Source organism: Euphorbia lathyris, chromosome 6 (genome assembly GCF_963576675.1).
Source record: "Euphorbia lathyris chromosome 6, ddEupLath1.1, whole genome shotgun sequence".
In the NCBI taxonomy this organism is placed as follows: domain Eukaryota; kingdom Viridiplantae; phylum Streptophyta; class Magnoliopsida; order Malpighiales; family Euphorbiaceae; genus Euphorbia; species Euphorbia lathyris.
In genome coordinates this window covers 42479594-42551682 of record NC_088915.1, presented here as the reverse complement: position 1 = coordinate 42551682, position 72089 = coordinate 42479594, and the positions used below count along the sequence as shown (strand labels likewise).

General features: G+C 36.2%; 2 protein-coding genes and 1 long non-coding RNA gene across 11 annotated transcripts; 1 reads left to right on the top strand and 2 right to left on the bottom strand.

The window, feature by feature from the left end:
* Window positions 1–31370: 31370 nt before the first annotated feature.
* LOC136231924 (carbonic anhydrase 2-like) lies at window positions 31371–40254 on the top strand. Of its 8 annotated transcripts, XR_010690185.1 has the most exons (11): window positions 31371–31562; window positions 31888–31949; window positions 32019–32165; window positions 32254–32302; window positions 32402–32518; window positions 32600–32739; window positions 32825–32930; window positions 32992–33150; window positions 33257–33300; window positions 35142–35237; window positions 35331–37206. XR_010690185.1 is itself a non-coding variant. In XM_066020950.1 (10 exons), exons 1-9 carry the CDS (start codon window positions 31386–31388, stop codon window positions 33296–33298), a joined length of 999 nt encoding a protein of 332 aa, XP_065877022.1. In that variant the 5' UTR covers window positions 31371–31385; the 3' UTR covers window positions 33299–33300; window positions 39914–40254. The 8 variants fall into 8 exon arrangements, 4 of the variants coding, with proteins under 4 accessions (XP_065877022.1, XP_065877023.1, XP_065877024.1 ...); XR_010690186.1 differs by lacking the exons at window positions 35142–35237; window positions 35331–37206 and adding an exon at window positions 39914–40254 and having other exon boundaries at window positions 32992–33166; XR_010690187.1 differs by lacking the exons at window positions 35142–35237; window positions 35331–37206 and adding an exon at window positions 39905–40254 and having other exon boundaries at window positions 32992–33166.
* LOC136231927 (uncharacterized) lies at window positions 36739–39918 on the bottom strand. Of its 2 annotated transcripts, XR_010690190.1 has the most exons (4): window positions 39712–39918; window positions 39541–39613; window positions 38470–38522; window positions 36739–36877 (listed from the first exon to the last, which is right to left on the bottom strand). It is a non-coding gene; the product is annotated as an uncharacterized lncRNA (long non-coding RNA). The 2 variants fall into 2 exon arrangements; XR_010690189.1 differs by lacking the exon at window positions 36739–36877 and having other exon boundaries at window positions 37356–38522.
* A 16417-nt stretch (window positions 40255–56671) lies between the features above and the next one.
* LOC136233690 (protease Do-like 1, chloroplastic) lies at window positions 56672–60686 on the bottom strand. Its single transcript, XM_066023401.1, has 8 exons — window positions 60196–60686; window positions 59983–60105; window positions 58918–59089; window positions 58505–58542; window positions 57712–57910; window positions 57469–57621; window positions 57189–57323; window positions 56672–56936 (listed from the first exon to the last, which is right to left on the bottom strand). The coding sequence occupies exons 1-8, from the start codon at window positions 60636–60638 to the stop codon at window positions 56859–56861; spliced, it is 1341 nt and encodes a 446-aa protein (XP_065879473.1). The 5' UTR covers window positions 60639–60686; the 3' UTR covers window positions 56672–56858.
* Between the last annotated feature and the right edge of the window lie 11403 nt (window positions 60687–72089).

Genomic DNA, 72089 nt, shown 5'->3' with positions numbered 1-72089 from the left:
GATTGTTCTTCAAAAGGTATTTCTTCTTATCCCTCTTTATATGAAATAACGATTAACGGATCCTATGGTTAAAAGGAAGTAGGCTAAAATTTTATATTTCCGCTGCTATACCTTAGCCTTAATTTCCTTCAGTGGTATCAGAGACATCGTTAAATCCGTTATTTCATATATGAAAATTTAGAAGTTTTTCAATAGGATTGAATAAATATTTATGGTTAGGATTAATTAACAAATAGTTTGATTAATTAATTCTAAAGATAAATAAATTTTAGTTAATTGTTAATTAAAATAGATTATGCGTATGTTCCTAATTAATTCGGTTGATAATCATTATAACAAAATCTATTAGTTTTATAGTTAGGTTAATAAAATTAGTTTTATTAATTCTAAAAAATAAAACGGAAATCTATTGTAGTTTTTCCTATTTCTGAAAATCGTTTTTAAAACCGTTTTAAAATCTGATATATATATATATGTTTTAAAAAAAATACGACAGCGGCTCGGGTCGCGCCTCACGGCGCGACCAGCCGCGTGCGCAGCCGTAGGGCCCCCGGCCCGAATCCCACTTGATTTTAATTATTAAAATCGGCTTGAAAACAATTTGTATATATATATATATGTTTCAGAAATTAATAGTTTTCTGTTTTGATTATCGAATGAAAAATTCATTTAAAAGTTTGTTTTTACCAAGTTGTAAATCAAAGTGTTAAATGAATTGAAATCAAAATAATTGGGACATGCATAATCGACGTTTTATATGGTTATATTAATCTAAGGATTAATATAAAGATACTAAACGATTAGAAGTAAAATTGGATGAAAGTTAATTTGATAAGTTAATGTGATTAACCTAAATATTACATAAGCCGGTTATGTAATCAACCAATTAAATTTATTTAATTGAGTCTATGCATGTTTGGAGTTATGGACATATTTGGACCCTCTTTTAGTCTTTTGGTATTTTTGAAATAGGGCCTGCGCGTCCTGCCTTTCTACCATCTATTGTAATTTCTCCTCTCATCCGATTCCCTTCAATTCAATTGAAGTTTTCTTATAGTAGTATAGAAATTAATATGTAATTTCAAGGCGCCATGGAGAAGACGGAAGACCTAAAGAGAAATATGTAATAGTTAGTATTTCCTTAGGTTTGCCATTTTATTCCGTCTCTGGCTCGACGGAATAATTTAGATGATATGTCCATAACGCCAATGTATGTGAATGTATGTGTGTCTGATGTATGCTAAAGCAAATCAAGACTAAGTTAGATTATGAGACCTAAATAAAATCCCTCGTTAAAAAGTTAAGTAAATAAGCAAGTTATTAAAATCGGTTGCCCCTCCCTAATATTATAATTCAGCCGGCAGTACTGGGGGCCTTTGGGTTGTTGAGCAAACTCAAGCTCGGGGTCTTATGGTAACACCTGAATTATCGAAAGTCATTCTTTCATGAATATGGGGTAATACTTAAATTAGATTATGATAATTGGATGTGCAAACTCATGTTGTCATAAACTAATGGGCAATATGGTTGGGATTAATGTGAATAGCATATTAGTTACTAATGTGGTTAGTAACCCAATAACCTAGGAGTCACATTCAAGATGTGATTGATTACATGAATCTACCTAACAAATGAGACTAGCTTGTTGAGAAAACTCAAGGCGAAATCTCAGGAGTTAGGATCCTAGCTCACTAAAGGATTTGTGAAATTCTTCGAATTAATATGGAGGGCTATTAATTTGGCAAAATAGTGGGAGCAATCTGAAATAAATTAAAAGGCCTATAATTTTAGATTGTTATACTTTAAAGCAAATGAATGACATACGTTTACTCTCTCTCACTCTCAGGTTTTGTTTAAACACACACTCTTAAAATCATGACTAAAACCAATCTGCAAAACATTCTTACCGATAACAAACTGAATGGTTCAAACTTCACCGACTGGGTTCGTAACCTCAAAATTGTTTTGAAGTTCGAGAAAATTGGGTATGTACTTGATACACCGATACCCCCTGTCCCTGAAGATGATGCTCCCATCGAGGAAATTGATGCTTATCAGAAGCACAAGGCTGATGACGATCATGTCGGATGCATCATACTTGCATCGATGACATCGGAATTACAAAGGTAACATGAGGAGATGAATGTCAATTCCATCATCATGCACCTAAAGGAATTGTTTGGGAAACAAACCAGGTGCGAACGCTACGAGATATCCAAGCTGTTATATCGTTGCATGATGCAAGAGGGCACATCAGTCATGACACATTGTGTCAAGATGATTGGCTACATTACCAAACTTTCTAGTATTGAATTTGCGATGGATAACGAATTAAGTGTTGACTTAATTCTTCAATCCCTCCCAGAAAGTTATTCACAGTTCATCATGAACTATCAGATGAATGACTTGCAAACCTCTCTTGAAGAGCTTGCAAATATGCTCAAGTCAGTTGAGCCCAATATGAAAAAAGACAAGACCATACAGGCTCTTGTAATTGAGGGATCGAAGAAAAGGAAAGGGAATTTTCCCAATCCTAAACATCCCAAGAAAGGTAAGAAAGTTGTGTCCAAGGTAAAGGAAGTGAAGAAGCCCAAAGGAGAGTGCCACTTCTGTGGTAAAGACGGACATTGGAAGAGAAACTGCAAGGACTATCTAGCCACCCTCAAGAAGGGAAAAGGCGGTGCTTCTACATCTGGTATGTTTTATATTGAAATAAATACAGTTTCACTGTCTGAATCTTAGGTACTTGATACCGGATGTGGATCTCATATTTGTACAAATATGCAGGAGCTAAAACAAACTAAGGAACTAAAGAAAGGAAGCATAAACTTGCGAGTTGGAAATGGAGCAAGAGTTGCCGCCCTCGCAATTGGAGATTATGTTTTACCTTTGCCCTCTGGGCTTGTAATAGAATTAAGGAATTGTTTATACGTTCCTGAGATGTCTCGTAACATTATTTCTATTAGCCGTCTTGTTGACGACGGTTTTCATATTTCAATAAAAGACAAGAGTTGCAATATTTATAAAGATTCGATCTTTTATTTTTCAGGAATTTCACAAAATGGGATTTATGTGTTAGATAACAAAATTCCTGCTTTTGCAATTGATACCAAAAGACATAAGCTAGATAATTCAACTTACTTGTGGCATTGTCGTTTAGGCCATATAAACAAGAGACGCATGCTAAAGCTACATTCAGATGGGCTTATAGATCCAATCGATTCCGAATCATTGGAAACATGCGAATCATGTTTAAAAGGTAAAATGACAAAGACACCCTTTAGCAATAAAGGTGAGCGTGTATCAGACACTCTAGGACTCATTCATTCAGATGTATGCGGTCCTATGTCGGTCCAAGCAAGAGGAGGATTCAGATACTTCATAAGCTTCATAGATGACCATACTCGATATGGTTACATCTACTTGATGAGGCACAAATCAGAAGCTTTTGACAAGTTCAAATGCTTCAAGAATGAAGTAGAAAATCAATTAGGAAAGAAAATAAAGACGCTTCGATCCGATCGAGGTGGCGAATATCTTTCTGATGATTTTATGAATTATCTAACTGAATGTGGGATATGCTCACAATGGACACCTCACTATACACCACAACACAATGGTGTATCCGAGAGGAGAAACCGTACCCTATTAGATATGGTACGATCCATGATGAGCATGGCCTTACTTCCAAAGACGTTCTGGGGCTATGCCTTAGAAACTGTCCTCTTCACTCTGAACCGAGTACCAACTAAATCCGCTAGTTCCACACCATATGAATTGTTCGTTGGTAGGAAACCCATATTCTTATTTATGAGAGTATGGGGTTGTTCAGCGTATGTCAAACGCATAGCGTCCGACAAACTAGATTCTAAATCTGATAAATGTTTCTTCATTGGATATCCCAGGGAAACCGTAGGGTATTACTTCTATCATCCAGATGATCAGAAAGTAATAGTATCCAAGCACGCAACCTTCTTAGAGAAAGAGTTTCTCGAAGAAACACAAAAGGGAAGCGTGATTGAACTCGATGAAGTTCAAGAGGAAGAAACACCGACTGAAACAACAGAAGCGGTTGAGGTACCCGAAGAAGTCCCATTAGATGAGACTCCAGTGGCACCTATTCGTAGATCACGAAGAGTTCGTGAACTCCCAGTTAGATATGGTTTTCTAGTGGGAGATGATAACGAGGTTCCCGTGTTGGACGACGAACCCGAAAACTACGAAGAGGCTCTTACTAGTCCAGATTCTAAAGCATGGCTTGAGGCCATGGATTCTGAAATGGATTCCATGTATACTAACCAAGTGTGGACTTTGGTTGATCCACCCGAAGGGATAATTCCCATTGGGTGCAGGTGGATCTTCAAAAAGAAGACTCACATGGATGGAAAGGTTAGCACCTACAAGGCTAGGCTGGTAGCAAAAGGATATCGTCAGAAACAAGGTGTTGATTATGACGAAACCTTCTCTCCTATTGCTATGTCCAAATCAATCAGAATCATGCTTGCTATTGCCGCTCACTACGATTATGAGATTTGGCAAATGGATGTGAAAACAGCTTTCCTAAATGGAAACTTGCTTGAGGATGTATACATGATGCAGCCTGAAGGTTTCATATCAAAGGATGCAAATAAAGTTTGCAAACTTCAGAGATCCATTTATGGACTCAAGCAAGCATCTAGAAGCTGGAACAAGCGTTTTGACGAAACCATAAAACAATTTGGTTTCGAACAAAATTGCAAAGAAGCTTGCATTTACAAGAAAGCAAGTGGGAGCTCTATAGCATTTCTCATACTATATGTGGACGATATACTGTTGATGGGAAATGACATTGCTCTATTACAGTCGGTAAAAGTATGGTTATCCGGTAACTTCTCAATGAAAGACCTTGGTGAAGCAGCTTATATACTTGGTATAAAGATCTATAGAGATAGATCGAGAAGACTGCTTGGTCTTTCACAGGCTACATACATTGAAAAGGTGCTAAATCGGTTTAGCATGCTTGAATCGAAACGAGGTAACTTACCCATGCTACATGGAGTAAAGTTAAACAATCATCAATATCCTAAAACTGATGATGACAAACGACGCATGGCTGTAGTCCCGTACGCCAGCGCGATCGGTTCGATTATGTATGCTATGCTATGCACTAGACCTGACGTAGCGTTCGCGTTATCTGTAACGAGTCGTTACCAAGGGAATCCGGGAGACGAGCATTGGATTGCCGTCAAGAACATTCTTAAGTACTTGAGAAGGACTAAAGATATGTTCCTAGTGTACGGAGAAGGAGATCTGAAAATTGAAGGATTTTCAGACGCTAGTCATCTCACAGATGAGAATGATTTTAAATCCCAATCAGGATACCTGTTTATCTTGAATGGGGGCGCGGTCAGTTGGAAAAGTTCCAAGCAGGGAAGCGTAGCTTTCTCTACGACCGAGTCAGAGTACATCTCTACTGCGGAAGCAGCAAAGGAAGCAGTTTGGATTAGAAAGTTCATTACAGAACTAGGTGTGGTGCCTGACATTGTCAATCCCATTACTCTGTACTGTGATAACAATGGAGCCATTGCGCAAGCAAAGGAACCACGGTCTCATAATGCATCCAAGCACTACCTAAAGCGATACCACATCATAAGAGAGATTGTGGCTAGGGGAGATGTGAGAATAGAAAGAGTACCTACAGAGGACAACGTTGCAGATCCGTTGACAAAGCCTTTAACCCAGAAAGTAAATGATCGTCATTTAACTTCTACTGGGATAAGTTTTAGAAACAACTGGCTTTAGTCCAAGTGGGAGTATGTTGGGGTTTAGTGTCCTATAGACAATTGTTGCATGATACAAACTTAATGTAAATGAATTGTTCTTTATATCATTTGTTTTAATGAGATATATGTTTTATAACTATATATAAAGGCAATCCCTTTTAAGCACTAAATAAAGTCTAATAAAAGGAAATCTGTAAGTTTGTTTAAAGTGATTATAAAGTGTTCATACAAGCATGAAGTGAGACAAAACTTTATAATAAACTAATAAACTTAAAACCACCCCAAGTCAAGTGATATGTTTAGGATTGATATATCACTGTTGAGACTTGTATGTAACAATGTCTTCTGTCCGACAGAAAGCTGATCTCACAAGATTCATATATATAGATATCTGGACAGTTACATAGATCCGATGAAACGTCGTTCATTAGGATTGGGGATCCGATTTGAGATAACAGGATGGGTAGATTCATCCTTGTCACCTGTTCATCTCATTGGTATTAATAGGTATAACTAATCCTCAGACTCAAAGGAATGTTAATTGGTCATCCTGAATTACTGAATGTGAGACTTTGATCCTGCGGTCCCACGATCCTTAACAGAGATGACTCTGGGGTGTGAACTGCAAAGGTTGGGTGTCACAGGAGGTAATGTCAGGGTAGTTATACATTGGATTGAGCATTTATCACTCCCGATTAATGGGAGATACATCCAAGGATCGCTTGTGGAAGACTCGACTCTAAATCCTTGCAAGGTGATAGCTTAAGAGTAAGAAATACAGATTTCACTTAACCTATCTATTTGAGTTGACTCGGCCTATACAAGTAAAATGAACGTCTCGCTATATGTGACTTGACATCACCCATAGTCATAAGATTCAGTTCAAGGATGTAGTTGATAAAGGATCGAATTATACTGTAACTAATACGGAAGGGTTAACGACAGAATCAACCTGTCTTCTTAACGGACTCTAGGGGAATGATTACAGACTTGCCAATAACATACTCAGTACATCATTCCGGTATGCAAGGATTAAATATAATTCTTGAAGAAATTAATTTAATAGTTGCATACGGCCAGAAGTAGTAAGAACCTAATGGATCACACATAAGACTTGGAACCAAAAGAGAGATGGATGTCATTAATAGATGGAAGCCCAATTGAGCCCAGTAAGGCCCATTTAAATAGAGGGGGCCGAAATTTATATATAATAAATAAGGAATTATTTTAATTCCATTAATCCTAATTTGATTAGGTTTATGAATTAAATTAATTAAGAGATAATTAAGTTAGGAGTTTTAATTAGATTAATATACTCCTATTATTATCCAATTAGGTTATTTATTATTATCCTAGATATATTAGATGTATTATAAGATAATAATTGGGAATCCTATTCCGAATTGAATTCCTATTAAGTAACCTATTCCTATCTAACTAGAGTTTAGATACAAGTTATTATATATACCCCCCTACTACATGAATTTCGACTAAGCCTAACCCCTCCCCTCATTGTGATTTTCGAAACATACAATTAGAGAGAGAAAGTGAATTCGCATCCCCTAGTTCGTGGACAAGAATTCATACGGCTTCCATCGATCGATTAATTTCATCTATCTTTCTTTCTCTTTGATCTTGTGTTGGTTAATTAGAGGCAATCTATTTTGGTTGCATCTCATACGGTTGATTCTAACTTAACCTCACCGTGTTATACTTCGTGCTTGGGAACTCGGAGAAGAATTGTGGGCGCTTCTTTAACAACGGTAGATTGTTCTTCAAAAGGTATTTCTTTTTATCCCTTTATATGAAATAACGATTAACGGATCCTATGGTTAAAAGGAAGTAGGCTAAAATTTTATATTTCCGCTGGTATACCTTAGCCTTAATTTCCTTCAGGTATAACTAATCCTCAGACTCAAAGGAATATTAATTGGTATTCTGGATTACGGAATGTGATGGTTTGACTCTGGTGTAACACGATCCTTAACAGAGATGACTCTGGGGTGTGAACAGTAGACGTTGGGTATCACAGGAAGTGATTGCGGAGTCGTTATATATTGGATTGAGCATTTATCACTCCCGATAAATGGGAGATACATCCATGGATCGCTTGTGGAAGACTCGACTCTAAATCCTTGCAAGGTGATAGCTTAAGAGTAAGGAATACAGATTTCACTTAACCTATCTTTTTGAGTTGACTCGACCTGTACAAGTAAAACGAACGTCTCGCTATATGTGACTTGACATCACCCATAGTCATAAGATTCAGTTCAAGGATGTAGTTGATAAAGGATCGAATTATACTGTAACTAATACGGAAAGGTTAACGACAGAATCAACCTGTCTTCTTATAGCTCTGGGGGAATGATTACGGACTTGCTAATCACATACTCTGTACATCATTCCGTTATGCAAAGATTAAATATAATTCTTTGAAAATTAATTTAATAACATTGCATACGGCTAGAAGCAAATAAGAACCTAATGGGTCACACATAAGACTTGGAACCTAAAAGAGAGATAGATGTTAATTAATTTATGGAAGCCCAAATGAGCCCAATAGGGCCCATGGATTAAGGGGGGTCGAAATTCATGTAATAGTATACATGAATAATTAATTTGATTTTGTTATTCCTAATTAGATTAGGATTATGAATTAAATTAATTAAGAGATAAATAAGTTAGGAGTTTTAATTAGATTAAAATACTCCTATTATTATCCAATAAGGTTATTATTATTATCCTTAATATATTAGATATATAATGAGATAATAATTAGGAATTCTATTCCGAATTGAATTCCTATTCAGTAACCTAATTCTATCTAACTAGGGATTAGATACAAGAGATTATAAATACCCCTTCCCCTTGAGATTTTCGAGATCTACTATGCTAATCCCCTACTGAGATTTTCGAAATCTACCTTAGCACAAGAGAGAGAAAATTCGACACCCCTAGTTCGAGGACGAGATTTCTCTACGGCTTCCTTTGATCAATTGATTTCATCTATTTCTTTTATCCTTGATCTTGTATTGATTAGTTAGAGGCAATCTACTTTGGTTGCTATTCAACGGTTGATTCTAAATTAATCTTCCCGTGTTTTATTTCGTGTTTGGGAACTCGAAGAAGAAAAACAAACAAAAAGGGGAAATTCGTTTTTACTACTCCTACATCAGGTCAGTTCACGATTTCGCAGATTCCCGGAGATTGAACCGTCGGATCGTCGCGATATTTGGACAGGAGCTTCTAGACATATTCTTCCACGTTTCCACCGAAGGGATTGTCGTTCGGAGGTATGGAAGGTCTGTTTCGGATAGGGGAAGATTGGTAGACAGTTTCTATCTGTTTTGAAGTTGTGGGCACTTCGTTTGCAACGGTAGATAGAACTTCTAAAATGTATTTCTTCTTATCCTTCTTTATATGAAATAACGGTTAACGGATCTTGTGGTTAAATGGAAATAGGTTAAATTTTTTATATTTTCGCTGCTATACCTTAGCCTAATTTCCAACAGTGGTATCAGAGCCATCGTTAAATCCGTTATTTCATATATGAAAATTTAGAAGTTTTCAATAGGATTGAATAAATATTTATAGTTAGGATTACTTAACAAATTGTTTTGATTAATTAATTCTAAAGATAAATAGTTTTAATTAATTGTTAATTAAAATAGATTGTGCGTATGTTCCTAATTACTTTGGTTGATAATCATCATAACAAAATTTATTAGTTTTATAGTTAGATTGATAAAATCAGTTTTATTAATTCTAAAGATAAAACGGAAATCCATAGTAGTTTTTCCTATTTTCTGAAAATCGTTTTAAAACCGTTTTAGAACTGATATATATATATATATATATATATATATATATATATATATATATATATATATATTTAAAATCGTTTTTACATATTTTAAATACATATGTTTCAGAAATTGATAGTTTTCTGTTTTGATTATCGAATGAAAAATTCGTTTAAAAGTTTGTTTTACCAATTTGTAAACCAAAATGTTAAATGAATTAAAATCAAAATAATTGGGACGTGCATAATTAAAGTTTTGTATAGTTATATTAATCTAAAGATTAATATAAAAGATACGAAACTATTAGAAGTAAAATTGAATGAAAGTTAATTTGATATGTTAATGTGATTAACATAAATATTACATAAGATAGTTATGTAACCAACCAATTAAATTTATTTAATTGAGTCTATGCATGTTTAGAGTTATGGACATATTTGGATCCTCTTTAGTCTTTTGGTATTTTTGAAATAGGGCCTGCGAGTCCTGTCTTTCTACTATCTATTGTAATTTCTCCTCTCATCTGATTCCCTTCAATTCAATTGAAGTTTTCTTTAGTAGTATAGAAATTAATATGTAATTTCAAGGCGCCATGGAGAAGACGGAGGACCTAAAGAGAAATATGTAATAGTTAGTATTTCCTTAGGAGGAGGGTTGCGGTAGGTTTGTGGCGGCCAGCGTAAAACTTAGCCACATCTTATGACATGAACCATAATATAAATATCGTTGGGGCGTTCCCTACTCAGCGACGCGCTGCACTTCCTAGACCCGGGTGTAGTGATAAATGTGCAAGGGTTGCTAGGTCGTCACCCCAAAGCGGCGCGCCACCCCAAGACCCGGGGGTGGTGTCAAATATGCAAGGGTTGCGGGTTAATAAGCTAGTTCACGGTAATGGTAGGGGTAGGGGTAAGGGTAGTAGGTTACGCTTTGGGACATGGAATATAGGTTCTTTGACAGGAAGATTAGCTGAAATTGTAGATGTTATGAAGAGGAGGAGAATAAATATATTGTGCCTACAAGAAACCAAGTGGGTTGGAGCCAAGGCTAGAGAGATAGCTCCTTGGGGTTATAAGCTTTGGTACTCAGGAAAGGATAAGGGTAGAAATGGAGTAGGTATTCTTATTGATAGAGAGTATATTGATGATGTAGTAGCGGTGTCTAGGAAGAGCGATAGAATTATGAGTGTTAAGCTAGTGATAGGGGATGAGGTTGTGAATGTCATTAGTGCATATGCGCCACAAATAGGATTAGATGTGTCTATAAGACAAGCTTTTTGGGATGACTTAGAGGAAGTGGTGCAACAGGTTCCTAGGGATGAAAAAATGGTACTGGGGGGTGATCTCAATGGACACGTGGGTTCTAGGCGAGATGGGTTTGAGAGTGTTCATGGAGGGTATGGTTTTGGAGATAAGAATGAAGCAGGAAATGATATTTTGGAATTCGCATCAGCCTATGACTTGAGTATCATGAACACATGGTTTATGAAGAGAACATCCCACTTAGTGACTTATCGGAGTGGCGGTAATACGAGCCAAATTGACTTCTTCTTAGTAAGGAGTGCTTGGAGAAAGAGTTATATTGATTGTAAGGTGATCCCTGGTGAGAGTACGACAACCCAACATAGAGTAGTGGTGCTAGATTTTCGAAGTAGGAAATGTATAAGAAAACAAACACCACAAGTAGAGACTAAGATTAAGTGGTGGAAATTGCAAGGGGAGAATCAACAAAAATTTGTGGATGAGATGACCAAAAAAGATATTTGGACTTGCAATATGGATTCAGATATAGATTCGATATGGAATGAGATGGAGCATAGTATAAGGGAAGTAGCGAAGGAAGTTCTAGGGGAATCTAAAGGTAGCATGCCACCGGGTAAGGACACATCTTGGTGGACAGAAGAAGTACGACAAGCAGTAAAGAGTAAGAGAGAATCCTATAAACTATTGGGGAAATGTAGGAGTGACGAGAACTACGAAAAATACAAAGAGGCTAAAAGGGAAGTAAAGAAGGTCATACGAGATGCTAGATCAAAGGTGAATCGGGATCTGTATACAAGATTGGATACGAAAGAAGGGGAAAGAGACATATATAGAATTGCTCGGATGAGAGATAGGAAGACGCGAGATCTCAGAAAAGTTAAATGTGTGAAGGATGTGGACCAGAAAGTCCTAGTTGGAGATAAGGATATCAAGGAACGATGGAGGTCCTATTTTGATGACTTATTTAATGGAGATCGCCAACAAGATGTTGGAGATATAAGTATCCATCACGATATGATAAATCATGAATGCCTGCGGAGAATTCAAAAGGGTGAAGTCAAAATGGCATTAAGTAAGATGAAGTCGAAGAAAGCAGTAGGACCTGATGGCATCCCTATTGAGATTTGGAGATGTTTGGGAGAAAGAGGAATCGAATGGTTGACGACGTTCTTCAACAAAATTTGGAGAAACAATAAGATGCCATCAGAATGGAGGAAAAGTACCTTAATCCCTTTGTATAAGAACAAAGGCGATGTCCAAGATTGTGCCAACTATCGGGGAATCAAATTAATGAGTCACACTATGAAACTTTGGGAGCGAGTGATCGAACAAAGGCTAAGGAGGACGGTGAAGATCTCGGAAAACCAGTTTGGCTTTATACCGGGAAGATCAACTATGGAAGTCATCCATCTAATGAGACAATTAATGGAGCACTATCAAAATAAGAAGAAAGACTTGCATATGGTTTTCATTGACTTGGAGAAAGCATATGATAAGGTACCATGGGAAGTACTTTGGTGGGCCTTGATAAGGAAAGGCATTTCGCGGAAATATATTGACATCATAAAGGACATGTACGAGGGAGTATGCATGAGTGTACGTACTAGTGTTGGGAAGACTGAAGAGTTTCCTATCACGATTGGAGTGCATCAAGGTTCCGCACTAAGCCCATTTCTTTTTGCCATCGTTATGGATGAACTAACAAGTTCACTTCAAGATGGTATACCATGGTGCATGCTGTTTGCAGATGATATTGTGTTGGTTGATGAGACGAAAGGAGTGGAGAGGAAGTTGGAACTATGGAGACAAACTCTAGAATCTAGAGGCTTTAAGTTGAGTCGAAGTAAGACAGAATATTTGGAGTGTAAGTTTAGCGGCCATAGGAGTAGGGAGGTAGGGACAATCACCCTAGATGGGAGAGTTGTTCAGGCCTCGGATTCCTTCCGGTATTTAGGATCTATTTTCCAAACGGATGGAGAAGTAGATGGAGATGTTGCTCATAGGATTAAAGCTGGTTGGTCGAAGTTGAAGAGTGCTACGGGTTTCCTTTGTGATCCCGACATGCCTAATAGATTGAAGGGAAAATTCTACCGGACGGTAATTAGACCAGCATTGTTATATGGTACAGAGTGTTGGGCAGTGAAACACTGCCACATCCATAAGATGTCGGTGGCGGAGATGCGTATGTTGAGATGGATGTGTGGTCATACGAGAAAGGACCGGGTGCGTAATGAAATAATTAGGACAAAAGTAGGGGTCACATCTATTGAGAATAAAATGAGAGAAAACCGACTAAGGTGGTTTGGCCATGTGAGACGTAGAGCGCTTGATGTGCCGGTTAGGAGAACCGAAGAGTGGCAAAGGGATGTAGTGGTGAGGGGTAGGGGAAGACCTAAGCAAACTTGGAGGAGGGTGATCGAGAGTGATATGAGTTTACTGGGAATTGAGGAAAATATGGTAGTGGATAGGACGGAGTGGAGGGAGCGAATCTGTGTCGCTGACACGACTTGATTTTCACGGTTTTATATGATGGTTCATGTTAGCCGACCCTGAATCATTTCGGGACTAAGGCTTTGTTGTTGTTGTTGCCCTTTTATTCCGTCTCTGGCTCGACGGAATAATTTAGATGATATGTCCATAACGCCAATGTATGTGAATGTATGTGTCTGATGTATGCTAAAGCAAATCAAGACTAAGTTAGATTATGAGACCTAAAATAAAATCCCTCATTAAAAAGTTAAGTAAATAAACAAGTTATTAAAATCGGTTGCCCCTCCCTAATATTATAATTCAGCCGGCAGTGCTGAGGACCTTTGGGTTGTTGAGTAAACTCAAGCTCGGGGTCCTTTCGGTAACACCTGAATTATCGAAAATCATTTTTCATGAATATGGGGTAATACTTAAATTAGATTATGATAATTGGATGAGTAAACTCATGTTGTCATAAACTAATGGGCAAGATGGTTGGGATTAATATGAATAGCATATTAGTTACTAATGTGGTTAGTAACCCAATAACCTAGGAATCACATTAAAGATGTGATTGATTACATGAATCTACCTAATGAATGAGACTAGCTTGTTAAGTAAACTCAAAGCGAAATCTCAGGAGTTAGGATCCTAGCTCACTAAAGGATTTGTGAAATTCTTCGAATTAATATGGAGGGCTATTAATTTGGCAAAATAGTGGGAGCAATCTAAAATAAACTAAAAGGCCTATAATTTTAGATTGATATACTTTAAGCAAATGAATGACATACGTTTACTCTTTCTCACTCTCAGGTTTAATTAAACCCACTCTTATAATCATGACTAAAACCAATCTGCAAAACATTCTTATCGATAACAAATTGAATGGTTCAAACTTCACCGACTGGTTTCGTAACCTCAAAATTGTTTTGAAGTTCGATAAAATAGGGTATGTACTTGATACATCGATACCCCCTCTCCCTACTAATGATGCTCCCCTTAAGGAAATTGATGCTTACCAGAAGCATAAGGCTGATGATGATCATGCCGGATGCATCATACTTGCATCGATGACACCGGAATTACAAATGCAACATGAGGAAATGGATGCCTATTCCATCATCATGCACCTAAAGGAATTGTTTGGGAAACAAACCAGGTGCGAACGCTACGAGATATCCAAGTTGTTATATCGTAGTAGGATGCAAGAGGGCACATCTATCATGACACATTGTGTCAAGATGATTGGCTACATTACCAAACTTTCTAGTATTGGATTTGCGATGGATAAAGAATTAAGTATAGACTTAATTCTTCAATCCCTCCCAGAAAGTTATTCACAGTTCATTATAAACTATCAGATGAATGACTTGCAAACCTCTCTTGAAGAGCTTGCAAATATGCTCAAGTCAGTTGAGCCCAATATGAAGAAAGACAAAGCCATACTGGCTCTTGTCATTGAGGGATCAAAGAAAAGGAAAGGGAGCTATCCCAATCCTAATTATCCCAAGAAAGGTAAGAAAGCCGTGCCCTACAAAGCTAAAGGAAAGGAAGTGAAGAAGCCCAAAGGAGAGTGCCACTTCTGTGGTAAAGACGGGCATTAGAAAAGGAAATGCAAGGAGTACCTAGCCTCCCCCAAGAAGGGAAATGGCGGTGCTTCTACATCTGGTATGTTTTATATTGAAATAAATACAGTTTCACTGTCTGAATCTTGGGTACTTGATCCGGATGTGGATCTCATATTTGTACAAATATGCAGGAGCTAAATCAGACTAGGGAACTAAAGAAAGGAAGCATAAACTTGCGAGTTGGAAATGGAGCAAGAGTTGCCGCCCTAGCAATTGGAGATTATGTTTTACCTTTGCCCTCTGGGCTTGTAATAGAATTAAGGAATTGTTTATACGTTCCTGAGATGTCTCGTAACATTATTTCTATTAGCCGTCTTGTTGACGACGGTTTTCATATTTCAATAAAAGACAAGAGTTGCAATATTTATAAAGATTCGATCTTTTATTTTTCAGGAATTTCACAAAATGGGATTTATGTGTTAGATAACAAAATTCCTGCTTTTGCAATTGATACCAAAAGACATAAGCTAGATAATTCAACTTACTTGTGGCATTGTCGTTTAGGCCATATAAACAAGAGACGCATGCTAAAGCTACATTCAGATGGGCTTATAGATCCAATCGATTCCGAATCATTGGAAACATGCGAATCATGTTTAAAAGGTAAAATGACAAAGACACCCTTTAGCAATAAAGGTGAGCGTGTATCAGACACTCTAGGACTCATTCATTCAGATGTATGCGGTCCTATGTCGGTCCAAGCAAGAGGAGGATTCAGATACTTCATAAGCTTCATAGATGACCATACTCGATATGGTTACATCTACTTGATGAGGCACAAATCAGAAGCTTTTGACAAGTTCAAATGCTTCAAGAATGAAGTAGAAAATCAATTAGGAAAGAAAATAAAGACGCTTCGATCCGATCGAGGTGGCGAATATCTTTCTGATGATTTTATGAATTATCTAACTGAATGTGGGATATGCTCACAATGGACACCTCCCTATACACCACAACACAATGGTGTATCCGAGAGGAGAAACCGTACCCTATTAGATATGGTACGATCCATGATGAGCATGGCCTTACTTCCAAAGACGTTCTGGGGCTATGCCTTAGAAACTTCCCTCTTCACCCTAAATCGAGTACCAACTAAATCCGCTAGTTCCACACCATATGAATTGTTCGTTGGTAGAAAACCCGTGTTTTCATTTATGAGAGTATGGGGTTGTTCAGCCTTTGTCAAACGCTTGCGTCCGACAAACTAGATTCGAAATCTGATAAATGTTTCTTCATTGGATACCCTAAGGAAACTATGGGATATTACTTCTATCATCCAGATGATCAGAAAGTAATCGTATCCAAGCACGCAACCTTCTTAGAGAAAGAGTTTCTCGAAGAAACACAAAAGGAAAGCATGATTGAACTTGACGAAGTTCAAGAAGAAGAAACACCGACTGAAACAACAGAGGCGGTTGAGGTACCCGAAGGAGTCCCATTAGATGAGACTCCAGTGCCACCTATTCGTAGATCACAAAGAGTTCGTGAACTCCCAGTTAGATATGGTTTTCTAGTGGGAGGTGATAATGAGGTTCCCGTGTTAGACGACGAACCCGAAAACTACGAAGAGGCTCTTACTAGTCCAGATTCTAAAGCATGGCTTGAGGCCATAGATTCTGAAATGGATTCCATGTATACTAACCAAGTGTGGACTTTGGTTGATCCACCCGAAGGGATAATACCCATTGGGTGCAGGTGGATCTTCAAAAAGAAGACAGACATGGATGGAAAGGTTAGCACCTACAAAGCTAGGTTAGTAGCGAAAGGATATCGTTAGAAGCAAGGAATTGATTATAACGAAACTTTCTCTCCTGTGGCTATGTCCAAATCAATCAGAATCATGCTTGCAATTGCTGCTCACTACGATTATGAGATTTGGCAAATGGATGTGAAAACAGCTTTCCTAAACGGAAACCTGCTTGAGGATGTATATATGATGCAGCCTGAAGGTTTCATATCGAAGGATGCAAATAAAGTTTGCAAACTTCAGAGATCCATTTATGGACTCAAGCAAGCATCTAGAATCTGGAATAAGCGTTTTGACGAAACCATAAAACAATTTGGTTTTGAACAAAATTGCGAAGAAGCTTGCATTTACAAGAAAGCAAGTGGGAGCTCTATAGCATTTCTCATACTATATGTGGACGATATATTATTAATGGAAAATGATGTTGCTCTCTTACAGTCAGTGAAAGTATGGTTATCTTGTAACTTCTCAATGAAAGACCTTGGTGAAGCAGCTTATATACTTGGTATAAAGATCTATAGAGATAGATCGAGAAGACTGCTTGGTCTTTCACAGGCTACATACATTGAAAAGGTGCTAAATCAGTTTAGCATGCTTGAATCGAAACGAGGTAACTTACCCATGTTACATGGAGTAAAGTTAAACAATCATCAATGTCCTAAAACCGATGATGATAAACGACGCATGGCTGTAGTCCCGTACGCCAGCGCAATTGGTTCGATTATGTATGCTATGCTATGCACTAGACCTGACGTAGCATTCGCGTTATCTATAACGAGTCGTTACCAAGGGAATCCGGGAGACGAGCATTGGATTGCCGTCAAGAACATTCTTAAGTACTTGAGAAGAACTAAAGATATGTTCCTAGTGTACGGAGAAGGTGATCTGAAAATAGAAGGATTTTCAGACGCAAGTCATCTCACAGATGAGAATGATTTTAAATCCCAATCAGGATACCTGTTTATCTTGAATGGGGGCGCGGTCAGTTGGAAGAGTTCCAAGCAGGGAAGCGTAGCTTTCTCTATGACCGAGTCAGAGTATATCGCAGCTGCGGAAGCAGCAAAGGAAGCGGTTTGGATTAGAAAGTTCATTACAGAACTAGGTGTGGTGCCTGACATTGTCAATCCCATTACACTGTACTGTGATAACAATGGAGCCATTGCGCAAGCAAAGGAACCACGGTCTCATAATGCATCCAAGCATTACCTTAAGCGATACCACATCATTAGAGAGATTGTGGCTAGAGGAGATGTGAGAATAGAAAGAGTACCTACAGAGGACAACGTTGCAGATCCGTTGACAAAGCCTTTAACCCAGAGAGTACATGATCGTCATTTAACTTCTACTGGGATAAGTTTTAGAAACAATTGGCTTTAGTCCAAGTGGGAGTATGTTGGGGTTTAGTGTCCTATAGACAATTGTTCTAGGATACAAACTTAATGTAAATGAATTGTTCTTTATATCATTTGTTTTAATGAGATATATGTTTTATAACTATATAAAGGCAATCCCTTTTAAGCACTAAATAAAGTCTAATAAAACGAAATCCGTAAGTTTATTTAAAGTGATTATAAAGTGTTCATACAAGCATGAAGTGAGACAAAACTTTATAGTAAACTGATAAACTTAAAACCACCCCAAGTCAAGTGATATGTTTGGGATTGACATATCACTGTTGAGACTTGTATGTAACAATGTATGCTGTCCGACAGAAAGCTGATCTCACAAGCTTCATATATACAGATATCTGGACAGTTACATAGATCCGATGAAACGTTGTTCATTAGGATTGGGGATCCGATTTGAGATAACAGGATGAGTAGATTCATCCTTGTCACATGTGCATCTCATTGGTATTAATAGGTATAACTAATCCTCAGACTCAAAGGAATATTAATTGGTATTCTGGATTACGGAATGTGATGCTTTGACTCTGGTGTAACACGATCCTTAATAGAGATGACTCTGGGGTGTGAACAGTAGACGTTGGGTATCACAGAAAGTGATTGCGGAGTCGTTATATATTGGATTGAGCATTTATCACTCCCGATAAATGTGAGATACATCCATGGATCGCTTGTGGAAGACTCGACTCTAAATCCTTGCAATGTGATAGCTTAAGAGTAAGAAATACAGATTTCACTTAACCTATCTTTTTTAGTTGACTCGGCCTGTACAAGTAAAACTAACGTCTCGCTATATGTGACTTGACATCACCCATAGTCATAAGATTCAGTTCAAGGATGTAGTTGATAAAGGATCGAATTATACTGTAACTAATACGGAAAGGTTAACGACAGAATCAACATGTCTTCTTATAGCTCTGGGGAATGATTACGGACTTGCTAATCACATACTCTGTACATCATTCCGTTATGTAAAGATTAAATATAATTCTTTGAAAATTAATTTAATAACGTTGCATACGGCTAGAAGCAATAAGAACCTAATGAGTCACACATAAGACTTGGAACCTAAAAGAGAGATAGATTTTAATTAATTGATGGAAGCCCAATAGGGCCCATGGATCAAGGGGGGTCGAAATTCATGTAATAGTATACATGAATAATTAATTTGATTTTGTTATTTCTAATTAGATTAGGATTATGAATTAAATTAATTAAGAGATAAATAAGTTAGGAGTTTTAATTAGATTAAAATACTCCTATTATTATCCAATAAGGTTATTATTATTATCCTTAATATATTAAATATATAATGAGATAATAATTAGGAATTCTATTCCGAATTGAATTCCTATTCAGTAACCTAATTCTATCTAACTATGGATTAGATACATGAGATTATAAATACCCCTTCCCCTTGAGATTTTCGAGATCTACTATGCTAATCCCCTACTGAGATTTTTGAAATCTACCCTAGCACAAGAGAGAGAAAATTCGACACCCCTAGTTCGAGGACGAGATTTCTCTACGGCTTCCTTTGATCAATTGATTTCATCTATTTCTTTTATCATTGATCTTGTGTTGATTAGTTAGAGGCAATCTACTTTGGTTGCTATTCAACGGTTGATTCTAAATTAATCTTCCCCGTTTGGGAACTCGAAGAAGAAAAACAAACAAAAAGGGAAAATTTGTTTTACTACTCCTACATCAGGTCAGTTCACGATTTCGCGGATTCCCGGAGATTGAACTGTCGGATCGTCGCGATTTTTGGACAGGAGCTTCTAGACATATTCTTCCACGTTTCCACCGAAGGGATTGTCGTTCGGAGGTCTGGAAGGTCTGTTTCGGATAGGGGCAGATTGGTAGACAGTTTCTATCTCTTTTGAAGTTGTGGGCACTTCGTTTGCAACGGTAGATAGAACTTCTAAAAGGTATTTCTTCTTATCTTTCTTTAAACATTAAACCTATATTTATGCTATTTTGTAAGTGGAACCTAAATTGATACTTCCTCAAACATCATAGGTCTATTTTGGTACATTATCCCTACATATAATGTATTTAACTTGTTTATATTAATGTTCTTGTTATTTGTATTTTTTATTCTTTCTTTCTCTTTTCAACTTTTTTGACTACTATAAAGGGATAAGAAATACTATTTTTATGGAGTTAAGAGGGTAAATATGATCATAAGTGGTGAGAAATACCACTTTTATGGAGTTAATGGGGTAAATAGGATAATCGATGAGTTGGGAATGGGTAAAATGACAAATTTGGACAAGTTAAGGAGGTGAGAAATACCATTTTTATGGAGTTAAGGGGGTAGATAGGACATTCGATGAGTTGGAGGGGTAAAATGACCAATTTGGACAAGTTAAGGGGGCTGGAGAAGCATTAAGCCTAAAAAAAATTATAGGAAAATGTCCAAGATGATACATATTAATGAGAAAATAATTTACCGAAATCTATACTATATATAATAGCGGAAGCAGTGAGAAATGGGAAGAAGTGTTTTAGAAGCCTTTTTGATGAGTTGTCAACGTAGTATAAAATCAAAATAAAAAAGATTTAATTAATTAAAAACAACAAATTTATATTTATAATAATATATTAAACAATTATTATCCTATTAATTAAAATAATAAAAGACAGTAAAGGTTACAGGAAGATGAAAAAACACAAAGCAAAGGAAATCCAAAAGTCACAAATAAACTTCTATATAAAGTATGATAGATAGTTTTTTCAAAAAAAAAAAGTATGATAGATAGTATTCCACTATTATATTCATTGGTCATGATAGACAGTATTATATTTCTGAAGGTAATTATTCGATTTTTTTTCATATGTTATAGTTATTTTGTTCTCAATTGTGTTGTTGTTTTATTTTTATTAAACAATTTATAGTTTCATTTTTTCAGATTCATTTCTGTCGTTACCCGGGTTCTATACCTCTCGCTACCTTATCCATGTTTCTTTTTTATTTGTCTTTTTTTTTCCAAACCGATATCTCCAATTGAAGAAATCTGATAGAAATAGAAGATGCATGGACAACTAAAATCGGGAAACACAAAGGTGTCAAAAATTAAAAGAAATTATTATGTTTCTCAAGGTAATTATTCGATTTTTTTTTCATATGTTGTAGTTAGTTTTGTTCTCAATTGTGCTGTTTTATTTTTATTAAAGAATAGATGTTATAGTTTCATCTTTCAGAGATGAAATTCCATTTCTGTCGTTACTCAGGTTCCATACCTCTCGCTACCTTATTCATGTTTTCTTTTTTATTTGTCTTTTTTTTTTAAAATGACTAAAATAAAGATTTTATATATTTGCGTTCTTTTTTTAGTGTATGTTCCTAGGTGTTATCGTTTCGATTGTTAACTCTAACTGAAATTTAGATTTTCGGCTTTATATGAACTCAATTGTTAGCTTTAATTGAAGTTAGATTAATTTTTCTAATTCGGAACCTGTTGAAATCCACCTATTTTTTTAGTTTGAGTTTATCTAACTCATATGGATTATATTTTTTATTTTTATGCATTTTGGTACAAATAGATATAAAGTTTCACACAATAGTTGTTCATTAAAGTTAGAGACATATTGAAGAAAATATTAAAGAGGAATTAAAATATTATACTTACAATGAAGTTTATTTCAATTATAAATTATGTTATATCATCATTATTATTATTATTATTATCAAGAATGTATTTTTTCTCAGTTCTCTAGACAAAGAGATTGTAAGCGTCTAATACACTGATAAGTTGTTTATTCTTGAAGAATTTGGATTATGCTAGGTACGAATTCAAAATGAAGGTAAATAAAAATAAATTTTGATCCTCAAAATCCTAAAAATGTACATTGATTATGAGATATTGAGATAATTTCTTTTACAATATTGGCTTATATAGTTTTTAACTATTATATTATGGTTTCTGCAAAATTGTTAGTATTTCAAGAGTTTTTAACAGATGAAAATGAAACATGATCATAGGACAAGTCGTTGGAAAATATTAATTAAAAAATATTATTATTTGAATCTCTTCAAATTCTCAAATGTTTAGCATAGTAATTCTAATTAATAGAATTAATTTCACATATTAATTATAAAACGTTTTTGTTATAGTGAGTGGTTACAATTGCGATGTAATTCTACTTAATTAAAAATTAATTTTAATTGTAGTTTAATTCAATTTTTGTTTAATATAGATTGTAATTCTTTTGTATCCTAGATATAATATTTAATTTTAATTGTAGTTTAATTTAATTTTTGTTTTTCATTATATTCTAATATATTCTTTAATTAATCTCCTATTTTATTATCATTGTTTCATAGAATTCGAGTTATAGAAAAATATAAAAATTTATTGAAATTATTAAAAAGTACAAATCATTGAATTTTGTAAAAATAAATAAATCGTTCATCTGTAATTAAAATTCTATAAAAAAAATTAATCAATTATTTTCAAAATTAATTTAAATTATCAATAAAAATATATATTAATTTCAAATATACATAATATACAATTTTTTCATAGGATGATATAACATTACTTAAAAGTAAATATGTCAATTTATTTATCTAAATTATATAAAAGTTTTATATCATGTGCATCGCACGTGTTTTCGACTAGTTATAATAAAAAGGAAAACACTAGAATTTTGTATGTAAGAGAAAAATGATAAAAAAACACAAACTTCAACAAACGTAATCAGTATTTAAAAATAACATTTAATCACTATAATCCTTTTTTTTTTTTGAAACAAATCACTATAATCCTTTTAGTAGAAAAAATTAACAAATAAAAAGTACTGGTAAAAAAAACTAATAGTACATCACTTTTGAAAATGGTAAAAAGGAGAAGCTATTAATAAATTTTTTAATAATGATGTGGTGGGCAAATTAGTCTTTTTCTTTGCATACTAGTAAAAATATTTCTATCCAAATGGTTTTACCATTAATTTATTTAACTAAAATCATAAAATAATAAATAAGTATTTGTAAAATAATATAACAATATTATATAAATTTAACACTAATTGAGAAACATGATATGTATTTATTAAGGAGTTATATATTTAATGAGAATATTGGTTCCATGATATGAGTTGATACCATTGAGGACTTTTCCATGTATATGTATACAGAGACGTAGCTAGAGGGGGCGGGGAGGGTCAGCCGACCCTCCGGTTGCCGAAAAACCCATAGTAAGGATGCTTCACCCCTGGTTAAACTTGTAGTCGCTATGACTGGGAACCCCTCCAGCCATGGCGTCCATGAAGAGAGAAGGAGGCTGAAGCCCCTATCTTTCTATTTTATTTTATTTAGGCTAGGAATGAACAAAATGACGTCGTTTTGGGCTTACAAAAACGACGTCGTTTCATTCATCTCTAATTTAAAAAATTTGGAAAAGACATACATGTCATCTCTTTCCACTGCTATGCCGCTTCACCATCTGTTATGGACAAATCTTATATTTTTGACCAAATTCTACCCCTCAGTCATAAAATTCAATTTATTTCCCATAAATTCTCAATTTTCAACCTAACAACATAGATATAGAAGAACCTTCAATTAATATCCATTTAACCTTTAAATTTTCTTCATTCCTAATAAATTTATCCAAGTTAATTATTGAATTAATATCCATTTAACCTTTAAATTTTATTCCTTGGTAATAAATTTGTCCAAATTAATTATTGGAATAAGGTGCAAAAATACTCTTAACGTTTATAGTCAGGAGCAATTTTACCCATAACTTTGGTAGCTACTCAATATCAATTTTACCCCTAATATTGGTAATTTGGATCAATTTCAGACATCATTATAAAACACAGGTACATTGTTCCTTATTCTATACCAATTGCATATCATTTAGTTCTAAAAAAATAATTTTATGTTTTTTTATGATTTAATAATAGAATTTGAGATTAATATTTATATATTCAGTGATTTTTTTTAATTTTTTTGTCCAATTCGTACAAAATACAATATATATATTTTTTTTATTTTTTTCACATCTCAACATATGTTTGTGATTTTTTTACTATTGAATGATAAAATGACACACGAGTGAAGTGTAGATAACAAGATTCATGACCGAGAAGACAGTTTGATGAATTATTTCTCAAATTGATCAAATTTACCAACGTTAAGGGTAAAATTGCACAATTTTAGACGTTAGGAGTAAAATTGCTCCTGACCCAAATGTTAGACTTTTTACACCTTAACCCTTAATTATTCCTCTTAACCTCAATCCAAGTCTGATTGCATTTAAAAGGTTCTAGAGCATATTTAAATTAGCTTTATAAGGTGTTGAGTCAAGAATGCTACCTCGAACAATCTCATTTTTCCATAGATAATGTTGGTCATGTTATGGGTCCCACCCATATTTAAGGTCCATTTAATATTAATTTTGGCTTCTTATAGAAGCTAAGTTAATATGTATTTAAGTGTATGAGTTGTCATTTATTAAGAAAAGGGAAGGAAGAAGAAAAGACACACCAAAAGGAGATTTTCGGATTTGGCCTTTTCTCTCATTAGGTCAGTTCACGTTTTTGTCGATTCCCGTAGATTGAACCGTCGGATCGTCACGATTTTTGGACAGGAGCTTCTAGACATATTGTTCCTTGTTCTCACCGTTGGGATCGCCGTTAGGTGGTCGGGAAGGTCTGTTCGGAGTTGGGGCAGATTGTAGACTGATTTCTTCTCTTTCTTGGTATTTGTCTACTTCTTGAAATCTCTTATTGTCTCATGATTATTGGTGGGTTATATAAACCTTTTGTAAGACTTTGTTGGGTTTATTTTGCTCTCAATTTTATCATAATAAGAGAAGTAGGGTGGACTCCTCAAACGTCCCGTGGTTTTTACTCTTCACACCGAAGAGGTTTTCCACGTATAAATCTTGTGTTGTTAATTGTGGTTTTGGATTTCCATTCTTGTGGTTATAGTTGCTATTTTGATTTGGACTTGGGTTATGCTTTGGTTGATTGTTTGTTAGATTGATCCTTGTGGTGTTGTTATTGGTATTCCTCGTATTTGATTGTTGTTATTGGTAACCCGTCTTTTGGGTCCTTCAATTGGTATCAGAGCAAGGTTAATTTTGAAGTTAGCTATGGAATCTAATAGCAATAATAGTTCAATGGTTAAATTGACATCAACCAATTATTCTATATGGAGACCTATGATGGAAGATTTGCTTTATTGTAAAGACTTGTATGACCCAATTGATACAGAAATTAAAGAGGATGGTAGTGTGTCTAAACCAGTTAAACCTGAAAAGATGGAAGATAGAGAATGGGAAAAGTTGAAAAGAAAGACTTTAGGGACTGTCAGACAATGGGTTGATATTAGCATTTTCAACCATGTTTCTCAAGAGTCTGACCCATATGATTTGTGGAAGAAATTAGAAGGTCTTTATGAAAGAAAGACTGCTCATAACAAGGCTTCTTTGATTAAGAGGCTTGTTAATTTGAAGTTGAAAAGTGGGAAGTCAGTTTCTGAACATCTTAGTGATTTTCAAGATATAATCAACAAACTTACCACTATGAAGATTATTCTTGATGATGAGTTGCAGGCTTTATTTCTATTGAGTTCATTGCCAGATAGTTGGGAAACTCTTGTTGTGACTATTAGTAACTCTGCTCCTGATGGTGTACTTTCTTTGGATGTGATTAAAGAGAGTATGTTTAATGAAGAGATAAGAAGAAAGGAGATGGGAGTTGATAATTCACAAGCTCTTGTTGTTGAGAACAGAGGTAGAGGCAAGAGTAGAGGTCCAAAGAGGCGTGGTAACTCAAGAGGTAGGTCTAAGTCCAGAGATGGGAAAGAGCCTATGGTATGTCATCACTGCAACAAACCGGGTCACATAAAGAAATATTGCTACCGTTGGAAAAGAGAACAAGGCAAGAAGCAAGATTCTCAAAAGGAGGGAGATGACAAAAATACTGCAGCTGTCACTTCTAAAAGTGATGTTGGTGTTTCTTTGATTTGTGCAACTAGTGAGTGTCATCATGTTGATGGTTCAGGCACAGAGTGGCTTGTTGATACATGAGCTTCCTATCATTGTGTTCCTAGAAGGGAATACTTCTTGAACTACAAAGCAGGAGATTTTGGTAGTGTCAAGATGGGAAATCAGAGTTCGGCAAGCATTGTTGGCATGGGTGATATTCGGGTGAAGACAAGTGTTGGGTGCATGCTTATATTGAAGAATGTGCGCCATATTCCCGATATACGCCTTAACTTGTTGTCTGCAAATGTTCTTGATCTAGAAGGATTCAGATATACCTTTGGAGATGGCAAATGGAGATTGTCCAAGGGTTCATTGACAGTTGCTCGAGGTGATTTGTGTTGTTCTTTGTATAAAACATACTTGAATGTATGTTCTGGTGAGCTAAATGCAGTTGAAGAAAAGAACTCTCCTAATTTGTGGCATAAAAGATTGGGACATATGACAGATAAAGGGTTAAAACTTTTGGCAGGTAAATCTCTTATTCCTGTTGATAAATCTGTTTCTTTTGACCCTTGTGATTATTGCTTAGCAGGAAAGCAACATAGAGCTTCCTTTTCTAAGAAGTCTACAAAGAAGGAAGGAAAGTTGGAGTTGATACACTCTGATGTTTGTGGTCCTTTAGAGGTGGAGTCTCTTGGTGGCAGTAAATATTTTGTCACTTTTATTGATGATGCTACTCAGAAAACTTGGGTTTACATGTTGAAGACAAAGAGTGAAGTGTTTGAAACTTTCAAGAAGTTTCATGTCATGGTAGAAAGGGAGACGAAAAGAAAATTGAAGTGTCTTCGATCTGACAATGGTGGTGAGTACACTTCTAAAGAATTTCAAAATTATTGCTCACACCATGGCATTATACATGTAAAAACTGTGCCCGGCACCCCTCAACACAATGGTGTAGCAGAGAGAATGAACAGAACAATTGTGGAGAAAGTGAGATGTATGCTTAGAATGTCTAATCTTCCAAAGACATTTTGGGCTGAAGCTGTTAATACTTCAGTGTACTTGATCAATCGTTCACCATCAATTCCTCTTGGCCTTGAGATACCCGAGAGAGTATGGAAGGGTAGAGATCCTACTTATTCACATTTGAGAGTCTTTGGATGCAAGGCATACATGCATGTGCCAAAAGAACAGAGATCAAAGCTTGATTCCAAGACTAATCCTTGTGTATTCGTTGGCTATGGTGATGAGGAGTATGGTTTTAGACTCTATTGATCCAGAGAAGAAGAAAGTGGTGAGAAGCAGAGATGTAGTATTCTTTGAGCACGAGATAGGCTTAGAACTTCTGAGTACAAGGTACACTTCTACTCCAGATTTGTCTTTTGATATTACTGACACTTCTTCTGTTTCTACTCCTATTCCTGTTGAGCAGCCAATAAATGAGAATGTTGAACCAACACTTGATGGTGTTGAGGAGGTACAACCAAATGAAGATGGTGATGCACCAGAATTTGATAATGATGGTGATGGTGTACCAGAATTTGATGATGGTCCATATGATGATCAGAATGATGTAGAGGATGTTCATGAGCAGGGGGAGCAGCCAGCTCCTTTGGTGGAAGAAGCACCGGTTCGAAGGTCAACTAGAGAAAGAAAACCTTCTACAAAATATCCAAGTTCAGAGTTTGTTCTTGTCACTGATGGGGGGGAGCCAGAGAACTTTGAAGAAGTGTTGTCTAGTAAAGACAAAAATCTTTGGCTTGATGCTATGAAGGAAGAGATGTATTCCTTGAAAAAGAATGAGACATATGTGCTTGTGAAGCCTCCTAAAGGCAAGAAGGTCTTGAAAAACAGATGGGTTTTCAAGAACAAGAAAGATGGTGACAAGATAGTGAAGCGCAAAGCCAGATTGGTGGTAAAGGGTTGCAATCAGAAGAAAGGCATTGATTTTGATGAGATCTTCTCTCCTGTTGTCAAGATGACATCTATAAGAACTGTTTTAGGTTTAGCAGCAAGTCTTGATTTGGAGTTGGAGCAGCTTGATGTGAAAACTGCTTTCTTACATGGTGATTTGCATGAGGAGATATATATGGAGCAACCTGAAGGGTTTGAAGAGAAGGGAAAAGAAAAGCTTGTTTGCAAGTTGAAGAAGAGTCTTTATGGGCTCAAACAGGCACCAAGGCAATGGTATCGGAAGTTTGATTCTTTCATGACAAAGAATGGTTACAATAGAACTTCAGCAGATCCTTGTGTGTATTTTAGAAATTTCCCTGGAGGTAACTTCATTATTCTTCTTTTATATGTGGATGATATGTTGATAGTTGGACAAGATGCAGGGATGATTTCCAACTTGAAGAAGGATTTGTCCAAGTCATTTGAAATGAAAGACTTGGGTCCAGCTAAGCAGATCTTAGGCATGGAGATAGTTCGTGATAGAAAAACTGGAAAGTTGTGGCTATCACAAGAAAGGTATATTGAACGTGTGCTTGAAAGGTTTAATATGAAGAATGACAAGCCTGTTAATACACCTTTAGCAGCTCACTTCAAGTTGAGTAATAGAGCTTGTCCTAAGTCAGATGAAGAAAAAACGAGTATGTCTTCTGTTCCTTATTCATCTGCTGTTGGTTCTTTGATGTATGTTATGGTTTATACTAGACCAGATATCGCACAGGCTGTTGGTTTGGTGAGTAGATACTTATCCAATCCGGGTAAGGTTCATTGGGAAGCTGTTAAGTGGATTTTCAGATATTTGCGTGGTACTTCCAAATTGAGTTTGTGTTATGGAGGTGGAAAACCGATTCTTGAGGGATATACAGATGCAGACATGGCTGGTGATCTTGATAATAGAAAGTCTACCTCAAGTTATGTGTTTACATTTTCAGGGGGAGCCATTTCATGGCAATCCAAGCTACAAAAGTGTGTAGCATTGTCTACTACTGAGGCAGAGTATATAGCAGCTGTGGAAGCATGTAAATAGATGATTTGGTTGAAGAGGTTCCTTCAAGAGTTGGGTTTGAAGCAATGTGAGTATGTGACATTCTGTGACAGTCAGAGTGCTATGGACTTGAGCAAGAATACCATGTATCATGCTCGTACTAAGCACATTGATATTAGATATCATTGGTTGCGGAATGTGATTGAAGAGAAAGAATTGTTGTTAAAGAAAGTCCACACAGATAAAAATGCAGCAGACATATTAACCAAGGTGGTTCCCGGAAGCAAGCTTGAGCTTTGTAATAAGCTTTCCGGGATGAGATTCAAACGTTGAAGAATTTGATTTTTTCTTCTCTCCGTGATGGGCTGGAGGGGGAGATTGTTATGGGTCCCGCCCATATTTAAGGTCCATTTAATATTAATTTTGGCTTCTTATAGAAGCTAAGTTAATATGTATTTAAGTGTATGAGTTGTCATTTATTAAGAAAAGGGAAGGAAGAAGAAAAGACACACCAAAAGGAGATTTTCGGATTTGGCCATTTCTCTCATTAGGTCAGTTCACGTTTTTGTCGATTCCCGGAGATTGAACCGTCGGATCGTCACGATTTTTGGACAGGAGCTTCTAGACATATTGTTCCTTGTTCTCACGTTGGGATCGCCGTTCGGTGGTCGGGAAGGTCTGTTCGGAGTTGGGGCAGATTGTAGACTGATTTCTTCTCTTTCTTGGTATTTGTCTACTTCTTGAAATCTCTTATTGTCTCATGATTATTGGTGGGTTATAAACCTTTTGTAAGACTTTGTTGGGTTTGTTTTGCCCTCAATTTTATCATAATAAGAGAAGTAGGGTGGACTCCTCAAACGTCCCGTGGTTTTTACTCTTCACACCGAAGAGGTTTTCCACGTATAAATCTTGTGTTGTTGATTGTGGTTTTAGATTTCCATTCTTGTGGTTATAGTTGCTATTTTGATTTGGACTTGGGTTGTGCTTTGGTTGATTGTTTGTTAGATTGATCCTTGTGGTGTTGTTATTGGTATTCCGCGTATTTGATTGTTGTTATTGGTAACCCGTCTTTTGGGTCCTTCAGGTCAGAACTCTAGTTATAGTCCGTTTAGGTTGGTATCGAAAATGAAGTGATTGTGAAAAAAAAAAAAATCAAACACGGTGAAGCTCCCAAAGTTTGAGAGCTGGCTCAGCCAGTGTATGTATATAATATATGCATGTAGGATACATGAAAATTTGTTATTAAAGTTGAGTAAGTTTAATTATAGTAACTTCATTTCAATATACACAAGCAAGAAAGGGGAAAAAAGACAAGAGAATGTTGACAGTTGAGGCAAATATTGAAATAATGTCGACATAGTTTCCATATAACTGAAGTAAGGTGTATATATATAAATAGGAAATTGTGGTCAGAAAGCATATAAATCTTTATCGAGATTTGCAAGCCTTAATTATTAGCTACAAGGTTTCAATTGTGGCTTTTAGATGGAAAAGAAGCAGTTGAGGTGAAATGAATTCTCTTCTCATTTGTATTTTAAAACAATGTATATCTACCTCTTCCTTGCTCTATCAAGATAATGGAACTTTGGTATGAACTTTTTATTCTTTTTTTTTTTTACATTCCAATAATATATAAGATTTCTCATTGTAAGTAAGGAGAAGCCTAAATTCACCTGTAAAAACTGTATAATGACTTTATCTTTTAATTAATGACTTAATGCTACCGAACCGAAATGGTTATCTTAACCAGAGTGAAAAAATAATTAAAAGCAAGCTAAGGATATACGAAGAAGGAAGCATAAATAAAATCTTATAAGAGATAGGATAAGGAGGGAGTATTTGAGGAGGAGATGCATGTTTTAAGGATATGATCTTATCATCTTCATCCTCCAAAATCCATCACCCATTCCATATTGTCCACCTCTCTTTTTCTGAATCGATCTTCTTTTGTCATCTTCTTCTTCATACCCACACAAAATATTTTTGTTTTTTTTTTTTCATTTCCTACTTTTCTAATTTAATTGTGTAATTAATATTTCGATGCAACCATACTCCCTTCAAATTAAATTTTAGATAAATTTTAACCTTTTAGCATAAGATTTAGGATTAATTTACAAAAAAGAAAATACCATCATGTGATCTAAACAAATATTTACCTATTTTAACTTGTTTTTTCTTGCTATTTGAGAACCAAAAACAGGTAACATTTGAATAAGTAAAGAGAGTTAATTGTGGTTAAGTTAAAATAGTATATGTGGCGAATAGAGTGATAAGGTAAGGAAAAAAAAGAAAAAAGAAATGGAGAAGATAAAGAGATGAAAGGTAGAATGAAGGAGCAGCATTGAAATGTAATCTGAAAGGCGCAGCTATCATTTTCATTATCTAGAAAAGACAAGTATAAATTGGAGAAGAACTAGTGCCCGTTGCACAATGTCGACTACTTCCATTAACGGTTGGTGCCTCACCTCTGTCTCTGTGTCCCCTTCCCAATCTTCTCTAAAGAGATCCACATTACGTCCCTCTATCTCTATCTCTGCTTCTACTCCTACCCTTATCACAAACCAGCCAGTTTTTGCTGCCCCTTCTCCTATTCTCAAACCTTCTTGGGTACACTCTCTTTTTTTTTAACTTATTATATATATATGATGTGGCTGAAATGGGTGGGTGCCACATGCACAAATTGTTTTTATTGTACTCAAGTTATGTGTGATTTATACAACTAACTTTCTTTAAAGACCATAAAGTAAAAACAATCTTGAATCTTGAAACGTGTCCATTTTCCACCAAAATCCTAGCTAAAAGTATCCAAATGCAAACCTTTTTTTTATTTTATTAAATGAATGTGAAATGAAAAGGATATATCTGTTGTCTAATCATGATATGATATTGCTATGAACCTATATAAATATAATGAGAGAGAGCTTGTTGACAGAGAGAAGAAATGGGGAAAGATTCGTACGTGGAGGCAATTGAAGGTCTCAAGAAACTTTTGAGGTACTGCAAAAAGTAAGATTTATTTAGTTTAGAAAAGGAATGAATTAATTAGAGAAAATGATGATGCAGTGAGAAAGGAGAGCTGAAAGCAGTAGCAGCAGCGAAAGTAGATCAAATAACAGCAGAGTTGCAAACTGCTTCATCAGACACTAAGGCTTTCGACCCAGTTGAAAGGATGAAAGATGGGTTCATTTACTTCAAGAAAGAAAAATACGAGTCAGTTAACTTATTATTTTTATTGTTTATAAATGATTTATTACTAAATAAATATATTTAATTGGTTTATGGCTTTTTTCTGGTGCAGCACGAATCCAGGATTGTACGGTGAGCTTGCTAAAGGCCAAAGCCCTAAGGTTTATATTTATTTCTTACTAGACTAGATCCCAAGTTATAATCATAGAAATAGAATAAGCGAGCCCTAAACGTATCCTTAAAATGGGATGGGATTGCAGTTTATGGTGTTTGCATGCTCAGATTCAAGAGTATGTCCATCACATGTGCTGAATTTTCAGCCAGGGGAAGCTTTTGTGGTTCGTAATGTTGCTAACATGGTCCCACCATATGATAAGGTAATCCTCTCTATTTATTATATAAATACAATACAATACTAAATTTGGATATAATAATATAATTAATATTTATTTTGACAGGTAAAACACACAGAGGTTGGTTCTGCTGTTGAATATGCAGTTTTGCATCTCAAGGTGGAGTACATTGTGGTGATTGGACACAGTGCATGCGGTGGAATTAAGGGTCTCATGTCTTTCCCATTTGATGGGACCAAATCCACGTACTTTCTACAATACCACCACATTAATTATTTATATTGTTTATAAGAAAGAAATAAAGAAAAATGTAAAAATGAATGAATGTAGGGATTTCATTGAAGACTGGGTGAGTATCGGTTTACCTGCTAAGGCAAAGGTGTTGGCAGAAAACGGGAGTCTGCCTTTCCCAGAGCAATGCACATGCTGTGAGAAGGTAATTAATTAATATAAGTGAAGTGATTATTTCATATTATGAATAATATGAATGAATGCAGGAAGCGGTGAATGTGTCAATTGCAAACTTGCTAACATATCCATTTGTTCGAGATGGTTTGGCAAAGAAAACACTAGGACTCAAGGGAGGATACTATGATTTCGTTAAAGGAAGTTTTGAGCTCTGGGGACTCGACTACAGCTTTACTCCCTCTCAATCTGTATGATCATCCATTTGTAATTTTCTATTTTCTATTTTCTCATTTGTACTAAATAATTTATTCATTTTCCAATAAAAATATGTCTCCACTTATACTGCATTTTTAGGTCAAAGATGTCGCCACCATTCTTCATTGGAAGCTGCTCTAGAGGTCGTCTACCCACCTTCCTACTTCATATTAATAATAACTCCCTTTTCTTTTTCTTCCACTTTTACCAATCTTATCAAAATTAACACATACTTCTTTTTCCATATCAAAATTAACAACATTCGACCATTTATAAAAAAGAAAATAAATATACTCATGCACCCTTTTCCACAATAAAATAATTGGATGCGGTTATGTTTCAAATAAAAATAAACAAATCCAAACTAGGACCTATAAATATAGTTTCAACTCTAATTCTCTCAAAATGATGGTGGAAGCTGCTTGTATCGAGTGTATGATATAAAATATTTAACAAACCAGGACCATATCTATTACCACTTGTACTGCTGGTTATAATATGTTCCGTTACTAAAGGTTTCTGCAACGACTTACCTATCGTTGCCAAAGATGTTTTTTAGGCAACAACATCCTTGTTGCGAAAAGTTTGACGTTGCCAAAACCGTAACATATGCGGAGAGATGGACTTTGTCTTTTACAACAACGCATGACGTTGCTATATATATGTTTACATTAGCAACAATGGTTATCATTGCCATAAATATAAAGTTTTGCAACAGGCATTGGCGTTGCCATATATTATGTTGTTTCGCAACAACATATGTTGTTGCCATATACTTTAATGTTTAACAACAATCTTTTGTTGTTGCTATATAGTTTAATGTGTTGTAACAAATTTTGTCGTTGCTATATATTATGATGTTCGGAAAGTAAATTGTTGTTGCAAAATAAAACTTAACACCTATATAATATTTCTTTTTTTTTATTATATATATATACACACACAACACAAGACAAGACAACACTAAAATGAAATAATTAATTATCATAAATAAAAAGCTAATAATATCCATAATTAATTACCAAATCAACATATATTCTTCTTTATAAAAGGCATCATATCTAATTACATCAAAACTAATCATCATATAGTCTAAAAACTTTCAAAGCTAGCAAAAACCTTGAGTATGAACTTCACAAAAACGTATTTAACTCTACAAAAGATAGTCTATTCTCTGAAGCATGGATTCATCTGTAGAACAAACGATTATGTCTGTCTTAAGAATGTTAGACAAACAAGTGTAGCCTAGTTATCACCGGAGTAGGAAAACAAGACATTATGAACAGACTGAGGCTACACACAGATTATTTTTCTTAACCGTATCTGAATTTGACAATTCCAGAGAATATTTTTTCCAACAGTTTCAGCAACTTGTGAATTTTGACAATCCATTCTATATAAATAGAACTCGAAAGGATATGTCATTTCACGAATAAACACGACTGTACACGGATAGACATAACTTTTACGTACTAACACGACTGTTCACGAAGGACACGATTGTTCATGAAAGGAGGTGTTTGTTGATATTAAAATTAATGTATAATTTTATTCAAATTTTTCCAACAATCCCCCACATGAATAAAATTAGAAACGAGACAATTACGAAATGGTGATAACTTTCTACAGAAGCTATCTGCATAGGATAGGTAGCTAATGTGCCTTGAACCTTCCCTTGTGAAAGTATATTTACTTTACTCGCTGACTAGTAGACGCGATGTCTTTGAACTATTCTGTCGTTTGTGTAAACGATGATATACCCCACACAGATACCAACATAACACGGTATGGTTCTCATGGTTATGTTCGTTATGGTCATGAACATCGCCTGGTTCTGCGAGAGTTTAAGAGAACTAGGCCCCACACTAGTCTCCATCGAAGCGACCTCACTTCACTCTGACATAGGTGATTTTATTTACTTAGAATACTGCATTAAAAGCATATAGCTTAACCTTTTCCCGTTGGTGTCACTGTTTATATCTAGGAATGGACGAGGGTTTAACCCCCACAGTAAACGCGCAAGGTTTATGCAATTAGGTTGTCCCTTTGAACCTATTTCTTGGGATCTCCAGTCAACTAGGTAGGGTTTTCCTTCACATAACGCCTCTTCTCTATGGGCTTTTGTCTCATTCCTTTCGATGATTTTTCAATTTGATCTCGGTTTAACCTCTAGGTTAGCGGATCCGCTGTGTTATCTTTTGATTCTACAAAATCAATAAGAAATACACTCGTTGAGATCAATTGACTAACAGTGTTATCACACGGAAGCTTTTCTACCTGTAACTCATCATACAGAAGCTTTTTATACCGCATATTCACCGACTGATATGATATTTATCTTCGATTCCATCATTGTAACGTACTTATTTTAAGGCGATCTGATTTCCACATTTTTAGTGACTTTCATAAATTAAATCTAGCCAATCAAATGTTTATTTACCAACGTCTAACTCGGCTAGATAACATCAATGATCAGATTTGTCAATTTATGACATTTCACATTTCTATATTTTCTTTTATCACAAAGTCTTTAAAATTCATACCAGTGAATTTTATTCTAGACTTTCATTGTGGCTTACACGTTGCCACTGGTACAAGTAGGCCTAAAGCCTTTGAAGTGACCATGTTCTTAAAACCGGATCCATCTTCAATTAATCGTATGTACCAATATATGGAAAAAGGCAATTAATCTGTTTAAACAAACAGAAACAAGAAAAAAATTATGAACTTTTTCTTCCTGAAGTTCTAAATAAAACCAAGTTAGAATCAGAAAATTATAATCTGTTTAAACAAACAGATACATAATAAATAATTAACAACAAAATTATAAACTATATATATTAAGTTGTCCTCCAATCTGTCGCAATATAATGTTCCGATTACGATCTATTCCTCAACATAATTGACCATCAACATATTCCTGTTCATCAAAACAACTACGAAAATTGCAAATATTAACTGAAACAAGGTAAGATGAACAATACCAAACAATTGAAATATTTCTGTAAAATTTAGAAAAACTCTATGAACTGAACTGGCAGCCTTCATGGTTTTCATGGTTGAAAACTACACCTCATATTATAATAACATTTAATAATAAAAAATAGTTTCCAGGCCATTATCAACCAAACGAAATTTACAACTAGTGTACTATTTATTATTATTTAAAGATATGAGGAAACTAACCTTGAATGCTAGACTCCATTGAATAAACAAAAACTAATGATATTTCCAGCAATATCCCAAGTTAAAATGCTACTGCATAATATTCTACAAACTGCTTTTTCCACACACAGAAAAATTGACATAGAATTTTGGTTGAATTCATTGTTTGAATTGACATCAAGAAACCCGGAAATCTGCCCAAACTATAAAAATGTCAATACTTGTGTAGAATTTAAATTAGTTCCACACAATGCTTTCTGTAAATGTTCTTTGATAAATCAGCAAATAATTCCACCTGTCTTAAGATTGTAGAACAAACGATTATGTCTGTCTTAAGAATGTTAGACAAACAAGTACGTCTGTTAAATGTGATTAACCAAAAAAACAAACAAACACAGAAAAACATATAAACAGTAGAACTAGAAAATTAAAAGAATGGAGTTAGACAAATCTGAGGCCTGTATTAGCAGTTTCCTTAAGATAGATGTCGTCGCTATCGACGATCGTCTCCCAGGATACAACAGATTACGCAAGCGAACTCAAACCGTGTGTAGCCTAGTTATCACCGGAGTAGGAAAACAAGACATTATGAACAGACTGATAGTAGGAAAAATTACACAGATTATTTTTCTTAACCTTATCTGAATTTGACAATTCCAGAGAATATTTTTTCCAACAGTTTCAGCAACTTGTGAATTTTGACAATCCATTCTATATAAATAGAACTCGAAAGGATATGTCATTTCACGAATAAACACGACTGTACACGGACAGACACAACTTTTACGTACTAACACGACTGTTCACGAAGGACACGATTGTTCATGAAAGGAGGTGTTTGTTGATATTAAAATTAATGTATAATTTTATTCAAATTTTTCCAACATCATCTTTATACTTCACTTTTATTCAATGCATCATCATGAAACTCTCTCCTAAATAAGAAAAAGAAAAGAGGATAAGCAAATAGAAGAATGACAACCATGGTAAAATAAAATGAATATGGCTAACATATATACACATATTAACCTTATAACTTTCAAGAAGTGATTAAAAAAATAAACAATAACCTATATCTTTCAAGAAGTGATCATGAACTAGCATTTGACAAAGTTAAACAACTTATGCATATTGTAAGTAATGCTAATCTGTATAAATTAGCAAGCTGGTTTCTCATAAAATAAGGAATTTTTGAAGAGACTACAATGATATGTTCATGAAGTTACACTAATTATATGTCCAAGACAAGGTTTGTTAACTTTTGCCTTAATATTATTTGTTGAAAAATAAGTTAATTCTTATAAAGTGCAAAAATACTATGTTTATAGCCAGAAGCAATTTTACCTCTAACATTCGCAACCAATAGCAATTGTACCCCTAATGTTGGCAAGTTTGGTTAATTTCAGATCATTATAAAATGCAGTATATTTTTATTTTAGTTTGGGATAAGGTACTAAAATAGGCCTATGGTTTTTGGGGAAGTATCAATTTAGGCTCTACCTACAAAATAGCACCAATATAGGCTTAACATTTAAAAAACCTATCAATTTAGGCCTCGAGAACGGATTGGACATTTTATTCCTATTACTCTGTTAAGTTCTGATTTCTCCCTCCACGTACAATTGACAGAACTTAATGGAGTAATATCAATGACGTTTCTCGTTCCGTTATTGAGGCTTAAATTGGTACCATTTTTACAAGTTAAGTCTATATTGGTGTTATTTTATACGTGGAGCCCTAAATTGATACTTCCCCAAAAACCATAGCCTAAATTGATACTTCTCCAAAAACCATATGTAAGCAATGCTCAACAAGAACTAATAAATCACTCAAGCTATTTAAAAGTATTATGAACTGTTGGCATATATTATGCAAAGTTGAAATTCAAATACAAAATTGATGCAGGATGTCAAAGAGTTTTAGATTGTACTGAGATGTGTAGCTTTTGAGAGCAATGAGTTTAGACTTGTTAATAGATTTGTCATATCTTATCAAAATAGAAGACTCTTCAATGAATAGTGCAATTTTGAAATTTTACCATCAAATCTCTAAATTTCTTATGATATACTTATTGAACAAAAAAAAACATCCATAGACACACATACAATACAACAAGACAGAGAGAATTGTGGAAGGGTGGTACACACCAGGCCACCTTTAGATTGGTAGATGAGAGTATTGTCGAGTCTTCTGGCTACGTCTGGAAAGCAGAAAATATAATTATTAATTTGCTCAAAAACTTACAAACTAACAAGTCTCAATTTGGAAGCAAAAAATATTGCACATAAAATCCATTAAACTATTCAAGCAACTAAACTATAAGCTACCTCATTGCACCTAAAGGATCCTAAAATTTGCCAGCAGAAGATTTTACATACAATATTCTTATATGTTTCTTTGGCATTCACATCCATAGTTGAAAAGAAAATCCAGAGATCTTGTTTTAAATTATAATTTAGAAGAACTAACCAAATCAAAGCATGTAATACTATGAGATATCCCATCAGACCTTTCTAGAGTTAAGGCTTTGCACCTAAGTCTGAGTGAGGATAACACCATATAGTGTCTCCTGTAACACCACACTGAAATAGAATATAATGTAAGAGAGGAAACATGGAAACTATGTATTAAGCTATTTAGAAAAATTCAAAGGTGGAAGAAGAACAATATTGCTAAGTGCTTCATGTTTTGTAACGATGTTTGTGAAGATTCAAAGGAAAAAGTATCAGAAATACTAATCTGATGGCACGTTCATCTGATTTTATCTACAAAGGATCCTAAAAAGTTGACATTGTGCGAAATTTACACAAGATATAAAGAAACAAGTTGGTTTAGTCTTAGCATGCCTGAAATGAGGCTATTAAATTAAGTATGCTGATTGAAACTTCCATTTTAGTTATTTAGCCAACTTTATGGTATTGTGTCATTTAGGCATTTAAAACATAAGCAAAGTTTCTCCAACTTGGGCATTTAAAGTGAAGTAGAGAATCTAGGACATGGCATCAGCGAATACAATGTATGTTTCTGACTATCTTAATTAACATTTCAATCAAAAAAATAAAAACAAAAAACAATCATATTAATACTGAAGTCTGAATAACTAATGTAAATCAGGAGATCACATACATAAAAGCAAATAAATTGAATGTTCCGTCGATTAAAGCCTCTCGTTTAAGCCTCTCTCTATTGTGAAACAGTCTAACCTATATATATTTTACCTTTGAGCACTTGGAAAATTATGCCTGAAAGAATTCCAATTTGAGAGAAAGAGTACCGAAGAGTCAATAGAACCTGAGCAACATGTAAATATTCAAAATTAGAAGTTTATAAGAGCAGAATTTGTAAAGTTCTAATGAAATTATGAACTGGGTTTCGTTTGATTTTAGTACCTCATTTGAAGCACAACTAAACCAGGCACCATAAACACACACCCATTATGCCAAAGTAAGCTTTGTACACTAAAAATGGAGTCACCATCTCCTTTATTATCTTCTTTTTTCTCTTTATTTTCACCTTTATTAAAGCTAGACATCGTTTCTCCTCAACTTGTTTCTGTGCTGACATTTTTTATTTACGGAGAAGGAACTTCAGAAACAGAACCCATCGCCGGCGCTGGAGAGTTAGAGGAGACGGTAAGAGAATTTGACGGTTGGAGCAAAGAGATAGTCACCGCCATTGAGGGAGTACAGGTCGCCGTTGACAGTGAGATGGAGCAAAAAGGATCGATATCGATCTGCTTAGAGAGATAGAGAGGCGGAGTGAAAGTGAGATGTGAGAGAGAGTGCCATAAGTGATACTGAACTAGGTTTTTATTCACAACCGTTAGATGATAGGATAGATCAATGGTGTATATTTCATTAACAAAATATATTTTTTGTTAAGAACAGAATAAATAATTCAATAGCTTACATACGAATTATAACTTTTTTTTACTTAATGTTGTTACTATTTATAATATACTTATTTATCTTGAAATTTAATATCAGTTATGTATTTTATTATTTTGTAAACCTAATCCGTTTATATTTAAAATTTACTAGTATTAAAAATTAAATAAAAAATAGTTATCTATAAGATTTCCTGAAATATAATAAAAAGAAAATGTTACATATATTTTAAATATTTAATTTAATTTCATTTATACTATAAAAATAATATGTATTTACATATAAAGTATATTTTAAATATTTATATCATATAAATAAAAAAAAAAATAGTATATTATATATTTTGTAATTTAATTTCTACTTATATTATTTTAAATATTTAATTTATTTTATATTATAAAAACAATATAAATTTATTTATTGTTAATTAGTTAGTTTAATACTTTTCTTCCGCAACAACCTTTTGTGTTGCCGAAATATTTAATTTTTACGCAACAACGTATAGTCGTTGCTGTAAATCTTTCATTTTCAGCAACCAAATACTGTCGTTGCTGTAAATTCTTTCATTTACAACAACGACATGCACTTGTTACTGTAAATTTTTCATTTACAACAACGATATATTGTCATTGCTGTAAATATTTTCATTTACACCAACAACATATAGTCGTTACTATAAAGACTTCCATTTATAGCAACGAAGCTATTGTTGCCAAAGCTGTTACATTTTTCCATTAATATAAGAAATATACAGCAACAACCTTTGGTAACAATACGAGAACTATCGTTGCTAAAGTTAATTTTTAGCAACAACTTATTCTGTTGTTGCCAAATAGCAATTTTCTTGTAGTGATAAGTGAGACTGATAAGTGTGTGGCCACACCCTGGTAAGTAGTTGACTTATCTGTTTCATCAATCTACTTAAGATCAAGAAATATCATAAACAACAGAGAGGATGACAGCCGCGCCATGCCTCTAGTTTATAATACGGATATCAAATGGTAAAAGAAGTTAAGAGATAACTACAGGGTCTCTGCATCTTTAGACTGCTGAAATAGTTGTATTAGTTAGGGACAGTAATGGTTTGCTAGAACTCACTTACTGTTTGTGGGTCATAAGCTCACTGTTAGCTAAGAACAGTCCTATAGGATCGTGCGCATCGAAGATCTGAGTTAGAACTTATAGAATGGTACATTGGAGAGATGAAATTAATTAATTGATTGACAGTAAAATATCAAGGAATTTATTGGTGGTTAATTAATTGATTAATGGTTTTAAGTGATGAGTATTTAATTAATTAATTATTTTGCGGGATGTAATAAATTAATTTGTAAAATAATGAAATTGCATTCGGTGAATAATTAATTGAACTAATACGTCAATTTATTTATTTATTTTTTTGTAGAAAAGGAAAGGAAAGCAAAGCAAAACAAGCAACTACAACGAGATTAGCCTAGGAAAGCTAACCCCAATCCTATCTTCTAAAAGAAGAGGAGAAAGAGCGATAGGGGGAACGGTAAGGGTAGAAACACCTAACACCCCCTCATGGCCTGCCGCTGTCAATTTATTAATTAGTGTTGTTTATTTAATTGGAGTAATTTAATTTAATTTAATCTAATCGTGATTAATTGCATAGAATAAATATTATTGGTACTTATTTATATAATGAAGTTAGGATTGGATTAGTTTTGTAATTCACCAATCAACCCTACACAATTAAGTTTAGGAATTCACTACATATATAAATTAAAACACCCTGAACCTAACCTAACACAGAGAACATTCAGCCACCCACCTAATTTAATTAGGATTTTCGGCCACTACTGGTAAGATAGGGGAATATTTTGGCAAAATTTCATTATCTGTCCAGTTCTTCGTCCATTCTTCGGCTAGCACCGGTTCTAACTCGATAGCTATTTGTGCATCTGACTATGGAGATCTTACTATCTTATGGATTCTTCAACAGTCTCTAGAAGAGATATTCCGGGTATGTTTATATCTTTAAACAGATCCAAAAGGTTTTATTCAATCAATGGTTAATGGACAAATATCAAACTAGAAGGGATTAGAAATAAATTTTAAACCGCAATTCCACTGCGCTACAGTTGATTAACTGACAATAATCCCTAAAAAAACATCATAAAGAAGGTTAGCAAATAATAAGTAAAACATACACTAGAAGGGGATACATGAAGCGTCGTCCTTAAAAATGGTAAGTGATGGTGTAATTTTCAAACGAAACCCATTTTGCCGAATAAATAAAACCAAAAGGATAAAGGGGTCCCATGGGCGCTCACATTGTGCTTTAAAGAATCTGTGTTGAACCAACTATTTTCTTGTTAATTTCACTGTTGATGTTTAAGAAAGTTAAAACATAATTTTCCAAGATAATCTGACTAGCTGTTTAGGATTCGTTCTTAGTCTAAGATGAATACAACACTTAGCTTACCCTTACTATAGTAGGCCTAGTATACTTGCTAGTGTGATTATTTTCCACACTAAATCCTCAAAATCGTCCGGAAACAACATGAAGCTATCTTTGGAGATTGAAACTCCTATTTTCCCCCGAGGGATAAGTTGATGACGAAGAATATTCTTAAGGATGGGAATTGTATTTTTGTGGCAACAATGATGTTTCCTTTCTCCACCTCTTCAAAGCAGAGATGGAATGTTCTAGGGCTAACTATTAAAATTTATAAAGCCCCGGGTTGATTTGCATTGAGTGGATCATCCATCTCCGACAGAGCTTAACGATGGAGGAAATCAAAAGCTCTCGTGCTTACCTAAGGATGACATGGTTTCAGCATAACCGTATTTGCCATGAGGAAGCAAAGCTTATCGATTCTACCTTCTTCCAAGGGATTACAAACGCCACAATATGCAACTCTTAATGTAATCTCCCCACCTCACCGTCAACATGTGCTATGATCACCGCCTCCACGGCACTGCGACGCCAACTTCCAGCAACAAACTTGGAATAGTACGACATGCTTCTTCATAAGCAATGAAACTGGTACAACTATCATATGTGGAGCCTACTCGCTGGGATATTGTTGGTTTGTCTTGAATACCGAATTATTGGCCATCCTCAACCCTATATCATTTGGAAAAATTTATGGCTTCTGTTTCAGATAGGTTGTTAAAGCAATTAAGGCAGGCAAAGACATGAGTTATATTAACTCAATTATTAGGGACATTACTAGTTCTCTAAGTTGTACTAAGTTCACCTACGAAGCTAGGGAACTAAAACAAGATGCCCATGAAATCGCAAATTGGTACTCTCACCTTTCATTTTATTGGAAAACTTTCCTTGTTGTATGTATGCCTTTTTCTATCTCAAACTGTAATAGCCTCAGTTTTACCAACTATTAATGCAATTTCTTCTATTATTAAAAAAAAAACAATAATCAAAATTCAACAGGGTCTGGTTTTCCCAAATGAAAATACATATTAAAAAAATAGATAGAAAGCAACAACATAACAAATGAGATTATGGAATCTAATCTTGCTCAGTAAAATTGCCTCGCTTCACAGTTGGGCTTAAGTAGTTTATCCACCTTAACATGCAAATTTTTCCACCTCTCTTCTCAAGGAAAATACAGGCGTTTTATCTATTTCTCTTTTCCCAAGATCTGCTAATCGTTATTTTATATTAAATGAGATTAAACGTGTGTACCTTTTTTGAAGATCTGTCCACTGTTGCAAACGAAGTGTCCACGTAGAATTCAAATGTCTTTCACGAACATAAATAAACAAGAGAAAAACGTAAATAATCAACCAATGAAAAGCAATCTAAATTGATTGCTTTTAAAGGAATCAACACAAGATCAAAGAGAGAGTAAATAAGAAAGTTAATTTTTCGAGTGGAAGTCAGAAGAATATTTTCTTCTCTGAGTTTGTGTTGTTGGTCGAATTCCTTAGATAAGGGGGTATTTATATTGTTTCAATTTCCTAACCCTGACCCGATTAGGTTAAAGCATTTAATTAGAATCCCAGTCTGAATAGGTTTACTAATTAGATAAAACTATATACTTATTAATATTATCTATATGTACTATAAATATAAGTAATAATTCATATTCTAATCCCATTAGAATATTTATTTATATTAGAATAATAATTTAATTAGATATATAATCAAATTATACTTACTAATAAATATTTGGAACATTATTATTAACTATATATATTCACATAATTAATAATTCATAATTCATAATTCTAATCAAATTAGAATTCACATTTCCTAATAGAATTATAATCCTATAATTAATTTATCTATAACTATAATCAAATTATAATTATCTAAATAAATCAATTAATCAAGTAATTCCCTACTATATAAATTTTGGCCCCTATGTGGTTCCCACTCTCAAATTACCATTCTGTCCTCCAATTCCAAATCTCATGTGTGACCGATTAGGTTCTTACCGCTACTAGCTGTATACGGTTATTGGAATTAATTTAAACAAATTAATTTCAACTAAATGTATAACGGAATGAGTGCACAAACTGTTACTAGCAGAACCGTAAACATTGCCCTAGAGCCATAAGAAGTCAGGTTGATACTAATGTTTATCTTTCCATATTAGGTCTAGTATAATTCGATCATTCATCAGCTATATCCTTAAACAAATCTATAACTATGGAATATGTCAAGTTACATACAATGAGACATTTGTTTTACTTGTCCAAGTAGAATTGACTCTGAATAGATATGTTAAGTGAAATCTCCATTTCTACTCTTAATCCCATCACCTTGCAAGGATTTCAAGTTAATTCTCCATAAGAGGCCATGAATATATCTCATATCTATCAGGAGTGCCGAATGCTCAATCTAATATTAACTATCCTGCAATTACTTTATGTGATACCCAACGCTTACTCGCACACACCCTAGGATCCCTCCTGTTATGGATCGTGTTTAAACATAGTCAAAGTATCACACTCCATAATCCAGAATCACTAATTAATGTTTGTTTGAATCTGAGAATTACTTATACCTACTAATACCTTTGAGACGAAACATGTGACACTAGATAATACATCCATCCTGTTATCTCAAGTGGGGTCCCCAATCCTATTTAACTAACCGGATCCATACAACTACTTAAATATCTGAATATCTAAAGCTTGTGAGATCAGCTCTCTTTTCACAAAAGAAGATATTGTTACATGCAAGTCTCAACAACATTATATTAATCCCTAAACATATTACTTGACTTGGTGCAGCTTTAAGATTTTGGTTTATTATATAAAGTATAGTCTCAATTCATGCTTGTATGAACACTTTATGATTACTTAAATAAACTTGAGGTTTTCTTTTATTTAACTTGTTTAGTTATGATAAAAGATCAACGTCTTTATATAGTTAAACATACTATATCTCATAAATCAAATGATAAAAGAACAAGTTATTTACAATTAGTCTATATCTTAAAACAATTGCCTTTGTTGCAAAGTTGAGCCACACTCAGAAAGTCATACTTCAGACCTCTGACTAGGGTGACTTCTTCAATAGATGGATTGGTTCTGATGGATCCAGATCCAACTATCTTTCCTTTCTTGTCATCTCCAAAACTGACATTTCCACATCTTTTTCGTTCAAATGTGGTGAATTGGGTTTTATCACCTGTCATGTGCCTTAAGCATACGATGTCAATGTACCACATTTTTTACTCTTGAGCACATTTTAGGCTAACTTGCAAAGTAATTAGTTTTTCTTAGATACCCAAATCTTTTTGGGTCCTCTTGAGTTAATTCTGACACGTTGTTCATCGTATTGATCATAATAGCCATTTTGTGCCAACACATTTTAGTTGTGTGGCCTCTTTTACCATAAAAGCTACAGTCAGCTTCTGGTTTTGTTTTCCATCCATTCCTGCTGGGAGCATGGCTTCCAGATGGTTGTGGATGGTGGCTATAATTCTTTTGAGTCACTAGGGGACTCTGAATTGGTGTGATGTTCTTTCTGAGGGATTTATTCTCCTCATAGACTTAAGTGACAACCTTAATCATTGTTTTAAGATGTTCATCTTGATGAGTGTTGTCTTGAAGAAGATATCGAATATCCTAGTTCAGTTTCTTCTATCTTATCAGCTGAATTCCTTGTTCCATTGTCTCCCGACTGTTTTAGGCTATAAAGAGACTTGAAAAGCTTGCAAACTTACCCTGGAACAGTTTTATCATACCTGTCTAAGTACTACATATAAATTTATTCCTCGACAAAACCATGCAAATATGCATTGTTGGTGAAATTAGTCAATCATTGGTAGTGGCACCAACCTAGAGGTTTAATTATTCTGATAGATTTTCGACAAACAGCTGATGGAAGTATTCCAGCAGAAAGTATAGGGCTGGAGAGGAGGGTTTTGTATTAGGTGTAAAATTAATGCCATAAGATATACAAGGAACTGATGTGGAAGTAGAAATAAGATCAATTGACACATTAGGAACTAATGAATCAACAGAGGCAGACGTATCAGATAAAAGGTCTAAAGATATTTGTTGAAATGATACAGGAAAAGGCAAAGCATCATTTTGAGAAGAGATTAGAGTAGGACCAGGAAATTCAGTCTCATAGAAACAACAATATTGTTGGTAGTAGGCAGAAACACCTTGCCCTCTTTAAAACCTGGTGTTATTCCAAATAAACACCCTTGACAGAATGATAATCAAATTTGTCCTTGTGAGTTTGGTATTAGTTACATAGGATAGACAACCAAACACTCTGAAGTTGTCATAACTAGAAGAATGGCCATATAAAACCTCAAAAGAACTCTTCTAAGTCAAAATCTTAGCGTGCAGCATATTGATAATATGAGTAGCATGCAAAATAGCTTCACCCTAGAAATGTTTTGGCAACTGAACTTGAGCAATTTCAACGAGAAACTTATGCTTCCTCTCAACCACACTGTTCTGTTAGCGATGTATAAACACATATGAATCAACAGAGGCAGACGTATCAGATAAAAGGTCTGAAGATATTAATGATACAGCAAAGCATCATTTTGAGAAGAGGTTAGAGTAGGACCAGGAAATTCAGTCTCATAGAAACAACAATATTGTTGGTAGTAGGCAGAAACACCCTGCCCTCTTTAAAACCTGGTGTTATTCCAAATAAACACCCTTGACAGAATGATAATCAAATTTGTCCTTGTGAGTTTGGTATTAGTTACGTAGGATAGACAACCAAACACTCTAAGTTGTCATAACTAGAAGAATGGCCATATAAAACCTCAAAAGAACTCTTCTAAGTCAAAATCTTAGTGGGCAGCATATTGATAATATGAGTAACATGCAAAATAGCTTCACCCTAGAAATGTTTTGGCAACTGAACTTGAGCAATTTCAACGAGAAACATATGCTTCCTCTCAACCACACTATTCTGTTAGCGATGTATAAACACATATGCATTGATGAATAATTCCAGCAGTAACAAACAAACCCGTGATTCCTTTATTCACAAACTCAGTATTGTTATCTGTCTGTACCAGTGGCGGAGCCAGGAATTGACAGTTGGGGGGCTAATTTTAGTCCGACTATTGGGAGTAATTTTTCGAAGTCCAGCCGTTAGGGCTGGGCAAATTTTTTTAAGCTTCCAGCACACTTCAAATAAAACTAAAAATATAAGCTTGGTGTGGTTTGAACCCATGACCTCTCACCTTAAAACAAGACTCTTAACCAACTTGACCACTTTAAACTATTAAAATAGTATTACATAGGTTAAATATATACCAATATTAGGGGGGCTACACGAGATAAAACTAACGATACTTAAGGGCAGAGCCGGTGACCGGGGGGCTTCGGCCACCCCGGGCTAGCTCCACCCCTGGTCTGTACTGTCTAAACCTCAACATGGAATTGAACTTCAACCATTTTGAAAAACTGTTGTAGTAAGTCAACAACCTGCATTTTAGTATTGAACAAGATTGTCCAAGTGCATCTAGTATAACTGTCAACAATTGTGAGCATATACCAAGCACCTGTCATAGAGGGAAATTTATAAAGGCCCTAAACATCTACGTGAAGTAACGCAAAAGACTAAATAGTAGTTATTTGATTGTTATCAAAAGACAAATGATGTTGTTTTGCCCGATGACATACATCACAGGTCTTCATTGTCTTATTACAAGAAAAAGAAAAACTGAGGTAAATGTGATATTTTGGAACTAGAAATATGGCCTAAATGTTGATGACACAATTTAGCCATATCTGGTGACAATGATGCAGATGAACTGTATAAGCACGATTTGCATAGATCTATTGTATACATAGAGAAGCTCGTGGAGTTGTTGCCATGTGTAACACACAGGGGCGGATTTAGGGGGGTCAAAGGGGGCATTTGCCCCCCTTCATCCGGATTTTTTTTTCCAAAACGACGTCGTTTTGGTTTATGGTTTTAATTTATAAAAACCAGAAGCAGCACTAGACGCAGGGATATCTATCTCGCATTCGTTCGTCGCTTCTCCTCGCCCCTGCTCGCTTTTCCTCTCCTCCTCCGATGCGGCACCTCTCCTCTCCGACCGACCGGCGGCCACCATCTCCAATCCGCCCCTGCCAGGTTAGTTTAACTTTTTTTTGTCCTTTAATTTAAATTTTAGGTTAAATTAATTTTAGGTAATGGATATTGATTGATAGTTAGTTTATTCTTAATTTTAAGTTAATGGATATTGATTGATAGATTGTTATTAATTTTAGGTTATTTTTAATTTTAGGTTAATGGATTGAATTGGTTGAATTGATTTGGCATTATTGGTTGAATTGATTTGGCATAATTCATTTATGTAGGTTAATGGATAAATTTGTGTTTAAAAGAGCACGAAGTTCGGTTGATGAATTATCGAGCAGTAGTAGTCCTAATGCACAAATACTTCTCAATTCAAATCCTAGTGCTGAGTTTAACCCAAATGATATAGTTAGTGATCCTGGCCTAAGAAAACAGATTGAAGAATTTGATGTTAACCTTAGGGATCGTGTTCGAAGAGAGTACATATCTAGAGGTCCTTATCGACTATTTGGGCATACATTTCCTCAACGTCAATTTGGTCCATCTAAAAGGGGTTTTAGAGTTGAATGGTTTGACACGTATAATTGGTTAGAATATAGCATATCAAATGATGTCGCTTATTGTTTTTGTTGTTTTCTATTCAAGCCACCTAATGTCAGTCGCTATAGAGATGAAGTATTTAATACCAAATGATTTTACAATTGGAAAAAAGCCAATGAAAAATTTATTAAACATGTTGGTGGAGTTACGGGTGTGCATCATAGTGCTATTAGGAATCTTGAAGCATTTAGAAATCAAAGACAAAGTGTAACTCATTCATTGTCAAAGCAAAGTCAAGAGGTTGAATTTGATTATCACGTGCGTTTGACTGCTAGTTTAGATGTGATTAGATTTTTATTACGGTAAGGCTTGTCTTTTCGTGGACACGATGAGTCTTCAAATTCTTTTAATAAAGGAAACTTTCGTGAGTTGTTTGAATGGTACACCTCAAAAAACAAATGTGTTGGAAAGGTTGTTGGAATTAATGCTCCGCAAAATAATCTTATGATTTATCCCTCTATTCAAAAGGAAATGACTAATGCATGTGCTGTGGAGACTACACTTCTTGTATTAAATGATATTGGTGATAAGTGTTTCACTATTTTGGTTGATGAATCTCGTGATAGCTATGTGAAAGAACAAATGGCAGTAGTCCTTAGATATGTCAACAAATGTGGAGAAGTTATTGAACGATTGTTAGGGGTGGTTCATGTCAAAGAGACTTCATCACAATGTTTAAAAGATTCCATTTATGCATTATTTGCCAAACATGGATTATCTCTGTCTAGATTGAGAGGTCAAGGATATGATGTCGCTTCAAATATGCGAGGAAAGTTTAAAGGGTTGAAGACCTTGATTTTAAGAGAAAATTCTCATGCATTCTATGTTCATTGTTTTGCTCATCAGCTTCAATTGGTGATTATTGCAGTCGCCAAATGATCAAACAAAATTGTTGGTGATTTCTTTACTCTAGTTACTATGATTGTGAACACGAGTGGAGCATCTTGTAAACGAGTCGACAATCTTAGACAACTTCTACATGATCGAATAGTTGAACGTCTTGAGAGTGGAGAAATTACTAGTGGTAGGGAAAAAAATCAAGAAACTGGATTAGCTAGGCCAGGTGACACTAGATGGGGATCACATTACACAACATTACTACGCTTACATTCAATGTGACCCTCAGTAAAAGACGTGCTTTTTAGTGTCTATGAGGATGGCGATGATAGTGGCTTTGCTAGGACCTTGACGATGAGGATGGAGAGATATGACTTTGTATTTATTTTGCATTTGGTGAAACAAATATTGGCATACACAAATGATTTGTCCAATTTGTTGCAAAAAAGAGATCAAAATATTGTTCAAGCCATGCATTTGATTAAGAATGTGAAGACTCAATTGCTAGACTTGCGGGATAGAAGATGGGAGACATTTTTGTTGGAAGTTGAGTCTTTTTATGTGACTCATTCTGTCAATGTTGTTAATATGAATGATATAGTTCCAGTACGTACTCGAATGAAGAGGGATGGAAATATTGTTACTTACTTTCAACATTATCGGTATGAAGTTTATCATGAGCTAATTAATTAAGTGTTTCTTTTCATTTTAAATAACTTTGTTTATATTTTCGTTTTTTGTTGATTTTAATGCTTTATCTTTTGAAATACTAGGTACTTGATAAGATCGGACTTGAGATGCATGATCGTTTCCTAGAATTAACAACAGACTTACTTCTTTCTGTGGCATGTCTTGATCCTAGAGATTCTTTTTCTAACTTTAACGGTGATAAGTTAGTTCATCTAGCTGAAATATATTCAGAAGATTTCTCATGGACTGAGGTTCTGATGATTAAGAATAGCTTGAAATGTATATTTATGATGTTAAAAGAGATATAAACTTTGTTGCTGTTGAAGATTTAGGATGTCTTTCAAAGAAGATGGTTTCAACTGGAAAAGCTCAAACTTTTCCATTGGTATATCGCCTAATTGAATTGGCATCGCTTTTACCAGTTGCAACAGCTTCTGTTGAAAGTGTATTTTCAGCAATGAATATTGTAAAGACCGATTTGAGAAATCGAATGTTAGATGATTGGCTGAATGACTGTTTGGTAGTATTTAGCTCGAAGGATATCTTCATCAACATTGATAATGAAGATGTTTTGGATCGTTTTCAAGCTATGACATGTCGTAGATGTCAATTGACACCTCGTAATCGTCGATCTACTTAGCATTAGAAGTTTTTTTTTAAATTTTAAGACATTTTGTATCGAATAGCAATTATGTACTAAAGTATATTTTTTTCAATTAATGTTATTTTGTCTAAACAATTTTTACATAGAGTTTGAAGGAAAATAGACAAGCGTAGGCGCAGCGGAATAATAAAATTTTCTCTATTTTATCTATTTCCTTTTTCCAAAATTTGTTAATTGTTATTTCATATAAAGAGGGATAGAATGAAATACATTTTCTGAAGAACTATCTACAGTTGCAAACGAAGTGCCCACAACTCTTAATCTGTGTATCACGAACAACAAAAGAAACAACACAAAAAAGAATAAATAATCAGTAATCAACCTTAATAATAGCAATCGCAATGATTGCCTCTAACAGAAATCGATACGAGATCAAAGAGAGAGTAAAAAATAATGTAAATTAGCCAAGACGAAGACGAAACGGTTCCACCTCCTTTATTGTTGAGTTTTGTCGAAATATGGGATTAGGGGGTCTATTTATAGACTTCTCAAAACCCTAATCCCAGTTGTGTTAGGTAATTAATTAATTAGAATCTTATTCGGAATAAGATTACTAATTAGATAATTAAATAAACACTTTATTATTATCTAAATAATAACTAATTATATCTAGATAATTATTATTAATCAAATTAATAATTTAATTATTATTAGGGATAATTAATTAGAGTTTCAATCACATAAAAACTTCTAATTAATATTATCAGATAATCCTTTAATTTAATTTATAATCATAATCTAATTATAATTATTAAGTCAAATTAATTATCCCTATTTACTTAATAAATTTCGGCCCATTATTAGTGTCTCACTAATTACATTTTCGTCCTCTGGTTCCAAGTCCCATATGCGACCCATTAGGTCTTTTATTGCCACTAGCCGTATATATCCTTTGAGATTAATTCATCACGATTAATTCCAACATATATATAACGGAATACCGTCGCGAGCTGTTACTAGCAGAACCTAGGATATTCCCCCAGAGCAATTAAGAAGTCAGGTTGATAACTGACGTTAACCTTTCTGCATTAGGTACAGTATAATACGATCCTTCATCAACTATATCTTGTTGGTCAATTCCTTATAACCATGGAACGTGTCAAGGTTACATATAACGAAGAGTCTGTTTTACTTGTACAGGTTGAATTCACTCTGAAAAGATAAGTTAAGTGAAATATCCATTTCCACTCTTAACTCTATCACCTTGCAAGGATTTCAGTTAATTCACCACAAGCGGCCATTTGGATATATCTCCCACTTATCGGGACTGACGAATGCTCAATCTGACATTAACTATTCTGCAATTACTTTGTGTTATACCAAACCCTGCTCTCACACACCCCAGGCTCTCACTTGTTGGATCGTGCTCGCACAGAATCAAAGTATCAGACTCCATAATCCAGAATCACTAATTAACGAATGTTTGAGTCTGAGGATTAGTTATACCTATTAATACCAATGAGATGAACAGTTGACACTTTTAGATAAATTAATCCATGCTGTTATCTCAAGTCGAGTCCCAATCCTAATGAACTCCTTCACCGGATCCATGTAACTGTCTAGATATCTAAAGATCTAAAGCTTGTGAGATCAACTTTCTGTCTCGACAGAAAACACTGTTACATGCAAGTCTCAACAGTAATATGCCAACCCCTATAACATATTACTTGACTTGGGTTGCTTTTAAGTTTATTGATCTTATTATAAAGTACAGTCCCACTTCATGCTTGTATGAACACTTTATAATTACTTAAACAAACTTAGGATTACTTTCTTTATGAAAGATTTGTGCCTTTATATATAGTTATATTTATATCCTAAAACAATTGTCTTTAGGACACTAAACTCCAACAGAGCTTTGCCCCCTCCCCCTCCCTCAAATCCTGGATCCGCCACTGGTAACACATACAAGCCGCTCTCTTCAAAACCAGTGGATAGAAATCTGCTTAGAAGCCTGGTCCTGCAGAATGCCTTGTGAAGTAAGAAATAGAGCTTGAACTCCATTGAATTTTGCCAAACTGCCTACTGACATGAGATTAAATTGAAAAGGAGGTATATACAGAACATTTTGCAACTGCAATTTAACTGTTAGATCCATAGTGCCTATATACTACACTAGTTGAGCTTTTCCATCAAGGAGACTTTGTGATTTAGAAAATTTTGTAAGAGAGGAAAACAACTTCACATTCTTGCACATGTGAACTGAAGCACCAAAATCGGCAATCCACAATTGAACAGTATCATTTCGAGTAAAAATATGATGAGAAATTGACTTACCACAGCTAGCAGCAAAAGCTGTGAAATCACTGTCTCCTCTGTTGTTGTGTCCAACGTTCTTGCCTTTCATGTATTTATGAATCTCTTGTTGAATCATGAACTGTAGTGCATAAACACCTTTACAATCCTTCTATAACTTGATGATCTGTTTGTACCAGACTTGTCAAACACTTGTGTCTTCTTAACATCATAATAGACTTTGTTATTGTGAGTAACATTAACAGACTTGGTATTAGGTAAAGAAACAATATCTTTAAGAAATCCAACGCGTTCAAGCATGAAATAAGCCTTGCTCGCACTAGGTAATGGCTCAATCAACATTATCGGGTTCTTAACATGTTCATAATCAGTTGATACCCCAAATAAAAGTTGTATAATTTGATCTTCTCACAAATCGTTTGAACAATTTTTCTAGAGCCTCCACATGAACAATTAGGAATTGCTTCAACAAAGCTAACCCACCTCACATTCTTTTCAATTTAGTAAAATAACCAGTTAAAGACTGAGATCCTTGAACTGTTCTATTTAGATCATGTTTCAACCTAAACAATTGTGGACCATTACTCTCTCCATATCTCAATTTTAATTCCTTCCAGAGTTCACAAGATGCGGTTGCATACATGAACGATTCACTCAGCTCTCTAGAATTAGCATTAATCAACAATGAAAACACTAGACTATCTAATTCAGCTCAGATTCATACTCAGAAGCATCAGGCAAGGTTTTAAATCATCATGAAGCATAAAACCTAACCTTCTTTTAGCACGGAGTGCAGGAATCATTAACTGGCTCCATGGAATATAATTCTTTTCAGTTAATTGTGCGGAAACTAGAATCAAACCAGGATTTTCAGTTGTAGCTAACGATAATTCTGATCATTATTGTGATTGCTACTGTTGCTGCGATTGCTATCGTTACTGTTACTGTTACTGCGATCGGTGTTGTTTCGACTACAATCGTGGTGAATCTGTTCATCGTTGCCTTCTTCAGGTTGTTCATCATCCAGATATGTTGGCCTTACCATGAATACTCTGGAGGATATGCATCAAATCTAAATGAAGAATCAACTCAGAATGATGATGAACAACCTGAAGAAGGCAACGATGAACAGAGTCACAACGATTATAGTCGCAACAACACTGATCGCAGTTGCAGTAACAGTAACGATATCAATCGCAGCAACAGTAGCAATCATAATAATGATCAGAATTATCGTTAGCTACAACTGAAAATCCTGGTTTGATTCTAGTTTCCGCACAATTAACTGAAAAGAATTATATTCCATGGAGCCAGTCAATGATTCGTGCACTCCTTGCTAAAAGAAGGTTAGGTTTTATACTTCATGATGATTTAAAACCTTGCCTGATGCTTCTGAGTATGAACCTGAGCTGAATTAGGTAGGTTGCCGATCCCTGACAGGCGCAGAGACACTCCCCCCTATAGTGTGTCTTACGCCGACTCGGGTCCTTCCAGTGGACACTACTATGTTCCACACACCACAACATCCACTTTTGAGGTTCGGCTTATCCAATGGCCACCAAACTTTGCACACATTAATTATATATCTAAAGGAGTCCAGAAGCATCTAGAAGGCACGAGAGAAGTCTTCTAATTTCGAGAATTGGTTAAGAGGTTCTCTCTGCCCGCAACTGCCTGCAGATTAAACCTTGGTTTGTGCCTACGGGCCAGGAAGCTGCCAGACTGTCCAGAAGTTTCTAGAAGTGCCCAACAATGTCCAGGCAGCGCCTAGAAGGGTCCAAATGAGTCTAATTTAGTCTTCCTTAGAACTTTCTAGATTCTTTTTCCTTGTAATTCTCTAGAACATTCTAAGGAGACTTGGAGGCCTATAAATAGGGGTGAGGAGTCATTTGTAACTTAGAACTTCAAACACTCCAAGCTCTCAAGCATACTTGTAAAGCATTCTTTATAGGCCTAATACACAAATAACCCCCTGAACTTGTCCAAATGTTGCAACTGCCCCCCTCAACTTTCAATTGTAACAACTTACCCCTTAAACTTGTCCAATTATAAAACATAGCCCCAAATTGAGAATTTTTTTACCCCGTATTTGAAGCAACCGTAAAAAAGTTTTCACGGATTCGTATCACACCAAAGATCTGATTATCATACTCCACGAGCGTTACAGATTTTGTATTTTACGTGTTTCTTCAATTGCAGTCTATGTCAGCAATTTGGGGTTGTGTTTTACAATTGAAAAAGTTTAAGGGGTAAGTTGTTACAATTGGACAAGTTTGAGGGGTAAGTTGTTACAATTGAAAGTTGGAGGGGGAAGTTGCAACATTTGGACAAGTTCAAGGGGTTATTTGTGTATTAGGCCTTCTTTATATGCAATACAATACTTGTTTATTTCCTCACACTTGTGCAATCTATTTGCTTGTGACTTAAATTCGCTAAGGCAACGAAAGCTTACTAAGGTGAATCGTGGGAGGCTGAACTAGCAACTCAGGAGAGAAACTGCTAGTGCCGCACGGACAATAATTGACGAAGGAATTGTGCCCGTGATATTGGTCATTGAACCAATAAATGTTTTCTTTTCCGAGAAAAAAAAAAATAGAACATCTAATGTGTTGGGCACATATCACTGAACCAATAAATGTTTTCTTTTCCGAGAAAAAAAAAATAGAACATCTAATGTGTTGTGCACCACTGTAGTAAGCGAGGGAATTTCCAATAAAGACCTCTTTGAGAATGAACATATCGCTGTTTCATAAGACAAACATGGGCATCGCAGTTGACATTTATTTCAGCGTTGATCTTCCTCAGCCATATTTCCTTTGCACAAAAATCCATACTTAGATGTCAATGCTTTGTGTCGAGTGAAAATTACTTGTGGCCTTTCAAGAGGCTCATTTTGAAGCTTATAATGGCCAAACAGCACATTTTCTATGGGATTGAGATTTAATTAAAACAGCTTTGCTTTATCAGTATAATTACCTATTGGTAGGATAGCTGATGATATATACAATATGACTCCGGTAAATAATTACACAAAATAATGGCACTCCCTTGTACATGTATTGAACTGACTATACAGGCCATATCTTGCTGACACTATGACTCGTCTGGTTTTGGTTCAAGTGTTACAGGAATCTTCTCCTTGTGATCACCTCGCAAAACTTCCACAGTCACCTGAGTAACAAAATATTTTAACATATAATTAAAATTCTAAACCAGCTCTAGATAACATGTATATATCTACCAGGTATACTTAGAGTAGGCTAACAATATCATCCTAAATGCAAAACAACAGCTAATAGAAAATAACAGCTAGAAAATTAACAACTAAAGCATTAAACTACTAACAGAATAACTAGAATAACTGTCACCCTGAATTAACAAATAACCAGTCAATCCTTCCTGTATTGATAGGTGACACCATACCTGTTCGCCTACTTCACATTGGTCAAGAATTCTGTACAAGTCACTTCCATTTGCAACTTTTTTCCCATTCACAGATGTTATTATATCTCCCAAAATAAGTCTACCATAGGCATCCCGTTTGGTGGATTGCAGACCCTACAGAAGGGATTCATGTTTTATAAGCAGAAGAACCTCTTAAAATCAGAAAGAACAAGAATCTCAATAATATTACTGATAAACAGAACCTTAGATTCAAAACAATATGCAAGAAAAATGAAGGAAAAAAAGTAATAGAGCATACTGCTTTGCCAGCTGGACCATTCAGAGGAGCATCTAAGACAAGCACCCCACTCACTCCCAACTGCTCCACTGATTGATCAGGCGCAAACTTAATGCCTAAAATAGGTCTTGTAACTTTTCCATACTTCACCAACTGCTCAACGATGCCACTTACCTTGATTTGACAAATGAAGAATACCAAATTATTTACAAGCACGAAAAGACAAGCCAGGTTATGCAGATTGGCTTAAGCTAAGCAACTCACAGTATCAACTGGTATTGAAAATCCAACACCAGAAGATGCACCAGATGGGGAGTATATGGCTGTATTTATCCCAATAAGACTTCCTGAACTGTCAAGAAGTGGCCCTCCACTATTACCAGGATTAATGGCAGCATCTGTTTGAATAACATCCTGAATAGGACGGCCAGTAGCAGCAGAACTGATTTCTCTACGTAGCCCACTAAAAAAGAAACAATATTCAGATCCTGGAAGATATTAACTAAATTGGAAATACCAGAGCAGAAAATGGCTGCATTACTAAAATTTGCTCGAGCCACATACATCATTTGCTTTTTCATATGTTATCTGTAAATGACATGTTAAGGGCAACTCCCGCTATAGTGGAAAAGGCTTGGGGATGCAATCTCTAGGATACACAAGTGACACTCAAGCCAAGAAAAGAGATTTCCATGAAAAATGCACACTCCCCGGAATTAGCTTCGGAAGGATAAATAGATGGATAATCAGCTTCTATCACTTATTGGCATAAGAACAAAACCAAACCCATTAGCTACTGATGTATATGCACATTTAATCTCCATAAGCACAAAAAAGTAATTCAAATCATTGATTAAAATCAGATGTTATTTCGCAAACATTTCTTAATTGTTCTAGAGTCAGGTAACTAGGGGTGTTAGAATTTTGGTTGCTGTTACAACACTATTACAAATAAGGTAAAATAGGATCTCAGTAGTCAATCCAGAAGCACTAATACCCAACAATAAAAATAAAAATTCATATAGACATGTAAGAAAACTTTTGCTAGATTTTGTACCTGATGACACCAGTTGTCAGCGTATGATCAAGTCCAAACTGCAAAACACATACCTTTAATCAGGACATCAGATTGTTGATTAGGATAATTTGCAATAAGCCAACATGTAACATTACAAGTCAGGAAACACTTGTGACCACCCATCCATAGAAAAATTGAGCAATAATGTCACAGAGCCTTTCCTCAAAAACAGGCAGCACACAAGAAATTATATTATACAAATAAAAAGAGAATTTGCATTAACCTCTTAACAACTTGACAAGCATTTTTTAGCAAATCAAAATGATGTCTTCCATATCGCTAACTGAAGTTCATGATCAATGAAATACTTATATCCCTGTTAGCATATTCTGATGAATGATACAATCCCAACATAAGGAAATCTGAAAGAACAAAGGGTATATCAAACTCACAGGGTTCCCAATAGCATATACTTTCTGGCCAACAAGCAAATCAGCAGAAACACCAACTGGTATCGGTCTTAATTTATCTTTAGGTGCATCAACTCGTAGTACAGCAACATCTTTGTCCTGGTCAAATCCTACAACTTTTGCATCATAAGTTGACTGGTCAGCAAGAGTGATTCTGCAAACATACTAGCACAAAGTTAAATGTGGACAATAAGATCTTTTCCTCTACTTGAGCATAAATTTTCACAACATAGAATGTAAAAAATATGCATTTTAACTATTTCAACATATACTGTTAAATGTTTACAAGAAATCAAAAATAGATTAAACATTGCCTACCATAGATGCACAATCAAAATCCAACTATGGCATGCTTATCCAATTTACTTTCGAACTTAGCATCTCAATTTTTATTAGCACTCAAGAAAATCTAATTGCAAACAAATAGAAAACACATCAGTAAGAAATTCTTGTTCATTTTAACTTCTATCCTAATGCTACTTTTCCCTTCATCAAAATATAGTTGGCAACACCTGCACCAGTCAAACGTTCTGCTAGGCCTATGGTTTCATTGGGATTAGTACTAGTAACTTGCGCAAACATGGAGACCTAATAAGGGCATATTTTCCTGATGCACACTTGTCCCTTGTCATAGCAGTGCATTTTCTTATTTATTTTTTTTTTTCGGTAAAGTGCAATGCATCGAGGGCGAGCCTTGGCGCAACGGTAAACGTTGTTGTCGTGTGACCAAGAGGTCACGGGTTCGAGTCTTAGGAGCGGCCTCTTGCCAAATAAATGGCCCATGCAAATTTATATATCAATAATCAAATTTCTCCTTCCCAATGTTTTTGATTAAGCCATGAGAAAACATCAAGCAAAAAGATTATTCCGCCAATATAAAGTTGCAATTCAAAATGTCTTTATGCTTTATAACATAAGCTTCAAAATCAGTGGGAACATTTTTTATCAACAACTGATATCAAAGGCTCAAACCACATCTATCATAAAACGGAATAGTTAATAACCCAAAATGCTTTAATATGAAAAACTATCAACAGATTAACTAACTTGAGATCAGAAGCGCCGCGAATCACATGATAGTTGGTGACAATGTGACCTTCTTTGTCCCAAACGAATCCAGACCCTGAACCCTGTGGCACCTCCAACACATCTAATGTGAACGCGTCCTGCCTTATTTTTGCACATACATAAACATAAAAAGAATCAGGAATCTAAAATCCGACGGAAATGTGTACTCAGTAATCAGTGGAAAGGAAATACTTAGCGGCGAGATTGGTGATGTAGACAACGGACGGAGTATTCTCTTGAAAGAGGCGAACAGTAGCGAGCTCATCGGACTGCAATTTACGGGGCGTGGTGACGACGAAAGCGGAGGCGGGGTCCACATCAACGACGAATAGGGAGAAAGATAAGGCAAGAGAGGTGCAGAGGAGCAGGAGCGAGTCCAAAGCGGAAGAAGATGTGATTTTAGTAAATAAAAGCTTGTGCGGGGTTAGAGCGTGAGATCGGAGGGCTTGATGCAGGAAAGAAAGAATTCGAGAATTACTTCTAGTTTTGTCATTGTGGTTTAGGAAGTGGTTTTTATTCAGCAATGAAACGCAATTATGTTTCACTCGAGAGAGAGGTGTTTTTCTGTCGGGATAGCGAGAAAGTGGGAAGGAAGAATGGAGGTACGTCGAATTGAGTGAAGACACAGCAGCCATTCTTTGTGTGTGGTTTTGTTTTGCACAGACATAACATAATAAAAGACTAGAGGGCATGCTTTACCACTACCCATATGCATATGTCATGTTTCCTTTATTCGTTGAAATCATTATTTTGTTTCGTCAAAAAAAAAAAAAAAAATCATTATTTTGTTTAATACAATGAAACTAAAAAAAAAAAAAAACTTAAACCCTATTTGACCCTGGATTTATGCAGAATTTTATTATTTGATTTCTGGAACATAATTAGTATAATTTCACCTAATTTAAACCCTATCTCAATTAGTATAATTTCACCTAATTTAAATTGAATATATAATTATTATTTTATTAACATGTAACAATATTTTGACACTTAAATTTAATAAATTTTAGTTTAGAGATTTATTTTATTTTTTAATCTAATTAATTATTTTCACATAAGAGAGTTTATACAGTAAATAAACTTTAAGACGTGTGACATATCAAGTTCATATGTCAAATTATCATAGATTAAATATTCAAATGAGGTTAATTATAAAAATAATTCTCGACCCAATGATAGTTAAAATTTATTTTCTTACAATGGGCTATTTTTTAACCCTAATTAAAAATAGTCTCATTACGGTGTTTCAGCCACCGTAATAGAAAGAAAAGATAATTTACCTAACCTCATTACGGCGCGTAGAGCACCGTAATGAGGCATAGTATAGTTTGTTGTAGGAATCCTGGGATTCCTGCAACGATGGCAGTGGCTTCAAGCCACTGCCAACTCTCCTCTTTTTAAAGGAGGAGATTATAATAATGTTGCTTTATTACATATAATTTTTTTTATAAAAACTTAATATATTAAATAAATTAAATGATAAATATTTTTTTTTAAACATCGGATAAATAATTTATTAGTTTTCTCTTTTTTTACGTAATACACTATTAGCTCTTCAATTTTAAAAAAACATATTATAAGATTCTTTTTTTTGTAGAAACAGGAAAGGAAAACAAACAAACAAAGAAAACTAACCCGGGATCAGCCTAGAAAGGCTAACCCCAATCCTATCCTCTAAAAGAAGAGACGAGAGAAAGATGGGAGGATCAGAAAGGGTAGTAACACCTAACATCCCCTTATGCCCAGCCGCCGCCAAGCGATCCGCAACCCGGTTCTGTTCCCTGTAAATGTGGCTGAACTTTAAGAACTCAAAGGAAGGGCAAAAGCCTTATAATAGCTTTGATAAGGTTTCGGTTATTAAGACAAATAGCCTGATTATCAGAAATCATATTGATGGCCTCCATGTTATCAGACTCCACAGATAACCTCTTAACACACAGGCTTTTGGCAAGCTTGACACCCGAGAGAATACCCCAAAGCTCCGCGAAAAAGGAAGAACCCAACCCCAGGTTCTGGGTAAACTCAGACAGTCAGGCGCCTCCCGCATCTCGAAGAACTCCTCCGGCAGCAATCTTGCCATTGTTAAGACAGGAGCCATCCGTATTCAACTTCACCACCCCATCTCTCGGCCTGCTCCATCCAACGAGGTGGACCTCTCTTTTCTGGGTAGACCTTGCAAGGGAATCCCCTTTGAAACTCTCAGTAATAATAGAGAGTTTTTTCGAGAAGAACTCAGGTAAGTCAGGAATAAAGACAGATTTCTCAGCAAAAATCTCCTCGTTCCTCCACTTCCAAATTTGGTGACAGATGATAGCAAAGAAAATGTCACCATGCTCCATGTTAGCCAGTAATTTCCCACTAACACCATCAGCGAACCAGTCATACTCAGAGTGGGCCAAGAAGGAAGAAAGAATGTGGTATGGGAGAATTTTCTTCCACACCTCTTTACTCTTAGAGCAATCCCTCAGAGCATGGCACAAAGTTTCATCATGGCCTCTGCATCTACTGCAAGCTCCTGAATCCGCCAAGTGCCGTCTGTGCCTATCTGAATTAGTAAGCAACCTGTCCTTGACTCCCAGCCACAGGAAACTCCTAATACGGTAAGGGATTTTAAGGGCCCTAATGGATTTCCAAGTATCCAAGAGAGGATCAGCCCTGTTGAGGGTAAAAGCTTCAAAGGCTGACTTGCAAGAATAAGCACCATTGTTAGTCAGGGCCCAGCAATGCCTATCCTTGTCTTCCTCTTGATTACTAATCTTAACTCCCCTAATTCTAAGGAGAGTCTCCAGGATAAAGAAGGTATCAAACTTATACCAGATCCAGTCCCCCTCAGAGTCCACCACATCGGCAATCCTCTAGTTACAGATATTACTAGGCGGGGGGGAGCTACACACCTCTAATAACGGTTTGTCTCCAATCTAGGTATCATACCAGAAACTGATGGACTTACCATTACCCACCTCCAGGCCAACCCCCGAGCAGAACTCTGCAAATACAACGCTAAGCCCTTTCCAGAGGAAAGAACAATTGACAACTCTCTCCTTAGGGCCTCCAAAGATTTTGTCTTTCCGATACTTGCCACAGAGAAGACGAACCCAAAGAGAGGATGGGCATTGCCACATTCTCCATAGAAGCTTCATTAATAAGACTTTGTTGTTGTCCTTAGCTTGTCTAATACCAAGACCCCCCATGCTTTTCGGCTGGCAGACCTCCTTTCAAGGGACCAGGTGAATCTTTTTCCCTTCTCCAGACTCTCCCCAAAGGAAACGCCGGTTTATTTTGTCAAGCTCGTTGAGGACCTGCTCAGGCAATTTACAGGCTTGCATGATATGATTAGGAGCCGCGCAATTGACAGACTGAATTAAAGTTAGACGGCCTGCTAGGGAAAGAGAATTAGCTTTCCAACTAGCACACAAACCATTAGTTTTATCCAGAGTCTCTTTAAAAGAGGCTTTGGAAACTCTGTCGCTTTGGAGAGGGACCCCAAGATACTTACCCAAAGAGTGAGTAAGAGGAATGCCGGATAGATCACTCAACTTTTTACAAACGCCTTTGTCCATGTTCTTAGAGCAAAGCATCTGAGATTTTTGGATATTAATCTTCTGGCCAGAAGCAGCACAGAAACAATTAAGGATATCCATAACCACACTAATTTGCTCCTCATACCCTTCCACGAATAGCATCACATCATCAGCGAAGAACAAATAGGTAATAGGAGGGCAATACTTGTTGATGGACACAGGATGGAGAATCCCCTTGCTCACAGCCTCTTGGATCAGGTGAGACAACCTCTCCATAGCAATTACAAAAAGGAAGGGGCTCATAGGATCCCCTTGACGGATTCCCCTGGAGGGAGAGAACTCATCAGACATATCTCCATTGATGAAAACCTGGAAAATAGGAGAAGAAATGCAATCCTCAATCAATCTCCTCCAGCTATCCGGGATACCAGCTCTCTTTAGAAGAAAACTCCAGTTTAAGCGATCATAAGCTTTCTCCAGATCCAGCTTGAGAGCCACTATCCCTTTCCTACCCTTCTTCATCTTCATGGAGTGAACTACCTCCTGGGCAATAACCACATTGTCCATCATTTGCCTGCTAGGAACAAAACTACCTTGATTCTGGCTTATAATCTCCGGAAGGATACGCCGGAGTCTATTAGCCACAATTTTAGTGATAGCTTTATATAACACATTGCAAAGACTGATCGGCCTCATTAATATTAACTCATTGGTTTCATAAAAAAAAAAAAAAAAATATTAACTCATTAGTCATTCTGTCTAATTTTTTTTTAACTTTTTAACCGTTATATTTGGCATAAATAGACAGACAGAAAATAACAGAGTAACATGATTATTTTGTATTTATTATACCCTTAACATTTACAACTAGGAGCAATGTTACCCCTAACAGCTTCAGTATTTTAAAAGCCTCAGGCTGCTAGTTTTCATATTATATTATTTTATAAATTAAATTAATTTTTTATCGAACCAATACAGACAACAAAACAATTAACAACTATATTATCGTTAGAGTAAAATACAAAAAAGACGGAGGTTTAATCTTTTAAAAAACACAATCATGTTGTTTAAAAACTCTTTTTGGATAAGGTGCAAAAATACACATAACGTTTATAGTCAGAAGCAATTTTACCCCTAACATCTAAAACGATGCAATTTGTGTCATTTATCACTAATTAGTAATAGACCACAACATATTAGATGCGAAAAAAAATATACTCTACTTTGTACAAGTTGGACAAAAGAAAGATTGGTTTGACTATCATTTAACCATCACACCGGGTCTTCCAAACAAAATCTGTTGATAAATTGAAGCAGTTCCGTACATTTTTTTAAACTATATTAATAACACAACAAATATTTCGTTCATAAAAAAAAGCAAAAAACATTATTAGGCCCCTGCTCTTTCATTTTTTGGTTCATTAAGCCATTGATCTTTTATTTGGATACATTAAGCTCCTGATCATTTTTTTATCTCATTAAGCCCTTGAAGACCAAATTAGTAAGTTGTGAGCATTTAATTCTGTTAAAAATACATCTGATAACTAGTGGTGAATTTCCGATCAGCTTCCTTCCCTATGGGGGCGTCGTTGGGTTCGACGGGGGGAAGCTCCGATGCCAAAGTCGGTATGGAAATGGTGAATAAACTATATTGACAGAGTAAGGTTTTAAAGTGAAAGTGTACCTCAATAGCTTGGGATGTAAGCTATTTATAGTCATGAAGTCGTAACTCCTAGTAACTAGAAAGTCTCCATTAATGCCTCATTAATGGTGGTTACAGATTTCCTTTAAGCTTGGTCGTTAGCTCATTAAAGGACCATTAACTGCCTTTATTGGGAATCGGCTCAACCGTTCGGTGGGCAGATCGAGGCATGATGGCGGGTCTCCCATAGGTTTGACTACGAACCTCGCGTGGCGGAGTCCAGGTGATACGCCATTCGGATGACTTGCTTGATACGCCATCGCTTCTCAGACTGCCCCAATACGAGGCCGTTTTGGCAAATATCCTTTTTGATCCCTCTGATAATATCTTGATGTTATCAGAAGCCCCCCCCCCCCCCCCCCCGAAGTTCCACCAAAGTCCTTTAGGGCTTTTGCACTTCCTTGCACACCGCCATGATGAATCACATTTATGATCACTCTGTTCCAGGCCATTCATCGAGCGACAGGTGTCCTAGGCGCGCTGCTCGAGGTAGGAGGTGATATCTTCTTCAACCTCTCTCTTCTCTTTCCGATTTACTTGCTATTTTCCTCTTATTTCGTTCGAGTTTCCTCAAAACATTTTCCGGCATCAAGAATCTTCAAAGCTTCCGATTATCATGTAAGTTAATCTTCTCGTCTTGTTTTCCGGGTTTTTATGAGTTCTTCTTCTGGGTCTACTACTGAACTTTTTAATTTGACCACCACTTCCCCCGAAATTAGCTGGACCACTTCTTCCGAGAGTTTTATTTCTTCTGAAAGTACACCTAGCTGTGATTTTACCGAGTTGTGTAATACGGTGAGGGAGAGTAGGAATCGTCGAACCCGTTTGTTTAGGACTCGAAATTTTCCTGCCGCCGTGACTCATATTGTTCCGGTGATAGATTTTAGGAGATTTTCCAGAATGGAGGCTTCTTCTTCAATTCCGATTAGGAAAAAAGCACCTCAAGCAGAGTCTACTCCGTCTCGTATGAGCACCACGGATCTAGCTGTTGGCGAATCGTTATCCGTGGATCAAGGATTACGAGACTGAGTTGGCAGCTGCTCACCAGCGACCCGCCTGTCCGCCCGTCGGATATCTGTCTGTGTATAGTTGCCATGTAGAGAGAGGGTTCCGTCTTCCTCTTCTTAAGATGATAGCGGATATCCTGGAGTATTTTGGGATCACTATCTGCCAGCTGCATCCAAATGGTTGGTTGGATTTGGCTTTAGACTGTTATCTAGCTTCAAACCTGGGGGTAATCTGTAATCCTCGAGTCTTCCGGTCTCTTCACAAACCTACGAAGCGTAAATCCGAGTCTTTCTATACCTCCACCAAATTCAAAACTTACTCGCCCTTCTGTGGTAAGATGTCGAACGTCCATCTCTGGGACGAAAGATTCTTTTTTGTTAAATTGAAAGAAGGTGAACCCCTAGGATTCCCGTCGGTTTGGAATGCCAAACCTTTGCATATGGCTGGAGATCTACGTATACTGATGGACAGCGATGAGAAGGTGGCAGATCTCATGAAAAGCATCAAGTCAGATGCTTGGACGTACGCCGATGCTTTGGAATTCATGATGAATGATATTCCTCTGATCCGCCGTGAAGAGGACAGAATTACTTACGTGAAGTTTACCCAACTAGATAAAGGTAATTTTGTTTCTTCCTTGAACTTTGATTATTTCGTTGTTCCCTTGTCAGGGGTTTGTCTGAGGCAAGTCGCGCCCTTGTAGAGATGCATAGAAAACAGAAGGAGCTAGAGGCCCAAAAAGATACGCAGGTGGCGGATCCCCATAAGAGTTATGGGAAGCGTCCTGCTGATGACGTTGCGGATCCCCCTCTGCAGAAGAAGAAGAGATCTGTTGCTTCCAGTGGAGGAAAGTTACTGGCGGATACCATGAGAGCTGAGAAGCCGCTAACGGAACTAGAGCAGGTATGTTTGCTTTACTATCTTTCCTTTTCTTATCACGAATCCCAATTTTGGTCTTTTAATTCTTGCACAGGTGGTTAAGCCTGATTTGGGCGGGTACTGGCTCGCCAAGTACAGTCATAAAGGGTCCCTAAGGAATGAGTCGGTCATCAATGATCTGGACGAGGCCCTTGGTCAACTTGGCGAAGTGCAGGAGAGCCAGAACAAGTTCTCCGGGTCAGCCCATGCCAAGATGGGAAAAAGGGATCTCATTTCGGTGAGCTTTCTTTATCTCACATTTTTGGATGAAAGAGTGATCTCTACGAGGAGATTTGTGTCTTACATCGTCTTTTGTTTTAACAGGCGTATACGCACATGCGTGCCATGGAGGCGGATCTTCTGCGAGGGGTGGTGGATAAGGCGACTATAAAGAGGTTGGAGAAAGAGGTCACCGTTGCCAATACAAATGCCGCTTCCGCCATTGCTCTTAACGAGAGCAAAGACGCAGAGATCCGCAATCTAAAGGAGAAATTAGAGGAGATGGAGAAGGATGCTAAGAATCACGAGGATGCCTTACTGAACGCGGAGATCCTGGCGGGAGAACGTGCTTATTATTACGGCGAATGGATCATGGCGTACGTTAAGCTTTCCTACCCTGAGATTGATTTTGTGGACCCAGAGTACCTGGTCCCCGAGGTTGAAGATTGCCTAAAATATCGCAAGATCCCCAACGCTAAGGATTTCATCCGCGATCAAATTCGGAAGAAGCTGAGCGGATCAGCTGAGGAGACCAAACCTGTGGTGGATCTTGAAGCGGAGGACCTCGGCGACTCATCTCAGGGGGCGGGCGACAAGAGCAGTGATGTGATAGATTGTAGGGTTCCTCAAGAAGGAACCATTACTGTAGATAAGGAGATTCCTCTAGAGGGCGCATCTGTTGAAAAAGATGCTAAGGAGGATACTCCTGTTTGAATGTAATTTATGTACAATTTATTTTAATCCTTTTTTGCAACCATTTATCTTTACTTTACGCTTTATATCTTTCAGCAAGTAATTTTATAGGTTTTTAGGATTTATCTTGTTGGTTCGAGGTAGGTGGCCAGCCATACCCCGGAGTGTGAGCCTTTTTGAAGGCTTGAAGCTTTTATTCCTTTAGAGGAAGTTAAGCTGCCTTAGGCGATCGATTTGCTTCCTATCTTTGAGGTGAATCGATCCGCCACCAGGACTTAGAACTCTTCTTTGGAAAGAATGTGTGAGAGTGTAAAGATCTCACGTCTGAGAAATGTTCTAACTCTATCTCTGACGGTGATCAATTGTTTCCTATCTTTGAGGTGAATTGACCCGCCGCTGAGATTGTTCTCTTATCTTTAAGGAGAAAGTAGTCATGCCATGATAGCATTTATTCTATTTGTGGGAATGCGTTTTGTTACCTCCCCCATTTTTAAATCTGGAATATTTATATTACTGCAAGAAAAGTACTTAAAGAAAGAATTTGCAAGATGAAAATTTCCTTTTATTAAATGGTGATTCACCTTATTACAATGAATTGGTCTTATGTGTGAGCCTCGTTAAAACCTTTAATAAGAAAAACCATATGGGATAAAAACTTACTAAAGGAAAAAGAGTACTCAAGAACTTAGTTACATTTTATTCTCTAGCGAAATACTTACGGAGGTTCTGAATATTCCACGTCCGTGGCAGAGTGTTCCCCTCCATATCTTGGATTTTGAAAGTGGCAGGTCCAATTTTGGTGACTATCTTGTATGGCCCCGTCCAGGTGATTCCCAATTTTCCTCTGCCTTCCAAGGATTGGATTTTGTCCGCCTTTCGGAGCACTAGGTCCCCTGGGTTCAGATCCACGAGCTTGGCGTATTTGTCGTGATAGGCTGCAATCCTCTGTTTGTAGGCGGCCATTTGCACATACGCCTTCTCCCTTCTTGTTTCCAATTGGTCAAGACTTTCTTTTAACCTTTGGTCATTCCTGTCTTCACAGTAAAACAAGACTCTGTCACTAGGGACCTGGATCTCAATGGGGATCACAGCTTCAACACCATAGGTGAGGGTGAATGGTGATTCGCCAGTTGCAGTTCGAGGAGTGGTTATGTATGCCCATAGGACATTCATGAGGTGATCCGCCCACTTTTTATTATGCTCACCCAGTCTCTTTTTTATGCCCTTGACAATCGTTCGATTTGTTACCTCGGTCATCCCATTGGATTGGGGGTAGTAAACGGAGGCGAACCTGTTTTGAATGCCTTGGCTTTCGCAGAATGTTATGAACTCTCCACAATTGAACTACGTCCCGTTGTCAGTAATAATTGTGTGGGGAACTCCGAATCTTCCGACTATGTTGTCTCTGACAAACTCAACCATCTGTTCTGCATTTATAGATGAGACAGCCTCGGCCTCTACCCACTTCGTAAAGTGATCCACAGCTACTACCACATACCTTCTTTGTCTTTTGGTAGGAGGAAAGGGACCAACAATGTCGATTCCCCAAACTACAAAGGGTCGCCCCTCGATGATGGGCTTTTGAAGATGCTTAGCCGTGTGAGATTCATTTGCATGAACCTGGCAATTGTGACAGGATTCTACTAGCCTCTGAGCATCAAGTTCCGTCGTGGGCCAATAAAATCCCGCCAACCTAGATTTCTTCAAAATGGAGGCGGATGCCTCATAGGCCCCGCAAGTACCCTCGTGTAGCTCCTTGAGGATCTGTTGTCCCTCTTTCGTCATGACACATTTCAACCAGGGATGTCCAAAATATTTTCTGTACAGGCAATCATTTATTATGGAGAAATAAGATGCTTTTCTTATCGTCCGCCGAGCTTCTTCTTTGTCTTGAGGCAAAGTTCCATCTACAAGATACTGGCAGATCGGTGATCTCCAATCGCTTTCAACCAGGGATGTAAGGAGAGATACAGTTTCTGAGGCGAATGCTGGCGTCGTCTTGACTTCGAACGGGCATTGTAGGTCCGCCCATTGCTCCTTGCTAGAAGCTAGTTTAGCTAGATGGTCAGCTTCTGTGTTTGATCCTCGAGGCACATGGACTAGCTCCCACTTGGTTTCCTTGATCTCAAGGTAGCTTAGCAGTTTTTTGACCTCTTCTACATATTTGGTCAGGATGGCATCTTTCACTTCAAAGTTTTTGATTACCTGGTTGACCATTAGCTTGGAATCGCTATAAATCACGATCCGCTTGGGTGTAATCTCCTTCAACAGGTGTAGCCCCAAGATTAAGGCCTCATACTCCGCTGCATTGTTTGTTGCAGGAAAGTCTAACTTTGCGGCATAATGCAGTTTTATATAATGCGGCCCCTTGATCACGATGCCTATCCCTGCACCTTCAACTGAAGAAGCCCCATCAGTGTACATCGTCCATTCTTCAACCTTGGATTTGGGGAGATTCATGCCTTCTTCAATGAATTCATTCACAAAGTCTGCCAAGACTTGGCTTTTCAGGGCAGATCTACCTTCATAATGGACATCAAATTCACCCAGGCGGATTGCCCATTCCATCAATCTCCCTGAAGTTTCTGGCCTTTGAAGTACTTTCCTCATGGGTATGTTAGTGCGGACAATGACTGTATGAGCCTGGAAATAAGGTCTGAGGCGGATCGAAGTGGTGACAATGGCTAGTGCCATTTTATCCAATTTCGAATATCGTGTTTCGGCGTCTTTTAGAACTTTGCTCACATAATAGATTGGATATTGCTGGCCATCCTCTTCCCTTATCATGACAGTACAAACTGCTTTATCTGTAACATAGACATACATGTAAAGATTCTCACCTTTCAATGGTCTACTCATCAGAGGTGGTTCCGTGAGGAAGCGTTTGATTCCTTCGAAATCTTGCTTACAATCTTCATTCCACTCAAATGCTTTCTGTTTTTTGATCACTTCATAGAAGGGTGGGCATCTACGAGCTGAACATGAGATGAACCTGCCCAAGGCTATGATACGCCCATTAAGACGTTGTACCTCTCTAACATTTTGTGGCATCTTCATATCCAGAACAACTTTAATCTTGTCTGGGTTTGGACTCACCCCTTTCTGGCTGATCATGAATCCCAGGAATTTTCCGTAAGTCGCCCCAAAGGTGCATTTCTCTGGATTCAATTTAATGTTGTGCTGACGATGGACCTCAAGGACTTCCCTTATGTCATCTGCATGCTTCTCCATGGTGGTACTCTTGATGATCATATCATCTACATAGACAGAAAAGTTGTCACATTTTCTCCCTTCGAATATTTTATTCATCATCCGCTGGTAAGTTGCCCCTGCATTTTTGAGTCCAAAGGGCATGACCTTAAAGCAATAGGTCGTTTGGTAAGTCACGAACGAAGTTTTGATCCTGTCAGACGGCTCCATCGGGATCTGGTGATAGCTCGACTTCACATCAGTGAAGGAATACATGGCGTGTCCCACGGTTCCATCTACTAAGATATCAATACATGGTAGAGGGTAGTTATCTTTGGGACAAGATTTATTGAGATCTGTGAAATCAATACACATGCGGTATGATACGCCTGCCTTCTTGACTAGTACTACATTCGTCAGCCATTGCGTATAAATTACTTCCTCGATGGCGTCCGCCTTCTTGAGTTTAGAAATCTCTTCCTCAATCACCTTCTGTCTCTCAGGACCATGATTCCTCTGTTTTGTGCTATCGGGACCGCGTCCTCGGCGATATTAAGTTTATGAGTAATCACATCCGGACTAATCCCTGGGAGGATCTCATCCTTCCATGCGAAGACATCTTCCGATTCGAGGAGAACCTTTGTAATATCTTCCTTAATCTCATCTTTTAGCCCTCTAGCGATTCGTACTTGCTTTCCATTTACCATAAGAAACATCTATGTATCTCCCAGGGCCATTGTGACCAGTTCCTCATCTTCATCATCCTTAGACTAGGGGTGAATCGTCAAGGATGCCGAATATGTCTCCTGAGCAACTCTTTGGTTCCCTTTGACCAT

Excerpts from the sequence above, each read along its gene's own strand:
- LOC136231924 (XM_066020950.1), top strand. The coding sequence starts at position 31,386 with ATGTCGACTACTTCCATTAACGGTTGGTGCCTCACCTCTGTCTCTGTG. Across the intron at positions 31,563-31,887 it reads CTATTCTCAAACCTTCTTGG|AGAGAAGAAATGGGGAAAGA; the intron begins GTACACTCTCTT and ends GCTTGTTGACAG. Across the intron at positions 32,519-32,599 it reads TGGTCCCACCATATGATAAG|GTAAAACACACAGAGGTTGG; the intron begins GTAATCCTCTCT and ends TTATTTTGACAG.
- LOC136233690 (XM_066023401.1), bottom strand. The coding sequence starts at position 60,638 with ATGGCTGCTGTGTCTTCACTCAATTCGACGTACCTCCATTCTTCCTTC. Across the intron at positions 58,543-58,917 it reads TATATGCTATTGGGAACCCT|TTTGGACTTGATCATACGCT; the intron begins GTGAGTTTGATA and ends TGTGTTTTGCAG. Across the intron at positions 57,324-57,468 it reads ATGGTCCAGCTGGCAAAGCA|GGTCTGCAATCCACCAAACG; the intron begins GTATGCTCTATT and ends TCCCTTCTGTAG.